The sequence below is a fragment of the Schistocerca serialis genome, chromosome 3 (assembly GCF_023864345.2).
Source record: "Schistocerca serialis cubense isolate TAMUIC-IGC-003099 chromosome 3, iqSchSeri2.2, whole genome shotgun sequence".
Classification (NCBI taxonomy): Eukaryota; Metazoa; Arthropoda; class Insecta; order Orthoptera; family Acrididae; genus Schistocerca; species Schistocerca serialis.
The window spans coordinates 701,291,005-701,363,093 of NC_064640.1; positions in this window are offsets into that span (position 1 = coordinate 701,291,005).

Consider the following 72,089-nt stretch of genomic DNA (forward strand, 5'->3'; position numbering starts at 1 on the left):
GGAAGTAACACTCTATGAATGTAGATGGCTAATTGACTGAAGGGTTATGGTGAAATCGTCTTGAATAATAAAAAGAGATGCCATTAGTTGTTTATTCGAGGCTGCTAACTGTGCTGTCCTCCTAAAGATAAAAACTTGTACGAGACTCTGATTACTTCGTGTACGTCAGCTACATGAGAAGTGTAGAAATGTCAAATTTTTATGTACCATTTTTTCACAAAACGAATTTTAAGCTCTGTTGTGTCAACATTAATATGTTGTGCGTCTCTAGACTTGTTCCAAATGCTAAATAACGGAGAAAATGTTTCCAGCATTCATTACTAAATGGTGCATGGTCTATGTGCGAAGCAGCGCTTCCCTCTGGAACTCAATGCTATGCATCAGAGACCTTGTTTGGCAAGATTTACACAATATTGTTGAATCTGTAACTGTAATCCCATTCCATGTTATTCCAGTGCATACAGCTGATTTTTTTTTGAAATGACAAGATTTCAGGGATTTTACTGGTCTCATACAGATATGATTTTATGTATACAGACTGAAGCGGCGAGTGGAAATTTGTACCAAGGCCGGGAACAGAACCGGGCTTTCTTGTTTACCAGGCAGATGCGCTAGCCACTAAGCTACCTTGCCACAGCGGTTCACAGAACTGCACAGATTACCCTGGTACGCCTCCCTCCTCGAACCAAATTCCTCCTTACACACGGATAGAACTGCCGAGACTCTCCATGTTCTGGAATAGCACCTCAGCATCTCACGTAAATGTGGGATCCAGCCTGAAACCCAGGTGCAGTTTCTTACATAAATAAAACGACACAATTTCAGAAAACGATATGGTTTTATGTATATAGACTGGAGTGGAGAGCGAAAATTTGCACCAATGCCGAGAATCGGACTCGTGTCAACGGCTTACAAGTCAGGTGCGTTACCCACTTTTTTGTCTCATCTTGTTAGTTATTGTTCGTTGCGTTTGTTCAGGGACGACGACCCATGTCACCCGTTCAGGTTCGTCGTTGATCCATTCACTCAGTTCTTTTTGTTACAGAAGGCAGCTAAACCTCTACACGAACTCACTGAGCTACCATGCCGGCTCCAATAAGCCACCTTGGCATATCAGTTAACACACCTGCACGGATTGTCCTGTTTCTGTGTAAGGGAGAATTTAAAGTAGACAGGGCGGCAGTGAGAATTTGGATCGAGGAGGGAGGCGTGCCAGAGTAAACCTTGAAGTTGTATAAGTACCTGCACCTGGGTTTCAGGATGGATCCTCCATTTACGTGAGATGCTATTCCAGAACATGGAGAGCCTCGGCAATTCTATTCCGGTGTAAGGGGGAATGTGGATCGAGGAGGGAGTCGTGCCAGGATAATCCGTGCAGTCGTGTGAACGGCACAGTATGATAAAAGTATATCATACCCATTCACCTCCCGTAACTAGTAAACAGAAGAATGGAAACATGGCAATGATATGTGGCACGCTGTACTTCACCTGAAAGACCAGCGGTGTTAGTTACGAATCAGTAAGACCTGATGACGATGTTGCTCTTTCATCATCAACAGTTGAGCTCCCAGTTGGTGCACATCGACAGCGCGGAAAGATACGTATATGGCTTCTTTTCTGTGTTTGCGTCGTAGATTCTTACTTAAATTGCTTGGGAGTTTCGTATAGGAGGTGTAATTTCGAGTTTTAGTTACTGTAATCGTAAATTCAGGCAGATTGTAGCGCAGTCGTTAGGCATTTGTACAGGTAAGTTCATACATTCTTCGCGCGTTTCCCTTACGTTATCTAGGAACGGACTCGTGTTTCAGTAATTGTTGTTCAACATCGATTAGAATGGACAGTGACTGTGATTGCTGTGTTCGGATGAGGGCTGAGTTGGCATCCCTTCGCTCACAGCTGACTTCGGTCGCGCAGCTTGAGGCTGTTGCCAATGGGCACCACTGTCGGGAGCCGGACTTGGGTATCACGGGGATGTCAACCTCGTCCCGTCTGTCCCCAGATCGGTCTGCCGCTGTGGTTGCCCCGGTTGCTGCCCGCAGTGGGGCTGAGCCCTCGCCTGTGGTTGATTGGGAGGTCGTTCCAAGGCGTGGCAGGCAGAGAAAGACGTCCCTGGAGGCTGATCAGAAAGCCTCCCCGGTGCGTCTGACAAACAGGTTTCAGTTACTGTCTCTGGCTGAGCCAGATGCAGCTGCCTGCCCTGTTTCAGAGAATGATTCTCAGCCTCCAAGGTCAGGGAAATCGCAGAGGGTAGGCTTATTGGTAGTTGGGAGCTCCAATGTTAGACGCGTAATGGGACCCCATAGGGATATGGCGGCTAAGGGGGGGGGGGGGATGAAATCCAGTGTGCACTCCGTGTTCATGTTCATTCCGGGAGGAGTCATTCCTGATGTGAAAGGGTCCTTCCGGATGCCATGAAGAGCACAGGGTGCAGCCAGCTGCAAGTGGTGGCACATGTCGGCACTAATGACGTGTGTCGCTTTGGATCTGAGGAAATTCTCTCTGGATTGCAGCGGCTATCTGATTTGGTGAAGGCTGCCGGTCTTGCTTACGAGATGAAGGCAGAGCTCACCATCTGCAGCATCGTTGACAGAACCGACTGCGGACCTTTGGTGCAGAGCCGGGTGGAGGGCCTGAATCAGAGGCTCAGACGGTTTTGCGACCGTATTGGCTGCAGATCCCTTGACTTGCGCCATAGGGTGGTGGGGTTTCGGGTTCCGCTGAATAGGGCAGGAGTTCACTACACTCAGCTGGCGGCTACACGGGTAGCGGAGGCTGTGTGGCGTGGACTGAGTGGTTTTTTAGGTTAGAAGGCCTCGGGAAAGCACGGGGTGGGCTGCAATCTCAAAGGGAGCATGGGAAATACAGGACGTGCTTGGATCAAGGAACAGTCGGAATTGTAGTTGTAAATTGTTGTAGTTGTGCTGGGAAAGTATCTGAGCTTCAAGCGCTAATAGAAAGCACAGAAGCTGAAATCGTTATAGGTACAGAAAGCTGGCTAAAGCCTGAAATAAGTTCTGAAGAAATTTTTACGAAGTCTCAGACGGTGTTCAGGATAGATAGATTAGGCAGAATTGGTGGTGGAGTGTTTGTGTCTGTCAGTAGTGGTTTATCTTGTAGTGAAATCGAAGTAGATACTCCGTGCGAATTGGTATGGGTGGGGGTTATACTTAACACCCGAACTAAGTTAATAATTGGCTCCTTCTACCGACCCCAGACTCCGATGATATAGTTGCTGAACAGTTCAGAGAAAATTTGAGTCTCGTAACAAATAAATACCCCACTCATACGGTTATAGTTGATGGGGACTTCAACCTTCCCTCGATATGTTGGCAAAAATACTTGTTCAAAACCGGTGGTAGGCAGAAAACATCTTCCGAGATTGTCCTAAATGCTTTCTCCGAAAATTATTTCGAGCAGTTAGTCCATGAACCCACGCGAATTGTAAATGGTTGCGAAAACACGCTTGACCTCTTAGCCACAAACAATCCAGAGCTAATGGAGAGCATCATGACTGATACAGGGATTAGTGATCACAAGGTCGTTGTAGGTAGGCTCAATACCGTTTCTTCCAAATCCACCAGAAACAAACGCAAAATACACTCCTGGAAATGGAAAAAAGAACACATTGACACCGGTGTGTCAGACCCACCATACTTGCTCCGGACACTGCGAGAGGGCTGTACAAGCAATGATCACACGCACGGCACAGCGGACACACCAGGAACCGCGGTGTTGGCCGTCGAAATGCGCTAGCTGCGCAGCATTTGTGCACCGCCGCCGTCAGTGTCAGCCAGTTTGCCGTGGCATACGGAGCTCCATCGCAGTCTTTAACACTGGTAGCATGCCGCGACAGCGTGGACGTGAACCGTATGTGCAGTTGATGGACTTTGAGCGAGGGAGTATAGTGGGCATGCGGGACGCCCGGTGGACGTACCGTCGAATTGCTCAACACGTGGGGCGTGAGGTCTCCACAGTACATCGATGTTGTCGCCAGTGGTCGGCGGAAGGTGCACGTGCCCGTCGACCTGGGACCGGACCGCAGCGACGCACAGATGCACGCCAAGACCGTAGAATCCTACGCAGTGCCGTAGGGGACCGCACCGCCACTTCCCAGCAAATTAGGGACACTGTTGCTCCTGGGGTATCGGAGAGGACCATTCGCAACCGTAGCCATGAAGCTGGGCTACGGTCCCGCACACCGTTAGGCCGTCTTCCGCTCACGCCCCAACATCGTGCAGCCCGCCTCCAGTGGTGTCGCGACAGGCGTGAATGAAGGGACGAATGGAGACGTGTCGTCTTCAGCGATGAGAGTCGCTTCTGCCTTGGTGCCAATGATGGTCGTATGCGTGTTTGGCGCCGTGCAGGTGAGCGCCACAATCAGGACTGCATACGACCGAGGCACACAGGGCCAACACCCGGCATCATGGTGTGGGGAGCGATCTCCTACACTGGCCGTACACCACTGGTGATCGTCGAGGGGACACTGAATAGTGCACGGTACATCCAAACCGTCATCGAACCCATCGTTCTACCATTCCTAGACCGGCAAGGGAACTTGCTGTTCCAACAGGACAATGCACGTCCGCATGTATCCCGTGCCACCCAACGTGCTCTAGAAGGTGTAAGTCAACTACCCTGGCCAGCAAGATCTCCGGATCTGTCCCCCATTGAGCATGTTTGGGACTGGATGAAGCGTCGTCTCACGCGGTCTGCACGTCCAGCACGAACGCTGGTCCAACTGAGGCGCCAGGTGCAAATGGCATGGCAAGCCGTTCCACAGGACTACATCCAGCATCTCTACGATCGTCTCCATGGGAGAATAGCAGCCTGCATTGCTGCGAAAGGTGGATATACACTGTACTAGTGCCGACATTGTGCATGCTCTGTTGCCTGTGTCTATGTGCCTGTGGTTCTGTCAGTGTGATCATGTGATGTATCTGACCCCAGGAATGTGTCAATAAAGTTTCCCCTTCCTGGGACAATGAATTCACGGTGTTCTTATTTCAATTTCCAGGAGTGTAATTTTATTTAAAAAAGCGGATAAAGTGTCAGTAGAAGCCTTCCTAAGAGAATCTCCATTCCTTCCGAACTGACTATGCAAATGTAGACGAGATGTGGCTCAAATTCAAAGACATAGTAGCAACAGCAATTGAGAGATTCATACCTCATAAATTTGTAAGAGATGGAACTGATGCCCAATGGTACACAAAACAGGTCCGAACGCTGTTGCAGAGGCAACGGAAAAAGCATGCGAAGTTCAGAAGAACGCGAAATCCCGAAGATTGGCTAAAATTTACAGACGCGCGAAATTTAGCACGGACTTCAATGCGAGATGCCTTTAATAGCTTCCACAACGAAACATTGTCTCGAAATTTGGTAGAAAATCCGAAGAAATTCTGGTCGTATGTAAAGTACACAAGCGGCAAGACGCAGTCAATACCTTCTGTGCGCAGTGCCGATGGTACTGTTACCGACGACTGGGCCGCTAAAGCGGAGTTATTGAACGCAGGTTTCCGAAATTCCTTCACCATGGAAGACGAATGGAATATTCCAGAATTTGAAACACGAACAGCTGCTATCATAAGTTTCTTAGAAGTAGATACATTAGGGGTTGCGAAGCAACTCAAATCGCTTGATACGGGCAAGTCTTCAGGTCCAGATTGTATACCGATTAGGTTCCTTTCAGATTACGCTGATACAATAGCTCCCTACTTAGCAATCATATACAATCGCTCGCTCACCGATAGATCTGTACCTACAGATTGGAAAATTGCACAGGTCGCACCAGTGTTTAACAAGGGTAGTAGGAGTAATCCATCGAACTACAGACGTATATCATTGACGTCGGTTTGCAGTAGGGTTTTGGAGCATATATTGTATTCAAACATTATGAATCATCTCGAAGGGAACGATCTATTGATACGTAATCAGCATGGTTTCAGAAAACATCGTTCTTGTACAACGCAGCTAGCTCTTTATTCGCACGAAGTAATGGCCGCTATCGACAGGAGATCTCAAGTTGATTCCGTATTTCTAGATTTCCGGAAAGCTTTTGACACCGTTCCTTACAAGCGACTTCTAATCAAGCTGCGGGCCTATGGGGTATCGTCTCAGTTGTGCGACTGGATTCGTGATTTCCTGTCAGGAAGGTCGCAGTTCGTAGTAATAGACGGCAAATCATCGAGTAAAACTGAAGTGATATCAGTTGTTCCCCAGGGAAGCGTCCAGGGACCTCTGCTGTTCCTGATCTATATAAATGACCTGGGTGACAATCTGCGCAGTTCTGTTGGGTTGTTCGCAGATGCTGCTGTAATTTACCGTCTAGTAAGGTCATCCGAAGACCAGTATCAGTTGCAAAGCGATGGTATGGCAGGTGGCAGTTGACGCTAAATAACGAAAAGTGTGAGGTGATCCACATGAGTTCCAAAAGAAATCCGTTGGAATTCGATTACTCGATAAATAGTACAATTCTCAAGGCTGTCAATTCAACTAAGTACCTGGGTGTTAAAATTACGAACAACTTCAGTTGGAAAGACCACATAGATAATATTGTGGGGAAGGCGAGCCAAAGGATGCGTTTCATTGGCAGGACACGTAGAAGATGCAAAAAGTCCACTAAAGAGACAGCTTACACTATACTCGTTCGTCCTCTGTTAGAATATTGCTGTGCTGTGTGGGATCCTTACCAGGTGGGATATCGAAAGGGTGCAAAAAAGGGCAGCTCGTTTTGTATTATCACGTAATAGGGGAGAGTGTGTGGAAGATATAATACGCGAGTTGGGATGGAAGTCATTAAAGCAAAGACATTTTCGTCGCGGCGAGATCTATTTACGAAATTTCGGTCACCAACTTTCTCTTCCGAATGCGAAAATATTTTTTGAGCCCAACCTACATAGGTAGGCATGATCATCAAAATAAAATAATGGAAATCAGAGCTCGAACAGAAAGGTTTAGGTGTTCGTTTTTCCCGCGCGCTGTTCGGGAGTGGCATGGTAGAGAGATAGTATGATTATGGTTCGATGAACCCTCTGCCAAGCACTTAAATGTGAATTGCAGAGTAATCATGTAGATGGCTCTGAGCACTATGGGACTTAACATCTTAGGTCATCAGTCCCCTAGAACTTAGAACTACTTAAACCTAACTAACCTAAGGACATCACATACATCCATGCCCGAGGCAGGATTCGAACCTGCGACCGTAGCAGTCGCGCGGTTCCGGACTGAGCACCTAGAACCGCGAGACCACCGCGGCCGGCATGTAGATGTAGATGTAGATGTAGACAAGATGTTCTACTGTAGACATCGCAACATCTGGTCACAAGAATGGGGCTATGTAAGAAACAGAAGTCAATACTAACAGATTTTTTCTTGAATTTATTTATTTTTTCTTCTAAAAAATTTAAAAGATACGACAAATGGTTTTTTAAATGTAGCTCTACTATTTGAAACATTACTGCTGTATTTCTGTACTTTTGTTATTACATGTAAAACCTAGCGCTTCAGTGTTAATGGCACTTGAAACAAAAGCTTTCTTATTGGTACTTAAAACCCGATAGTTCCCCGGTATGCTTATAGAACGTTTTTAATAAATAATTTACCTCCTGCTTTGTCTCATTACTTTTTACGGTGATGAGATTAGCAGCATAGATCTGTGGAAACAGGATACCCTTTACAAATTTTAGATAAAAATAAATTGTTTACAAAAAGAAAGCTATTGTTTTTTGATCCTCCTGACAAATGCGACACATGGCCCTTAAAAAATTTGACATTTCAACTCTTCATAAATTACGCGAAAATCACTCGTAATATGGCACAGTTCCATTGTTCTACTCTCTGTCTCAAGCACCGACTAACCTAGAGGCATATAACAACGAATTATAATCAAAAATACATCCAAACGTGAACCAGGACAGAGATTTCTTAGCGCACTATATTTCAGCATTCACTGTCGGCAAACTTCGAGCCATCTTCGGCTGTTTCCTGTTTGACAATACGCCAGCAGTTATTTTCATAAAATCTTTACTTTTAAGGTAATTAAGACAGAAGTAACAGAGAAAATTTTTAAGGAGATTTATCCATTAGTTCCACCATATCTATGGCCATCGCATATTCTGTTTAATATTTGTCGTCAAAATAATCCATTCTGACTCTCAAGCTGTCTCGTCATTAGTCACCACGACGATCAACACACTCTTCACTGTTTTGCCCCCCTGTACTGTCTGTTATCTGTGGGAACCGCTGCTTGGGGTCTGTTAACTGTAGACATGGTCTGTCCCATACTATTGAATAAGAGTTTGCAGGACACTGTCCACAACTCGTGCTGTTGTGCTTAGCGTCGCTGCTTCTAGGTCGCTGGGTCCCGGGCTCGATGCCCGGCCGTGTCGGAGATTTTCTTTGTTGGAGAACTGGATGTTTGTGCTGTCTTAATCTCTTCCCCTGAGCTTCATCCGCGCAAAAGTCGACGAAGTGGCGCCAAATACACTCCTGGAAATTGAAATAAGAACACCGTGAATTCATTGTCCCAGGAAGGGGAAACTTTATTGACACATTCCTGGGGTCAGATACATCACATGATCACACTGACAGAACCACAGGCACATAGACACAGGCAACAGAGCATGCACAATGTCGGCACTAGTACAGTGTATATCCACCTTTCGCAGCAATGCAGGCTGCTATTCTCCCATGGAGACGATCGTAGAGATGCTGGATGTAGTCCTGTGGAACGGCTTGCCATGCCATTTGCACCTGGCGCCTCAGTTGGACAAGCGTTCGTGCTGGACGTGCAGACCGCGTGAGACGACGCTTCATCCAGTCCCAAACACGCTCAATGGGGGACAGATCCAGAGATCTTGCTGGCCAGGTTAGTTGACTTACACCTTCTAGAGCACGTTGGGTGGCACGGGATACATGCGGACGTGCACTGTCCTGTTGGAACAGCAAGTTCCCTTGCCGGTCTAGGAATGGTAGAACGATGGGTTCGATGACGGTTTGGATGTACCGTGCACTATTCAGTGTCCCCTCGACGATCACCAGTGGTGTACGGCCAGTGTAGGAGATCGCTCCCCACACCATGATGCCGGGTGTTGGCCCTGTGTGCCTCGGTCGTATGCAGTCCTGATTGTGGCGCTCACCTGCACGGCGCCAAACACGCATACGACCATCATTGGCACCAAGGCAGAAGCGACTCTCATCGCTGAAGACGACACGTCTCCATTCGTCCCTCCATTCACGCCTGTCGCGACACCACTGGAGGCGGGCTGCACGATGTTGGGGCGTGAGCGGAAGACGGCCTAATGGTGTGCGGGACCGTAGCCCAGCTTCATGGAGACGGTTGCGAATGGTCCTCTCCGATACCCCAGGAGCAACAGTGTCCCTAATTTGCTGGGAAGTGGCGGTGCGGTCCCCTACGGCACTGCGTAGGATCCTACGGTCTAGGCGTGCATCCGTGCGTCGCTGCGGTCCGGTCCCAGGTCGACGGGCACGTGCACCTTCCGCCGACCACTGGCGACAACATCGATGTACTGTGGAGACCTCACGCCCCACGTGTTGAGCAATTCGGCGGTACGTCCACCCGGCCTCCCGCATGCCCACTATACGCCCTCGCTCAAAGTCCGTCAACTGCACATACGGTTCACGTCCACGCAGTCGCGGCATGCTACCAGTGTTAAAGACTGCGATGGAGCTCCGTATGCCACGGCAAACTGGCTGACACTGACGGCGGCGGTGCACAAATGCTGCGCAGCTAGCGCCATTCGACGGCCAACACCGCGGTTCCTGGTGTGTCCGCTGTGCCGTGCGTGTGATCATTGCTTGTACAGCCCTCTCGCAGTGTCCGGAGCAAGTATGGTGGGTCTGACACACCGGTGTCAATGTGTTCTTTTTTCCATTTCCAGGATTGTAGAAAGATCTGAAACAGGCGCCGAACACCCACAGACGGTTTCTCCCGATCAGTAACACCACACGATCTCTTTTTTGTGTAGTTCACTGCCAAATCTAGTATTTCTGGGGCTGAAATGACCCAAATGAAAAAAGCGGTACATTGTGAATGTAACAGTCACAACTTGACGTTTATGACCCCTCGTTATGAGGTGCGGAAGCCACCGAATCACACGTGTATCTCTGCTCACGGCACATCACAGGTAGCAGTGATTAGTATGGCTTCAAGAACAGTGCATTGGCACTCTTCAACCAAGAGAAAAAATGAGTGCACAGATGAATGTCGTAGCCGTTTGTGCACGCCGATGGCAGGGTACGTGTTCATGAAAAACCGCACTATGTGATGCATTCTATTTCCAGCAGGGCATCTTTCATGCACCCGTTATTGTTGGGGTGTGTACATGAAATGAAATGGAACCACATAAAACGTCATCCATGCTCTGTCACTAGTGAAACATAGAGGAATCTCTTATCTGAGTCCGCAGCTCGTGGTCGTGCGGTAGCGTTCTCGCTTCCCGCGCCCGGGTTCCCGGGTTCGATTCCCGGCGGGGTCAGGGATTTTCTCTGCCTCTTGATGACTGGGTGTTGTGTGATGTCCTTAGGTTAGTTAGGTTTAAGTAGTTCTAAGTTCTAGGGGACTGATGATCATAGCTGTTAAGTCCTATAGTGCTCAGAACCATTTGAACCATTTCTTATCTGATCATGTGCATCCGTTTGTTCGCCCACAACATCTCACAGGCTGTCCTCACTTTCACAAATATGATCTGCTAGTCTACAGCTCCTGATATAATATTAGAGTGGTTTGAGAAATATTAGGTTGCGTGTGGGAATTATCAAGATGTTGTTCGTACTGGCACGCCATAAGCGAAGTGTAGCCTCTTTGTTCTGGACTCTAAACAACTACCGCCAGCTGCGTACGATCATGGAAAAGGATGACTCTCCAACGCTATCGGCGCCTTGGGGAGTCCAGCCAGGACAAGTAGGTTGAAAGTAGGGATTTCATACGTCGCGGATTTTGGGGACAATCTGCGATTTAATGCTACAAGACGAATGTCCTGCATGAGGAGATAAAAGTCCGCGAAAGTAGTAAGCGTTTAAAACATTTTTTATTAACCTTAGTTTTACCGCCGTTCTATTATATCATCACTTCTTGCAAGAGACGTTTGCAGATGACGACACAGTGGCTGACGAAATACTTCATATTACTTAACTCTCTGATCAAGGGCATCGACATATCGCCGATCTCGCGCTAACATTGACACGGAAGCAATGCAATTCTCTGCGAATTTTTCAGTTTCCCGTTCTTATATTTCTGGTGCCTGCTTCGTGTTTGGATCTGTCGTTCTGTGGTTTGGTTAATATTCAGGTGCGTGCAGTGTATTTCTGAATCTGAACCCGATCAACAGTGACTGGTGACGTGGAATTTTAAAATCAAAGTGTTGTCGAAACGAAAAGTTCGCTTTCGAGAAGAATACATGGGTCAGATTCCAAGCATGAAACGTGGAATAAATGAAGATGAGACTTTTTGTAAAGTGCGTGGGTGAGTAAATACAATACTTACACTAAAAAGCACAGCTTATTTTCATATCCATCGAACTTAACAAGTAACATATGACTACGGGAATTTTCTATTATAATCAGTACAGAAACAATTTTATAATACTATAAATTCAACGTTGAGGCTAATCGCCAAGGTAAACTATTTTGGCCCTGTGCTGCTTGTACTTCGCTGTTCTTGTACGCTTTTACGATTCCTGTTTCGACTAGTATTCGAATTACTTTTAAGTAACTGAGAAAATTGTAATCGACCGAAGACTTACAGAAATACACTGTTGTATTGATAGTGTATCTGCCCCGTACATCTAACGTAGGTGCAGCCTAGTAAACTGATTCGATGTGGTGTAAAAATATTACCGAGCATGCTTGAAGTTAAATACCAATTAATCCTGAACAGTTTAGTTAGAGCTGTTAGATTTCAATCGCCAATGGAGGAAAACGAACTCTGAACGATCATTTCGCAAACAAGAAACACAAAAGCTAAGACTTCTGCTTCAGCTTCCAAACAGTTGACCAGGTTCTTTAGTGGTAAGCAAACATAATCGAGCGTAAGGTTGCTGCAGCAGAAGCCACATTTTTATTTCACGCTGTAAAACACGATCATTCCTACAATTCTTCCTCATGCACGTCAAACGTCACGTGTGAGATTTTTAGTGGTTCAAAGGTAGCTGTTCAGCTTTCAAGTGCAAAAACTAAAATCAAGCCAATTTTTAACAATGTTATGTCGCCTGTCATCAAAAGCGATGTAAGAAATATTTTATCAAAAATAAATTATGTTGGGATCAGTATAGATGCCAGTAACCACAACCATACAAAATTTTTCCTATTCTGGCCCAATAGTCTGATATCACAGAAGGTATTCAAAGTAATTTATTACATTCAAATGAGTGTGACAATGAAATCTCCTCTACAGCGCTGAGTGTATATATAAAGTAATTTCTGAATTCAGACTTAGTAACAAAGTTTGTGCTTTTGGTGGGGACAATACTAACACTAACTTTGGAGGTGTTAAAAAATAGGGGTAAAATGTACTCAGGAAATTTGAAAACAAACTTAAGAGGTCTACAGTAAGGACAGATTGCCCGGTTCATGTATTACACAATGCAATCCAAAGTGAAAGACATACTTTCACAAAATATTCAAAGTATAATTGTTAAAATGTATAAGCACTTTCCAATTTATACCGTTCGTGTAGCAGCACTGAAGGCTTTTTGTGATTTATTGCGTATGACACACAAAAATCTACTCAGAAATTTAAAAACTAGAAGGGTGAGCTTATTTCCTGCAATTCCGAGGTTCATATACAGGTTTCGGGCTCTTAAACCATTCTTACTATCTCTTCATAAGTGTCCAAGTCTTGTCAAGCCTTTTTTTCTGATTCTTGTGTGGACTATATAGACTTTCTGCATGAGCAGATGCGTCCATTTCAAAATGTAATTGCCAACATATATCTATAATTAAGCTTAGGTTGGAGCTTAAAAACTTTGTGAATGTTTTAATGAAAAGAAAAAAACTTAGCTTCATGACTTCTAAAGTTGAAGAATTAACATCAGTTCCGATACAGTATCAGCAGTCGAAATTTCAAGATAAAATCATGACATTTTATCTGACAGCTGTAGATTACCCCATAAAATGTAACTTGAGCAGTTAGGTTAGACACTGCTGAAGGCTGTACCCGGTTGGGAAAATGCAGAATCTTCATTGAAGTGGATGCAATAAAATATTGCAAAGTGGATGAGAGTTTGCTGATTCACTATGTAGTAAAATTGGGCAGTTATCTTGGAGAGGCACACAATCAGAATTTGGAGATTATGCCCCATAAAGAGTCCATTGCTGGGCATAATGCTAACATGGATAGAGAATGTTTCTAGTCATGCGCAGTGGACAGAATAGGCTGACGTTAACTTCTGTCATTGCAATGCTCCAGATTCAGTATAACACGAAAATATAAGTTGCATTGCTTTTTACAGATTCATTCAGAAGAAGATCAAATGCCTTTCTCCTCTTCTACGCTCAGAGAAATATGACTGGTATAAAGCTTGGTATAAAATACGCCCCAACTGTAGCAACATTATTTATGTACATTTTAGTAATTTGTGCTTAACGTTTTAATTAAAAAGTTAGATAGTGTGAACTAAAATTATTTGTCTTCATTAACGACAACCTCTTTGCCGACGGCGTTAATGCTTGTACTGCATCCTAGATTTTGGTTAATGGATTATGGAAACCCTATGTGAAATGGACAGCCACATATTATTACACAGATAAGCTCAGAGAATAAAATGCTTGTGACTCACTTAAAATAGCTCACTGGTCGCTTTTAAGCGCTGTAGATGGTGTAGAACTAGTATCAGGCGGTCTTGCGACCTTCCACCGCCGACGCAGGTTAAAGCATTGAAGTGGTGATTATGGGCCAGTCTGTTGCATGGAAGCAATGCAGTAAGGTGTGTCGATCTGAAGACGGGAAATGATTTCAGAAAGGAGCTGCCACGTTTGAACGTGTTCGTGCAACTGCGTAAATAAAGTTGCTCAGTATGTTGGCTTATGACCGCAGACAGTCCAGCATGGTTGCATGGAATGGTGAACTACTAGCGGGTATGTAACACGGCGTATGAGCAGTGATCGTAAGAAGATCCTAACTGGCAGTGACTGGAGACGGGTGTCACGCCTTTTGGTGCCAATCGGCTTCAATGTCAACATGTAATGGTGCTGTCTGTGAATTTATTATGTTTCACTGTTTAGAGGCACAAAACGCGTGGGTGTTTTCAGCTCGTTACTAAATCCAAATAAGTAGGAGGCCGTGTTGATAGGAGCTGAAGGAGTCCAGGTTGCAATCATATGCGGTACGGCACACTGTTAGAGAGAAGGATTATTATTCAAGAAGCACATAGTACAATGAAATTACTTATCTTCAGCTGTTTGTAGGACTGCAGCTGCGGCTATGAACTGACAATCTCGTAACATCGAATACCATGAACTAATACAACATATTCTCAGGGACTAAGCCTGATGGGCCCTCCTCAGAGAATTAATGCAAACATTACAGAACTGGCTGAGGGCCGATTTTGAAAGTGCGTCTGCCTAGGTTGAAATCTAGCTAAGAAGTGAACGAGGCACACTCCAGTTCCGTCGAGCTGCACAGCCCGCTAGAGAGCGCTGTGCTCGGCAGACGACGGGCTGCCGACCTCGTGTTGGCGCGGCGTTGTAGTAGTATCTGTGGCAATGATACTACAGAATTCATGTCCATCTCAAACAGTTTTGCAGAGTCATTTCGAAGGGAACTGTATGCAATGAACATTTAGAGTCGAGTTCCTTGGAAAGGCTATTTATGACAGGTGCACATAAAATTGCACGTCGAGAATGGGCCAAACAAAACAGAAACTGAGGAATAGCAGGGTGGGGAGCATGCGGTATGGTTCTAGGGCTGGGAAATTAGCCCCTTTTCAAATGATGCAAGCTTTCGAGTGCACTGACGACACTTAATCGTGCAGGTAGGTTAGAAAATTTAAAAAGGGAAATGGATGGGTTAAAGTTAAATATAGTGGGAATTAGTGAAGTTCGGGGGCAGGAGGAACAAGATTTCTAGTCAGGTGAATACAGTGTTATAAATACAAAATCAAATAGGGGTTATGCAGGAGTAGGTTTAATAATGAATAAAAAAATTAGGAGCGGAGATAAGCTACTACGAACAGCATAGTGAACGCATTATTGTAGCCAAGAAGCCCACGCCTACCACAGTAGTACAAGTTTATATGCCAGCTAGCTCTGCAGTTGATGAAGAGGTTCAAGAAATGTGTGATACGATAAAAGAAATTATTCAGATAGTTAAGGGAGACGAATATTTAATGGTCATGGGGGACTGGAATTCGATAGAAGGAAAAGGAAGAGCAGGATTAAGGAAAGGCAAACCTACATTTCTAGCAATTGCAGATTTGGAGAAAGCTTTTGACAATGCTGACTGGAATACTCTCTCTAAAATTCTGAAGGTGGCAGGGGTAAAGCACAGGGCGCGAAGGGCTGTTTACAGTTTGTATAGAAACCAGATGGCACTTAGAGAGTAGAGGGACATGAAAGGGAGGCAGTGGCTGAGAAGAGAGTGAGACAGGTTTGTAGTCTATCCCGATGCTATTCAATCTGTATATGGAGCTATCACTAAAGGAAACAAAAGAAAAATTTGGAGTAGGCATTAAAGTCCAGAGAGAAGAAATAAAAACTTTGAGGTCTGGTGATGGCATTGTAATTCTGTCAGAGACAGCAAAAGACCTGGAAGAGCAGTTGAACGAAACGGACAGCGTCTTCAAAAGAGGACATAAGACGAACATCAATAAAAGCAAAATGAGGATAATGGAATGTGGTCGAATGAAGTCAGGTGATGCTGAGGGAATTAGATTAGGAAATGAGACACTGAAAGTAGAAGATGAGTTTTGCTATTTGGGGAGCAAAATAACTGATGATGGTCGAAGTAGAGAGGATATAAAACGTAGACTGGCAATGGCAAGGAAAGCGTTTCTAAAGAAGAGAAATTTGTTAACATCGAGTATAGATTTAAGTATCAGAAAATCTTTTCTGAAAGTATTTGTATGGAATGTAGCCATGTATGGAAGTGAAACATGGACGGTAAATACACTCCTGGAAATTGAAATAAGAACACCGTGAATTCATTGTCCCAGGAAGGGGAAACTTTATTGACACATTCCTGGGGTCAGATACATCACATGATCACACTGACAGAACCACAGGCACATAGACACAGGCAACAGAGCATGCACAATGTCGGCACTAGTACAGTGTATATCCACCTTTCGCAGCAATGCAGGCTGCTATTCTCCCATGGAGACGATCGTAGAGATGCTGGATGTAGTCCTGTGGAACGGCTTGCCATGCCATTTGCACCTGGCGCCTCAGTTGGACCAGCGTTCGTGCTGGACGTGCAGACCGCGTGAGACGACGCTTCATCCAGTCCCAAACATGCTCAATGGGGGACAGATCCGGAGATCTTGCTGGCCAGGGTAGTTGACTTACACCTTCTAGAGCACGTTGGGTGGCACGGGATACATGCGGACGTGCATTGTCCTGTTGGAACAGCAAGTTCCCTTGCCGGTCTAGGAATGGTAGAACGATGGGTTCGATGACGGTTTGGATGTACCGTGCACTATTCAGTGTCCCCTCGACGATCACCAGTGGTGTACGGCCAGTGTAGGAGATCGCTCCCCACACCATGATGCCGGGTGTTGGCCCTGTGTGCCTCGGTCGTATGCAGTCCTGATTGTGGCGCTCACCTGCACGGCGCCAAACACGCATACGACCATCATTGGCACCAAGGCAGAAGCGACTCTCATCGCTGAAGACGACACGTCTCCATTCGTCCCTCCATTCAAGCCTGTCACGACACCACTGGAGGCGGGCTGCACGATGTTGGGGCGTGAGCGGAAGACGGCCTAACGGTGTGCGGGACCGTAGCCCAGCTTCATGGAGACGGTTGCGAATGGTCCTCGCCGATACCCCAGGAGCAACAGTGTCCCTAATTTGCTGGGAAGTGGCGGTGCGGTCCCCTACGGCACTGCGTAGGATCCTACAGTCTTGGCGTGCATCCGTGCGTCGCTGCGGTCCGGTCCCAGGTCGACGGGCACGTGCACCTTCCGCCGACCACTGGCGACAACATCGATGTACTGTGGAGACCTCACGCCCCACGTGTTGAGCAATTCGGCGGTACGTCCACCCGGCCTCCCGCATGCCCACTATACGCCCTCGCTCCAAGTTCGTCAACTGCACATACGGTTCACGTCCACGCTGTCGCGGCATGCTACCAGTGTTAAAGACTGCGATGGAGCTCCGTATGCCACGGCAAACTGGCTGACACTGACGGCGGCGGTGCACAAATGCTGCGCAGCTAGCGCCATTCGACGGCCAAGACCGCGGTTCCTGGTGTGTCCGCTGTGCCGTGCGTGTGATCATTGCTTGTACAGCCCTCTCGCAGTGTCCGGATCAAGTATGGTGGGTCTGACACACCGGTGTCAATGTATTCTTTTTTCCATTTCCAGGAGTGTAGTTTAGACAAGAAGAGAATAGAAGCTTACAAAATGTGATGCTACAGAAGAGTGCTGAAGATTAGATGGATAGATCACGTAGCTGATGAGGAGGTACTGAATAGAATTAGGGAGAAGAGAAGTTTGTGGCACAACCTTACTAAAAGAAGGGACAGGTTGTTAGGAAACGTTCTGAGGCACCAAGGGATCACCAATTTAGTATTGGAGGGAATCGTGGGTGGGTGGAAATCGAAGAAGGAGACCAGGAATGAATACACTAAGCACATTCAGAAGGATGTAGGTTGCAGTAGTTACCCGGAGATGAAGAAACTTGTACAGGATAGAGTAGCACGGGGAGCTGCATCAAACCAGTCTCTGGACTGAAGACCGCAACAACAACATGTGTTACTTGTGTTATCGGTTAAACTAGTCTTCGACGCAGGAGTGCATTCCATTCAGAAGCAGTTGAGGCACAGTAATATAGATGTAAGACAACAAGAAATATCATTGTTTAACGTTCTGTCGACGACGCGGTGGTTGGAGACGAAACACAAGCTCGGATTGGGTGTGATTGGGGTGGAAATTGGCTTGGCCCTTTTCTGCAGAACTATCCAGTCTTTCGTTTTAAGCGATTTTGGGAAACTGTGGAAAACCTTAATCTGAATGATCTGTTGTGGATTTGAACACTGGTGCTACAGAACGTGACTTCAGTATTTTAATCACTGGGTTACCGCGCTCGCTTAAAGCACTGAGCTCAAAGATAAATTTAGGACGTATATGGCAGACAGCGACTCCAGGCAGTCAAAGTACTCACAGCAGACGAAATTTCCGGTGTCCCAAGCCAAACATCAGAGCCGCCTCCAGGGCCTTTGCTTACGTATGTCGTCCAGAGTGAGTTTCATCACGAGAAACAGTGATATTAAATTGGTTTTGTACGCTGGGCGCATCTTTCGGCTTGGTGAAGCAGATAAGCCACGCTTGCAGCATCACACTGACATCTCGTTCTAATTTGTTCATTGGCTGTGCTTATATTAAAGCTTCCAGGAGCTGATTATCATATTGACTTTCGGTTTGTACGAGAGCCCGTTTTGGACTCCGCTTAGTTCCTAGAACTTATTATTACACCGAATTTCCGCTTCGGATCTCTGATTTACTTTGAAATCTGCCCAAGTTTCGGAAATGAGCTTACACCGACATGCAGCTGTGTTTGTGTAATTTCGCTGGACTCCACTGTACACTGCACCGACATTTGTCGAGTACCCAAACCGCCTCTCTGAGGTGACATTAATCCCGTGGTGTGCTGTGTCTACTACAACTGATAAATGGTCCTCAGAGGGAGACACGAAGAAACTCATTAACTAGTAAAAGCTCTGTGCCAGTAAAGTAACCGGTAGCAGAAGGTAAGGTGCATTGCACTGCTTCTGGTTAGTAGTGTTAGTAACCTTTGTCTACTGAAATGATGATGATGAGGTCCCATACTCCGAGGAGCGTGTGGGAGGATGTGGGAGACCCGCACCGCCGACTAGGCAAGGTCCTAGCGGAGGTGGTTTGCATTGCCTTCCTCCGACCGTAATGGGGATGAATAATGATGATGAAGACGACCCAACAACACCCAATCATCTCGATGCAGGGAAAATCCCTGACCTCGCCGGAAATCGAATCCGGGACCCAGGGAAGAGAGAACGCTACCGCAAGACCACAAGCTGCGGAATTTCTACTGAAAAGCTAATGCTATTTTCATCCCGAGTTGATGAGGAGATGTTTTACAGTACGATTAACTGTATAGGGATGTGAGGTATTTAAGAAAAGCTGGTAGCAATTTTGGAACCTCTATCGTTGTTCGTAAAAGACAAGAGAAGGGATACAACCAACTACACATAGTAGGTCAATCACACCATCTTCTACTGAACTGCTTTAAAACAGAAACAATGTCAAGAACATTGTAAGTATACCTACCCTTTCTCTTCAGCTTTCACAGTGTTTTCCTATCCGGCTGCCTACTGAAAATTTCAGTTTTAGCTCAATTTAGGACAACTTTATCAGAATTTATCTTAACATACATCTCTTTTGCACAATACCAGTGTGTAACAATTATTTTTGCTAGTATGTATTATACAACCAACATTTTATTAGTAAGTTTCTCAGCTAATGATACTGTCGGAAAAAAACCAACTAGGCTATTAACGAATTTAATATTCTCCAGAATCGCGATTGTAAATCCCCGTTCCGGTTTTACATTAGTGTTAGTTGTTGACTATTGGCTTCTAGAGTTTGCTCTCGCGTTGGTTTGGCATAGGACTATTAATCTTCAGAGCAGGGCGGATAGTTTTAGTTCCAAGGTACATGTGACACGGTAGTACAATTCCTAAACAGTTTTGTAGGTGACAGGTTCCCTGTCAAGCTCCTAGATACATTACTCCACTGAACCAAGTTATGAAACATAAATATGATGAGAAATATCTCTTGACATCAGAATTCTTGATACTACACACCGTGTTTTTTATATTTTAAGTTAAGAGAAAACGTCTCTACAGCGTCTAAAGTTCATTCACAGTGCATTAGCATTCACACGAGTCCACAATTCCACTCGAGTTAGCCATTAGAGATCAGAATTGAGCTCCGTCTACTCGCTTTAAACTCTCCAGCGGGTCCTATGGCGTCATCTCCGTGTACTCGGAAACTCGACTGGCGACTCTCTGCCGTTGCCTATTTAACTGAGAAATCGTCTCTTGAGTCTGTTGTCGGGTAGAAGTGGACAATGTCAGCGTAGAAAGAAGACCAACTTTATGGTTTCAGTAGTATAACCGAGGACAAACACAGTAGTTATCATGAGCCGGTTATGGCCTTGAAGGGACGCTTATCTCAAGGTCACTGATAAGGACTTCCGGTGTCAAGTTACACATTTGGTTATATTCAAGCCCCTAACCCCCTGCCCCCCACCATCTCCCCAGGGAATCACTAGCAATTGATCAAGTTCACCTCCAATCCGTCCCCTCTCCTTCTCACCCTCCCCTCCCATGTGGATCAATAGGAAGGCTGGGCCAAAAAGAATAAGTTCTCCTCTCCCCGCCCCCCCCTTTAATATATTATGCAGCCAGCTCCCCAAGCCTCCCCCACTCGAAATCTGATCTTCATAGTAAGAGGATGGCAACGGCCTTGCCGCAGTGGATACACCGGTTCCCGTGAGATCACCGAAGTTAAGCGCTGTCGGGCGTGGTCGGCTCTTGGATGGGTGACCATCCAGGCCGCCATGCGCTCTTGCCATTTTTCGGGGTGCTCTGAGTCTAGTGATGCCAATTGGGGAGCTACTCGACCGAATAGTAGCGGCTTCGGTCAAGAATACCATCATAACGACCGGGAGAGCGGTGTGCTGACCCCACGCCCCTCCTATCCGCATCCTCCACTGAGGATGATACGGCGGTCGGATGGTCCCGGTAGGCCACTCGTGGCCTGAAAACGGATTGCTTTTATAGTAAGAGGATGAAGTGGCAGCGCGGACCAGCCAGTGCTCCCAGGCATAAGAAGAATTACACTGTTAGATTTGAAAGTATGTATCTGTTAATAATACCATTATTAATATTGTTGTTTATAAGTACATAGTCGATCATATTTAAGGTTTTTTTTTCTAGCAATGCAGTGCACTCCTAATCCTATAGTAGCAGAACTACTGGATGAGGAACACTCATACTATTGGCAGCCGCAGCTGGTCTTTCTGATTTATCTGGCCTGGTGTCATTTGACTAGAGTATTCCTCTGCAGCAGCAGCAGCAGTCGTCATCGTTGGAACTACCACAGATCACAAAGCCGCAGGCAAGATACATGAGAGAGTTACTGTTCACCAGCACTTATAAAGTGACTTTGAGTGTATCTCAACGTATTAACGTAGGCCTGGCACCAGATGGTACTTCAGCGTCGTGACTGAAGTTGAAAACACGCAATGCATTGGTGTCAGAGTGCAGTAGTCTTGGTACAAGTGGAAATATTTGTGCAGTATGACGGAATATGTAGAGAGGAAGACGACAAATGAATATGATCCATCCTGTACTCCTACAGACGTTCACATGTATGGCCATAAATTCTCCATGTTTGATATGTATGGCGAGGCAATGCTAGAATGAACTTCATGGTAAATGAGCATATTTCATTGTACTAAAACTGAATGATCTCTATTGTGCATTACCATTCACTACAGCAGACTTCCCTGCTGGCGCCTGTTTGTAACAAGTGCATACTATGATTTGATTGACTGTTTGAGCATAAATGGAGTAACTAAGCACCAATTAGAACAGTGTGGCAATGCCTGTATTCCAACTGTACCAAAATGTAAATGTGAATGTAAATGTGGAACCAGTCAGGTATGTAGAGGTTGAGTTCACTGAAAGAATTCCGATAAATGTAATGCCACCTAATGGACTGAATGCAATTCAGGCTCACAGAAGACTATTTTTCAGAAATTTCTGTGCTGCCACCATGCAATGAAATTTGTGTTCATATTTATCAGTAAAATGTTATATATTTTTAAATTCTTGCTGCTGTTATTTCACACCTACATGTCCTATCCAGCTACCTATAAAAATTATATAGTTTCTTAGCGAGAGTCAGCACTCACTCGTCGCCACCGCTGCCACCACTGCCACTGCTACCACCTCCAACACCATCACCACCACCACCACCACTGCTGCCATCGTCTCCTTCACCACCACTGCTACCACCCCTGATGCCACTGACCCATCATCCCTGCTGTCAATGGTGCTGCCTCTGACGCTGCCACTGTGTCCAGACTCACAGAATATTTGTTGATGAGTGTCTGCTACGAGTGTACATCAAGAGAGAGAGAGAGAGAGAGAGAGAGAGATGTAGGCTCATAACTTATCTCTAGGAGAGGGGGGAGGGATACCCAGCCTCCACCCATGGGCACAGAGGTACGCATTGGATGGAGGGACCGATACAGTCACGTCCTCCTCATCCAAGTTTGAAATAAGAGTTCATGAAAAGACATAGAAGTCATGGCCTAGCAGGTAGCGTCTTTGATTCCTTAACATTACCACATACATGTTAAGCTGCCATGACTACACATATTATTTTAAAAAATAGTACAAAAATATTTATTTTCCTGTTTAGAACCAACACACAGAAGTTTAAAAGGAGGTGGTCTATCAATCCGGCACTGTGCATTTACATCATAATGTTTATAGCTGAGCCCATACACAGAAAGAAGAACATTATTTTTAAACACTGGAGGCAGCAAGTTAAATTTGTGTGAAATATCCCATAGCAAAGGTACAAACTGTGTAGGAAACGAATTATAGTCTACAGCATTCAAACTATGACGCCGTTCACTAAGTTTCCCATAAATATTCAAAATCACTTTACAAGTATTACTTGAGTTTAGCCACTCGAACGTGTAATACGTAGTGACATAATGGTCACTGTGTTGAAAACTTAGGTGCTCCAGCCGAGGTATCGTAACATATTTGGGACAATCCAGAACGTCTGAGTTGCGTCGATTTCTTGCATGCATCAAAGTTGTGCAGTCGCTGTTCTCCCTTAATAGCCAAGTAATGGCCGACGCATTGGTTGACATATCTTGCAGTATATACTGACTGCCCTCACACAAGTTAATGCTGAGCATCGTCACCCTGGAAAGAACCATAACCCTGTTCATTCTATTGATGACCTGGAAGAAGAGCCCAGCATATTCATCTTTTATAGTGTGACAATAATTTTTTTAATAATATGGATACATTGTGCAAATAATGTACATTAATATACACTATGTGATCAAAAGTATCCGGGCACCCCCAAAAACATACGTTTGTCATATTAGGTGCATTGTGCTGCCACTTACTGACAGGTACTCTATCTCAGCGACCCCAGTAGTCATTAGACATAGTGAGAAAGCAGAACGGGGCGCTCCGCGGAACATACGGACTTCGAACGTGGTAAGGTGATTGGGTGTCACTTAAGTCGTACGTCTGTCCGAGAGATTTCCACACCCCTAAACATCCCTAGGTCCACTGTTTCCAATGTGATAGTGAAATGGAAATGTGAAAGGACACGTACAGCACAAAAGCGTACCTCATCTGTTGGCTGTCAGAGACCGCCGACAGTTGAAGAGGGTCGTAATGTGTAATAGGCAGACATCTATCCAGACCATCACACTGGATTTCCGAACTGCATCAGGGTCCACTGCACGTACTAGGGCAGTTAGGCGGGAAGTGAAAAAACTTGGATTTCATGGTCGAGCGGCTACTCGTAAGCCACACATTACGCCGGTAAATGCCAAACGACGCGTCGCTTGGTGTAAGGAGCGTAAACATTGGACGACTGAACAGTGGAAAAAGTTGTGTGGAGTGACGAATCACAGTACACAATGTGTCGATCCGAAGGCAGGGTGTGGGTATGGCGAATGCCCAGTGAACATCATCTGCCAGCATGTGCAGTGCCAACAGTAAAATTCGGAGGCGGTGGTGTTATGGTGTGGTCTCGTTTTTCATGGAGGAGGCTTGCACCTCTTGTTGTTTTGCGTGGCACTATCACAGCACAGGCCTACATGGATGATTTAAGTACTGTTGAGTAGCAATTCGGGGATGCAACACGATCGAGCACCTGGTGATAATGCACGGCCTGTGGCGGAGTGGTTAGACGACAATAACATCCCTGTAAACGCCGACTTCGTGCCAGGACTCACCGACCGAAATCGATACCTCTCCTCAGTGCAGCACTCCATGAAGAATGGGCTGCCACTCCCCAAGAATCCTTCCACCACCTGACTGAACGTATGCCTGCGATAGTGGAAGCTGTCATCAAGACTAAGGGTAGGCCAACACCATACTGAATTCCAGCATTACCGATGGAGGGCGCCACGAACTTATGTCATTTTTAGGCACTTTCCGGTTACTCTTGAACACATAGTGTTAATAGCTTGTCCTGTCATGGATGACCGGCGTAGAGTGAAGATGTTGAGGTGTACAGTAGGCGAGGTGAAGTAGACACATGATGCAGTAATTACGTAGTTTATAGTTTACTATAGCTTGAACAACACTGGCTGTAAATGCGAATTACTATGATGTCGGACCAGGGTTTATAACAGGTAGTTGTATTTGAAAATCTAAGATTTAGTAATGCCAAAGTGATATTATCCACGGATTAATGGTTTTGGCTGTGTAATACAGCAATACAGAAGTCTGCATTTTTTCACTGGAACGTCCGTTCTCCATCAGTAATGCTGGGAGATCATACGATCACAGAAGGCGACTCCCCTGGACCAATTAAAATATTTAACACGAAAGAGTGCTCATATCTCTAGGGAGAGACCTTTAAGACTATAACGTACACAAGTTATGATACACAGTATGTTGTACAGTGTCAACTAAGGTGGCAGTCGTGTGTCCGCCATTTCTATGAGACATTGTGGAATAAACTGCCGGAGTCTGCTTGCCAAACTATGGGTCCATCCGAAGAAACCATCGCTCAGTCCTATGATTGATTTTGTACGGAAGAAAGAATATGTGAGCCCAGCGTGGCAGATACAGACACAGGACTGCAGTCTTATTTAAGTCTGTACATATACCCTGCAATATGTAATTGTTTACAAAGTTTAAGAGCTATTTGTGTGGATTCTCTATAAAATACAGTGTATGCCAATGTGAGAACATAGTTGTCATGATCGAGTGGATAAAACATACCCATCACAAGAGTCTTATAGTAACCAACTGGTCCTGCAGTGATGCTGGAAGGGTTCTGGGGCTGCAGTCTGGAACCGCGAGACCGCTACGGTCACAGGTTCGAATCCAGCCTCGGGCATGGCTGTGTGTGATGTCCTTAGGTTAGTTAGGTTTAACTAGTTCTAAGTTCTAGGGGACTAATGACCTCAGCAGTTGAGTCCCATAGTGCTCAGAGCCATTTTGATGCTGGAAGAAGAAAAAAAGAATGGATCATTACTTCCCAATAACATATGTGCTTGAATTGTTGGTTCTCAAATCGTGGGAAGAATAATGTTGTCCTGTCACTGACAACACAGACTGAGGGGATCCGCTTCGAGAGTCCCTATATGTTTTCAAAACCATGTTTCAGCTCAAATATCAACTATTGTAGGAGATTTTGCATGATATCAACTGAGTAATGTGCCGGACATTAAGCGAAAGCAGCACTATTCTACCACCTGAAAAAGCAAAGTCAAAGAGCATATTCTTATTGACGATGTCACAGTATAAAACAAGGATGCATCTGGAAATATTTCTGCTTTGGCCGTCATTAGAAAGTCGTTGTCTTGTATTCTAGCCAGACATACCCAACGATTTGAAAGCAGTTGGTCAGGGATAACGTGCGCCTTATTATTATTGCTTTCAAACAGGAGAATCTGAATTTGAAGCATATTTACAAGCGGATGTAGGAACTGACATATCATTCAATGAGTTTCTTACCATATGCAGGGTTTGCTGGAATAATTTGCAGTGAGGCTTTGTGTTTATTGATGAAACGAAGAAATTGAATGCTCTTTGATATGGACGAAAATTCAGTAGGCTGTAGATACATGTGCTTATATGCAATGTGCTCATTCTGATGAGATGAAGCACAAACCAAAGATACGTTTATACATCGACAGAAAAATCGAGACAGTCAACGCAAGATTAGCACAATTGTATAGTGGTGCCAAAGGAGCAGCTGCCAAAGGTGACTCCCTGCAGAATGACAGAATCCTGTGAAGTGAGCATGCAGTCGACACAAGGTTAACGGAGTTGGATAGCCATACCAAACAGCAGCTATGAAAGTTGAATCTCAGACGTGGCGGTTGAATGATGGAATACAGCCATGTATAGAGGTGACAAACACAGAGCTCAAGAAGGTCTTACGGTAAAAGTAAAGATCCAAAACAACATTAGAAGAGGTAAAAAAATTTCATCCTTTAAATATTGTTGATAGAAAAGCTCGAAAAGAAGGTGATAAGATTACTGACAGTAATTAATGGAAAGGTCGTCGAGATTGAGAAAATCGTGCATAAAATGATATGAGATATGTTCTGTCACGAAGAGTGATCAGCATCGAGATCTGTTATTGCAGACAGTCTCCCTTGATCAGACCACAATTTTTATTTTGTTTTCACCCCCCAGATATCTTTCGCTGAAGTTTCAGCATCATCAGTGGTTTTTTTACAATCTTCTTGTTACCAAAGGTGGATTTCCTGTATTTTATGTACGTGGTGACAAAAAGATAGTAAAGAACCCACGAGAATGCATGGTCGCAAGAAGCCTGGGCTCCAAACCGCCACATCTGACTACCAAGAGGGTAGACCATCATGTTCAGCGTATGATTCTGGCATACCATACTACATCTCAGCAGCAATTTGGCAGTTGGCACCACAGTAACACAATGAGCTTTTACAAATCGAGTACCTCAAGGACAGCTCCGAACCAGACACCCTGAAGCATGGATTACACTGCCTCGAAACTACCACCATTTGCGACTTCATTGTTGTCAAGTGAGAGCTCACTGGAAGGTTGGGTGGATGTCTGTTGTGTTTTCTGATGGAAACTGGTTCTGCCTCGGGCCAATGATGGGCATGTGTTGGCTAGAAGGAGGCCAATTGAGGACCTGCATACAACCTGTGCCGGCCGGAGTGGCCGAGCGGTTCTAGGCGCTACAGTCTGGAACCGCGCGACCACTTCGGTCGCAGGTTCGAATCCTGCCTCGGGCATGGATGTGTGTGACGTCCTTAGGTTAGTTAGGTTTAAGTAGTTCTAAGTTCTAGGGGACTGATGACCTTAGCAGTTAAGTCCCATAGTGCTCAGAGCCATTTGAACCATACAACCTGTGTATGTGCTAGATGCACAGGACCCACACCTGGAGTTACGGTCTAAGGTATGATTTCGTATGATAGCAGGAGTACTCTCGTGATTACTTCATTCACCCTGACTGCAAATTTGTACCTTAGTCTGGCGGTTAGATCTGTTGTGCTGCCATTCATAAACAGCATTCCAGGGTTGTTTTCCAACAGGATAACGCTAGCTCACATACCGCTGTTGTAACCCAGTATACTCGACAGAGTGTCGACATGTTGCCTAGGTCTGGTCGATGACTAGATCTCTCTCCAGTGAAGCCCATACGGGATATTACCGGATGACAACTCACAACCGGAATTAAGCATCCTTGTATTGATGGACCAAGTGCAACAGCCATGGAACTCCATCCCATAAATTGACACCTGGCACTTGTACAACACAAGTCATGCACATTTACATGCTTGCAGTCAACATTCTGTCGATTACACTAGTTATTGATGCACCAGCATTTCACATTATCAATAGCTTATCTCGCAGTTCCATTAAAATGTGATATTGCAATGTTAATCACTGAAATATGTTACCTAGACAAATGTACTCGTGAACTTTCATTAAACTAAACTAATTATTTTTTTATGTCGAAATTTTTTCCATCAGTGTATTTTAAACATCACGGATACACATTCCAAGTTCACTTGGACGCTTCCTATGAAAGCAAAGACTGATGTTCTAACAAGTGTTACAGACTGCAAACCTACCATGGAAATATTTCAAATAGGTTGGTTGGTTGGTTTGTTTGGGGGAAAAGACCAAACAGCGAGGTCATCGGTCTCATCGGATTAGGGAAGGACGGGAAGGAAGTCGGCCGCGCCCATTCAAAGGAACCATCCCGGCATTTGCCTGGAGCGATTTAGGGAAATCCCGGAAAACCTAAATCAGGATGGCCGGACGCGCGATTGAACCGTCGTCCTCCCGAATGCGAGTCCAGTGTGCTAACCACTGCGCCACCTCGCTCGGTTTCAAATCGGTAATAGATCAGTATGGAATACAGCACTTCTCAACCATCTCCCACATGAAAACGACTGTTGTGGAGTGTCTGAACAAAACTGTACGTGCATTCAGTTTAATTTGCGTGATTCATGCAAATGGCTACACAGTATCCCACAAATCATTGGGGAGTGTAATCAAGTTGAACATCGAATGATTAAAATGAAACCTACTGATGTACATGACAATGGGCTTCTAAATATAGCATACAGTTATATTCAGACGGGGGATCCAAATAAGCAGAAATGCAGTGTAGATGATTTGGTGCGTAATACAAAGTACGAAACAGCATTTGAGAAGTCTTACCTTCTGAACTGGTCAACGAAGGTATTTAGAGTGTTCTAAGTACAGAGGACAAATCCAAGAACTTACACCTTAAAGTTGATGAAAATGAAGGAAGTTTTTCACAGAGGAATTACATAAAAGTTCTGAACCAGATGCGTTCCTCATTGAGTGTATCATAAGATGTTGTGAGAACAAGACTTTAGTGAAATGGCTCAGCTTTCCACCATCACACAATAGTTGAGTGAAGGCTCGCAATTTGGTATGTAGCCGAGTCTACAAACCTCAGACAGTGCAGTAACACAACATGACTGGTAGGAAGCACATCAGAGGTGACAGTGGCATTCTCGATAAACTGCCAGTTGAATTGTATCTTCCTGTATTCAGCTTCTGTCTGTCTGTAACAAAACTAAAAATGAGTCTGAACTGTGGTGATGAGGGGATTAACCTACTTGACGAAGCCTACAAGGAGCATGATGTTGTGTATGCTAAAAATGAAGATTTGGTAGAAAGTGAAGCTAGAGACTGAATTTTAGCTGATAAAGCCAAGCAGATATGACAAAGAAGGGGTTATGCATTGGACAAAGTATTGCGTCATTCACAGTTAATAAAATGATGTGTATAAACTTAAACTGGACGCTGCAACGAATTTCGAATAAACTAAGAATGTACTTTGTTGTACACTAGAGAAGAAGTCTATATGGTGTTTAAAAATTGCATACAATCTGCCCTCGTAGCAGCAAAAAGTCTTGAAGAAGAAGACAAAGAAAAGAAGAAGAAGAAGAAGAAGAAGAAGAAGAAGAAAATGAGTAAGGAGAAGAAGATGCGTTAAAATTCTAACGCTTCTGTCAATACCTAAGACATCTGGTAGAATTATCCCATTTCTAATTCCAGCATTTGTGGGGATGTGAGCAATTGGGTTGTTAACAGAGGGAGCTGCTGCCATAGCCCAAGCAGGAAAGAACACACAAAACGCTCAGGAGCAACTACTAAAAGGCATAATAAGCTGTTAGAGGGCTTTGGTATCGATAAAGGACTATATTTAAATCCATACAAGAAAGGACTTGGACTCTTTATTTAAAAAAAAGTCTCTTAATTATACTAATGGACAGAGCGCTTACCAATACAGATCTGCTTAAATACTTTGCTGAAAACGATTTGGAAACTCAAGGACTGTGGGACCATTAATTTAGACTTTACAGGAGCCTCTGGAATTACTTCGTCAACAACTGTTTGTTCTACAAATTTCGATGCTACCAAGACTTGGATTCATACCTATGTGGTTATTTCTGCCAATGTTTTTTATGACGTATGAACAAAAACAAGCGGCATGCACATCATTACCGCGTAATTTCACATTTAGATGTGATATCTCACTTTGAAAGAATGCTCGTCTGTATTAGTTGCAAATTGCTAAATTGCTTTCCCTCAATACATCCAAGCAAGAGTGAATGAAGTACTGCATTGACTGATGTGGAAAATTACACTGTGTGATCGAAAGTATCCGGACACTTGGCTGAAAATGCCCTACAAGTTTGTGGCGTCCTTCATCGGTACTTCTGGAATTCAATATGATGTTGGCCCAACCTTAGTCTTGATGACAGCTTCCATTCTCTCGCAGGCATACGTTCAATCAGGCGCTGGTAGGTTTCTTGGGGAGTGGCAACCCATTCTTCATGAAGTGCTGCACTGAGGAGAGGTATCGATGTCCGTCGGTGAGGCCTGGCACGAAGACGGCGTTCCAAAACATCCCGAAGGTGTTCTGTAGGATTCAGGTCATAACCCTGTGCAGGCTAATCCATTATAGCGATGTTATTGTCTTTTAACCATTACGCCACAGGCCGTGCATTATGAACAGGAGCTCGATCATGTTGAAAGATGCAATCGCCATCCCCGTATTGCTCAACAGTGGGAAGCAAAAAGGTGCTTAAATCATCCGTGTTGGCCTGTGCTGTGATAGTGCCACTCAAAACAACAATGGGTGCAAGCCCCCTCCATGAAAAACACGACCACACCATAACACCACCGCCTCGAATTTTACTCTTGACACTACACACGCTGGCAGATGACGCTCACCGGGCATTCACCATACCCATACCCTGCCATCGGATCGCCATATTTTCTACGTTGATTCGTCACTCCACACAATGTTTTTCCACTGTGCAGTCGTCCAACGTTTATGCTCCTTACATCAAGCGAAGCGTCGTTTGTCATTTACCGGCGCGATGTGTGACTTATGAGGAGCCGCTCGACCATGAAATCCAAGTTTTCTCTCCTCCCGCCTAACTATCATAGTACTTGCAGTGGATCGTGATGCAGTTTGGAATTCCTGTGTGACGGTCGGGATAGATGTCTGCCTATTCTACATTACGTCCCTCTTCAACTATCAGCGGTCTCTGTCAGTCAACAGACGAGGTCGCACTGTACGCTTTTGTGCTGTACGTGTAGCTTCACGTTTCCACTTCACTATCACATCAGAAACAGTGGACCTATGTATGTTTAAGAGTGTGGAAATCTCCCGTGCAGACGCATGTCACAAGTGACACCCAGTCACCTGACCACGGTCGAAGTCTGCTCACTCACGATGTCTAAAGACTACTGTGGTCTCTGATATGGAGTACCTGGCAGCAGATGGCAGCACAATGCACCTAATATGAAAAACGTATGTTTTTGGGGGTCTCCGGATACTTTTGATCACATAGTGTATAACAGCATTCCGTATATCAAGAGACAAACAAAGACCTTCACATAGTTGGTGGCAAAGCTGTGACGATTCCTTTTGACTGACAATCTAAATGCAGGTATGAAAATGCTGTAACCGGATTTGTCTTATGTTCAAGCCTTAATACATTTAAAACAGAGATAAAAACGACAAAACAGACATAATTTTTTAGCCAGCAATGTTCAATAAGGTCAATACTTGGTTTCTCAACAAGTCAAGCATTGGTTAACAATACGAAGAAAATTTACGAGTTTGATCAACCAGTGAATATTCTGCTTGTTTGCACTATCTGTGTAGAGTGTAATATCCTAGAAAATTCATACCTCAGTGGGCGATTAACAGAAGAAATATCGTGGCTTACAGGTAAATTATTTGCGTTTGTATTTCAAGAAATACAGTACGAACGAAATGTGGTTGAAGTCGACTGCGCAAGAATTACTCAATGCTCAAAACTTAGGTATCCACATCAAATTCGGACCTGAATGTTCTATAAAATCCTAGATGGTTATTGATCAGTCGATAAGTAAACACTTCATCATGTGTATCTCAAAATGTTTATGGGGTTCTTTGAGTATAATGACAAACAAGAAATTATTCTTGTTCAAAATGCTACAGATATCAATGCATATATTCAAGAAGGAAAATCAGCAGAAAATAGAATTATTTTGCACAGTTTGGTATGGAAAGTATTACATATATCGATATCATGTGAAGACCATCTGAGACTTTTGTACTAACGTATGGAGTCCAACTGCAATTAAGTTATCATTAATGGGAACTCTATGAGTATCCAGTTCTACCAAAGACATTAAAGGACAGTGGTCAGTGAAGACATCTGTTCGTCTTGAAAGGCCACGATTTATTATACTGCCACTGTGGTCATAGAAGAGAGTAAATGTAAATGAGGACTGCAGTGTATTCAACAGCCATAACAGAACAAATGCAAAAATGTTCCTGATTCAGTATATTACCGATATCATAATCTCCAACTTGATTGGAAGAATGATAATATTGGTCTATTGTATAATATGTACTCGATAATTCGAATCTGTTACCTTGAGGGTGGTGAATTTGGTTGCATGCTCAGCCCACAGAGGTTTAAAAAATTACTGCCAGTTGTCTTGATAGATTACACAAAGCAAAATAAGGGTATTAACGCAGGCCCTATAGACATACACACTGAACTTGAATCATCAGACAGTTTGACTCCAAGCACTGTGATGTACACATTATTGTTGCATTATCGCGTTATTAATTACTCACCTCTCACAGGAATTGTACAGCGATTAGTATAAATGTGGCAGTGCTGCTTCACACCAGGGGCATTCCACGGTGGCACTCAAAAGTGCAAACATTGGCACGATTGTAACGACAACACATTTTATGTCAGAGGCCACGAAAGAATATTGTGGGTTCATGACATTTTCCAAAGTGCATCAATAAGGAAACCTGAAGTTGATAAGTGCCTAAGTATCTGGATACTCAGGAAAAATGAAGAAATGGTGCGCACGTGATTATTTGTGTGATTCAGAAAATATACAAATGATTTTAAGTTTAATTATCAGTAAATGGTACTTTCTTTTTTTAAACTGTGTATTTTTATTTATTACCACCCTTTTTTTATTATGTATTTATTATACATAGCCTGTGCAGTTGACTGAGTATAAGACTTATAATTCTAGAAGCCTCCTCAGTACTTTTCTGGAAGTACATGAAATTTATTCACAGTTGCGAATATGGACTACCATCAGGTGTACAATGGAATGATGACCGTGAAAATTTGTGTCAGACGGAGACTCAAACCCGATTTCCCGATCACCGCGAGCGGTCGGCTCACCATTTGGCTACCCGGGTTCGACTTCATGCCCAGACCCAAACTTCCGTATCTCGTCAACCATGTGTCTACAACCTGTACTCGTATATCCATTATGTATATTCACCTACGGGGGAGACATTTTACTTGAAAGTCGCTTGGCCAGTTTCGGCAGATAAATACGATATTGCAGTGCCTGTGTTATTCCGAATAACGATGCAATGTTCCTTCTTGCATCGTAATTCGTAATATCAAAGGCACTGCAATATCGTATTTTCAGAAACTGCCGTGTGTCCATAGCTGCCATCATCCAAGTATCCGTACAGGTCGCTCTGTCCTCGATAGGTTGCCAATCATTTAATACGCGAACTGAAGTGCACACCTCATCTTGAAAGTGGACTTTCTTCATCATCACTGCGACTATGTCACAATCGTTTCTTGTATACAGACGCATGTAACCACACTATAGCGCACTGCAGACCGTGGGCAGGTGGGCAGCAGTGAGCCGCCACAGTCAATTTGCAGTTCTGCACACACATTACACACGCAGGATCCAACCTATGTACATTGCGACAAGTGTCCTCGATTCCTGTTGGCTGAAATATGCAGTGGAATGCGCCTATCGCCTATAAAATAGGGCTGCTTCGGTGTGGAGGGTCATCCCAGACTCATCACTGAGAGTAATCACTTAGGTTCCTGGCTTCTGAGTAGACTTGCCATAGCCACTGTTTGGTACTTCTCATTACCTATCCCAGTATTCCCTTCCTTCCTACATTGAGTAAACCTGCTAGAGAAACTCTCTAGTGCTTCTTAATACCGACCATCCTAGCGTTCCTTCGTACCACCTAAATAGACTGGCTAGAGTATTCTCTAGAGCTTCTCAGCAGGAACCGATATTCCTCTGTTCTTTTTCTTCCCTTCCTTCCTAAATTTTGTCAGTGTTCTGTCAGCCATGGAGTAACTCATTGACAGTGATGATTACTGTCTATGTTGTTGTTCTTTTCCGTACATGCTTATTAGTTACAATCTGGTGACTAATTTCTTCTTCTTCTTCTGTTGCAGATGGAAGTATACAGTCACACTTGAAGAATGACAGTATGCTAGAGGATTTGATGAAACTCCCTTAGCGTTCCAAAGGGTGAAAGTCAAATATTGTGAATGTAAATATCTGTTTCTTCTCTCCCTATCCATGTGTATTTGAATAATGTAGTTATTTAATATAATGCATTTTTCTGTTTGTTGTAGAATTCTTCAACGAAATGGTAGCTATCAGCAAGGAAGAATTATCACCGAGTCCAATGACACTTAATTCACTATCACAGTTGGTTACAGCAATTCATTTGGAGAATAATGTTCACATAATAGAGACAGAGATCGATGTAATTGAGCCAATACTGTTATTCACCATGAGCTCATGGGCGATGAGTCCAGTAGCAGAGGAGCAAATACGTGAGTAGTTGTTCTCTCTAATCTTTTTCTACAGTAATATGCTCATTACTCATACAATTGAATACATTACTAGTGTGATGCGTTCTTTTGTTTTCTTCTAGATAGACTTGATGATGATGTTCGAGAGATCTAATTAACCCACTCAACGCTGTAGTGTATGATTGAGATCTTATGTCTATTCTATAACATTATCTCATGATGTATGACACCAGTCATCGATGAGAGAATATGTGAGTAGTTGTTCTTGTTATTCTTCTTCAATAATAATACATTTGTTAACCACACAACTGCGCGCATTACCGATGTAAGGTGTTCTTTCTTGTTGCTACGTGCACGCAGCGAAAACATTGCTGTAAGACAAGGGAATGTCGATCTGTAGGCAGATTTGGTTGGGATCTTACGAGAGATAGCGGCCAGTAATTGAGTGATGAGTGTCCCATGGACTGAACTGGACACTGCTAATTCTGGATGTAAGTAGAACAGCTATAGGCACCTGCATATATCTTTATTATTTTTTAATTATTCGTGATACTCAATATTTTTTCGCAGATGATATTGATGAGATATGCAGAAGTGGGCTTGTGCAACAACAGTTTACCCATCAATGATGGTACCAACAGCCTAACCAGAGAACGAAGATGATGTACCCATCGTCAGACATGTTTCATACCAGCCTGTGTACGATGACAGTGATGTTTACACTTTCTTTGGCAGCTGGTATTGATGACATCGTTCATGATCTGTCTGATACGATAATTCGTGATGTAGGCCTTGCCATTCCCCACTCTATGGGTCCTGTTTGCCATTGGCCTGTTCTGTGGTGTAGCATGGCCATTGCCACCACCAACTGTGATCTTTGTCACGCCTTCCAAAATCTTAAGCTGCACCCGTCCTCTGCCTTTAAACGTCTTCTCGCCAAAGCCCATTACTTAATAAAACAGAGCAAGTAGATGTGTTGGAATTACTTAGTCTCCTCCCTAGGTTCTTCTGTCACTTCGTCATGGGTGTGGGCTATACACTGCACCCTCCAACGCTGGCAACGGCAGACTTCTATTCTCGACCTTTCCATTCCAGGTAGTCTTTGTACAGATCCATCAGTTCTTGCGAAACACCTTGCGGCACATTTTGCTATGGCATCAGCGTTATCCTCGTATTCAGCTGCCTTCCTCATCCACAAACAGTGGGCTGAAGCTTCACACTTACGTTTTATCCCTTGTCAGACGAAATACTACAATGAACACTTTACTGAATGAAAACTACTCTTCTTCCCATGATTCAGCCACTGGCTCTGATTATATCCATGTACAATTGCTTCAACACCTGAATCCTCCACAATGACTATATCTCCTCCAGGTGTTAAACCATATTTGGCTTCTAGTTATTTCACCTCTCAATGGAGAGAAAGTATTGTGGTTTTTGTCCTCAAGCCCAGCAAGTATCCATCATCCTATGATAATTACTGGCCAATCAGTCTGACCAACGTCCCCTGCAAGTTGCTTGAAGGGATGGTGGTCAATCACCTCACCCGCGTCCTCGAATCTTGGGATCTTTTATCTCCTTACCAGTGCGGCTTTCAGGAGGGACAGTCTGTGATCGATCATGTGCTTCGATTGGAAACCGCAGCTCGGCAGGCCTTCTCTTAGCATCATCGTCTTGTTGCTTTTTTCTTTGATCCTTGTAGGGTCTACGACACGGAGTGGTGCCATCACGTCCTACTTATTCTTCATGAGTGTGATTTTTGGGGCCGCTCCCGACTTTTATTCGTCAGTTACTGTCCCACCGGTCGTTCAGAGTTTGTGTTGGCATTGTTCTCAGTTCTCAGCAGACCCAGGAGAATGGCGTTCCACAGGGCTCCATATTTATTATCCTGCTTTTTCTCGTCACTGTTAATGGACTTATGGCCTCTGCTCTGTATGTAAAGGATTTATGTCCTTGGGCTAGCTCCCACTGGGTGGCCTCTCTGGGACGACAGCTCCATGGTGCCATCTGATGCACTTCCACATGAATACTCTCACATGGATTTCAGTTTTGTCCCCTTAAGTCGAGGGTGATGGATTTCTGTCGCTGTGCTCTGGTCCATCCTGATCCTGAGCTGTACCTCGACGCCCAACAACAGACTGTGGTCCCACAGTACCATTTCTTGGATCTTCCTTTTGACAACAGCCTTAGTTGGTTGCCCCATATACACCTTCTGAAGGTTGGCAGTTTTTGTAAACTCAATGTTATTCGCTTTCTAGTTCACATCTCTTGGGGTGTGGATCGTTTGGGACTTCTCTGCTTTTATTGAGCATTAGTTCTGTCTTGTTTGGTCTATGGCTGTCAAGTTCATGGATAAGCTGCCCTTTCCACACTGCTCCACTTCAATCAGTTCACAATCGTGGTATCCATTTACCTACCAGTGTCTTTTGACTATCCCTGTCGATAGTCTTCCAATTGATGCTGGGATCGCTCCCCTCCTCCCCTTTTGGTTTAACGGTTGCAGCTCCTGGTTTCCTATGTCATCACTATCCGCTGTTCCTCTAGTCAACCCTCCTATTCTATTCTTTCGAATTTTTGGGCCATCATCCACTGCCTGCCCTCAGGTGCGTTTACCAGTTGGGCTCTGCCTCACTTCTCTCTGCCATGATTTCCACCTCCCCTCCTTGTCCTCTTCCCACGTTCTCTCCAGACAACCTGCCCTTGGTTGGCTCCAGGTTTAGATGGCTCTCTTCCAGGGTCCGAAAGCATCCATCGCGCCAATGGTGTTCCACTGTTTGTTCTGCCTACTCATACAGAAGTTTCAGGATGCCATTGTTTTTATACCAATGGTTCTAAATCCGCCAATAACGTGGAATATACATTCATCTCTTCTGTTGGCACAGATTACCATCTCTTGTCTGCTATGTGTGGGGTGTTTACTGTGGAATTGATGGCCCTCTACTTTATTAAGTGGTGATCTCTCACCTGAATTTTGTTCTATATCGGCTCTGTAAGTGGTTTTCAGGATATCTCTCGGTGTTTTTCCCTCCACCCCCTGGTCTGTGCCATCCACGACCTTCTGATCAATCTAGTCGATGCTGCTTGTTCAGTTGATTCCATTTGGATTCCCTGCCAAATGGGTATCCTGGTTAATGAACCTGCTGCTCGTCTGGCTGGTGGAGGGGGGTGGAAAGGACACCCACCCCTCATTGTCCACGACCCATCTGGAGTTGGATTTGTGGCTTTACATCAAATACCTTTTCGCTCAGCCAAGGGTTGACTCTTGGGGGTCACTCTCCTGTCTCATAAACTTCGTGCAACCAAGGAGACTCCCATCAAGTGACGTTCTTCCCTCTGTCTCTCCTGGTGGGAATCTGTCACCCTCTTCTGTCTTCATATCGGCCGGCTTGGTTGACTCATGGTGTTTTACTCTGCCATGAGCCGTCTCCCCCCTTCCCATTGTAGTAGTGGGCCATTCTTCACGGTGATTCATATTTTGCTGGACTGCCCCTACCTTCTGGCCCTTTGCACTTAATACACCCTCCCGCCGTCCTTGTTCCAGTGTTAGTGTATGATCCTCGCATATTTACCTCCATCCTTGCTTTTTTTCATGAAAGTGATTTGTACTCCAGGTTTAAAACCTTGAATTTCCCTCTGGTACTGGAGTTCCTCAATTAAGCGTTGGCGCTGGCGTTAGTTATGGCGGCTTTGACCTTGTCTCCACACGGCCATGTTGTCACCCCCCGCCACCCCCCCCTTTTTCCCTTCGTTTTGTCTGGTCTTCTGTAACATGTTGTTTTCCCTTTTCTTGTGTTTTCTTTTCCTGGTGTTGCCACAGGTGTCTCATGATCATGGTATGGTGTGAGGATCGGGAAGGGTCGGTGGCAGTGATGGTTTCTCAATGCGCTTAGCGCATCTGGGGCGCCCCTCCTCTTGTCGTCATCGTCCCCCCCCCCTTCCCCTTCCCTGCCCAACCTCTTCGTGCTGTCTCGACATTCCTTTTACCTCTTTCTTTGCCTGTTTTCTTTTCCCCTTAACTGGACTGTGCTGTTTGTGTTGTTCCTCCCTTGGTTTCTGCCATCTTAGATCATGAGACTGATGACCTTCCCTCCCACAGTTAATTAACCGACCAGAAATTTGGTAGGAAATGTCGTTGAAAAAATATCTCTATAGACAGATTATTGTTATGCCACATTTGTAACTCCACTGGGAGTTTCAGGAGAAATAACAAATATTTTAGGAGTTAGTAGCATAGACCATATATGAAAATTATTCATAGTTGTGAGTGTGAACAGCCGTAAGCTGTGTAATGGAATGACCACAATGAATATTTGTGCCACATCGGGACTCGAACTTGAATTTCCTGCTTATCCCGAGCAGTCACCTGAACACTTTTGTTATTCTTCTTCTTTTGTTCGTCATTGTTCTCGTCACTTGGACTGTTTGGCTTGGGCGGACGTCACAGGTCATCCCTTCAATTTTTTTTCTTTTTTGTTACTTAATGCATACAGCAGCCAGCCCTCTGACCGAACGCTCTGAGGTGTTATGCTCACGCCATTATGCTATCCGAACACGATTTACGCCCGACGCTGTGGCCGAGCGGTTCTAGGCGCTTCAGTCCGGAATCGCGCTGCTGCTACGGTCGCAGGTTCGAATCTTGCCTCGGGCATGGATGTGTGTGGTGTCCTTAGGTTAGTTAGGTACTTAAGCATAACTAAGTCTAGGGTACTGATGGCCTCAGATGTTAAGTCCCATAGTGCTTAGAGCCATTTGAACCATATTGAAGTACGATTTACGACCATACCGAACTTCCATGTCATCAACCATGTGTCTACCACCTGTACTCGTACATTCATTAAGTATATTCCTGTACAACGGAAACACTTTAATTGAAAATCTTATGCCCGGTGTCAGCTGATAAATGCGATACTGCCGCGACTATGTTGTTCCGAAGGACGATGCAATTTTCCTTCGAACAAGCATGTATGTCCGAAGGAACATTTCAAAGCACTTGGGAACGATGCCGGCACTGTAGTATACTATGACTGTTTCCTTTGAAATATGCCATACGACATGTGTCGTATTACTATTCGTTACAGACATACAGCTATTACAATGTAATCTAAACAAATGCTCACAAGAGGTATTAAAACAAAGGCGAATGATTAAGTTCAAAGTTTATTTTCATAAAACTACCGCCGACTTTACTGCACTGTTAAAATCTGTTAACACCACCTATAGGTCTTCTTAGGTTGTCTTGGCGTTGTTTCCTGAGCGTAGTACTATTCAATACCCGAACGATCGATTAGTCTCTTGTGTTTGCTTTTTCTTTGTAGACGAAGCCATTCGATCGTCCCCGCAGGCAAAAATCTAAAGGAGTCAGGTCCGGGGACCAAGGTAACCAAGAAACATGGCCGTTTCTGCCAATGCATGCTACGTGAAATGTTAGTTTCAGACTCCCAGGAAGAGCTGAAATGTCGTTATCGGACCAGTTTGCGAAATCGTTTCATTAATACCACTAGAAACATGCAATGGAATGCCACTAAAAAGCAAGCAGAGATGAAAAATGTTTGGAGTAAAGTTGAGAAAATTAATAACACGTTGGAAAGTAAATTATCACTCTGACTGGAACTTTGTTCGAAATACGGTAGCTAGACGTGATCTAGTTGACGATCTAATTGAAGATCAGCACAAAAGTGGATACACAAAGCCTACGGTCATGATATGTTGAGTAAACCTGACGAAGTCTTTATCTAGAACGAATAATTGGTGATGGCAGTAATAACGACTTACATATCCTGTACAATTATATAAAAACCGAATTATGATTAATTTCTGCATAATACAGCAACTATCGCTTACAGTTGTGGCGGACGATTTATTTCTGAAGGAAACTACACTACTGGCTATTAAAATTTCTACACCAAGAATAAATGCAGATGGTAAACGGGTATTCATTGGACAAACATATTATACTAGAACTGACATGTGATTACATTTTCACGCAATTTGTGTGCATAGATCCTGAGAAATCAGTACCCAGAACAACCACCTCTGGCCGTAATAACGCCCTTCATACGCCTCGGCGTGGAGTCAAACAGAGCTTGGATGGCGTGTACAGGTACAGCTGTCCATGCAGCTTCAACACGATACCACAGTTCATCAAGAGTAGTGACTGCCGTATTGTGACGAGCCAGTTGCTCGGCCACCACTGACCAGACTTATTCAATTGGTGAGAGATCTGGAGAATGTGCTGCCGGGACAGAAGTCGAACATTTTCTGGATCAAGAAAGGACCGTACAGAACCTGCAACGTGCGGTCGTGCATTATCCTGCTGAAATGTAGGGTTTCGGTCGTAACACATCTGAAATGTAACGTCCACTGTTCAAAGTGCCGTCAATGCGAACAAGAGGTGACCGAGACGTGTAACCAATGGCATCCCATACCATCACGCTGGATGCTACGCCAGTATGGCGATGACGAATACACGCTTCCAATGTGCGTTCACCGCGATGTCACCAAGCAAGGATGCGACCATCATGATGTTGTAAACGGAACCTGGATTCATCCGAAAAAATGACGTTTTGCGTTCGTTCTCCCCGGTTCGTCGTTGAGTACACTATCGCAGGCGCTCTTGTCTGTGATGCTGCGTCAAGGGTATCCGCAGCCATGGTCTCCGAGCTGATAGTCCATGCTGCTGCAAACGTCTTCGAACTGTTGGTGCAGACGGTTGTTGTCTTGCAAACGTCCCCATCTGTGGACTCAAGGATCGAGACGTGGCAGCACGATCCGTTACAGCCATGCGGATAAGATGACTGTCATCTCGACTGCTAGTGATACGAGGCCGTTGGGATCCAGCATGGTGTTCCGCATTACCAACCTGAACCCACCGATTCCATATTCTGGTAACAGTCAATAGATCTCGACCAACGCGAGCAATAATGTCGCGATACGATAACCCGCAATCGCGATAGGCTACAATCCGACATTTATCAAAGTCGGAAACGTGATGGTACGCATTTCTCCTCCTTTCACGAGGCGTCACAACAACGTTTCACCAGGCAACTGCGGTCAACTGCTGTTTGTGCATCAGAAATCGATTGGAAAATTTCCTCATGTCAGCACGTTGTAGGCGTCGCCACCGGCGCCAACCTTGTGTGAATGCTCTGAAAAGCTAATCATTTGCATATCACAGCATCTTCTTCCTGTCGGTTAAATTTCGCGTCTGTAGCACGTCACCTTCGTGGTGTAGCAATTTTAATTGCCAGTAGTGTAGTTGAACATTCATCAATTTTTCAGTTTACTGCGATACTCCTTTATTGTGATAATCTACCTGGAAAGAAGCACGAGTAACACAAATATGGTACCAAATACTCGAATAAAATACTCGTCTTTCCATTTCCTCTTCCTTTTATATCAAGCTGGTTCATGTCGAAAAAAATCGATTTTCGGCTTTCATCATATTTCGATAGATTAAGGTTTTATTTAAGCACTCTGAGAAGGATTTTGCTGAAAAAAATTTTTTTTCGAGCATTTAAACAGCATTTTCCTACCACGTGTGTTTATGTGCAACGCCCACTTTTCTGTCACCCACTGTCGATTCAAAGCCATATGGAGATGCCATTATTAGCAAAATAGAATGTGTAGGCCATGTTCAAAAATAGAATGTGTAGGCCATGTTCAAAAAAGTTTGGGAACAAGGCTGAAAAAACTAACTGTTGATATGGGAGGAAAAAAATTACAAGATGGAAAATTGTTGACGGGACAGGATCTGTTAAGTAAAACTGAAATAGAATACTTGTGGGTATACTATGGGCAGGCAATTAGGAGAAATAAAGAAAATCTGGAGGCAATGAAGAGATGTTTGGGCCATATTCTTCCATAAGTCCTCTACTGATGATAAGCCATGTCATGGATTGTGTCCATCAGGAGAAAATTCATGGTGGAAATACAATAGGGCTCAGGCAACTGGAGAATCTTATTCTCAGCAGCATTCTCTTTCTGCTCCTGTTATTACAGCAACTAAATCCATTTTCAGAGACTTGGCTCATCCTGACCTTCTAAGGAAATGTCTGCACGGGCAGACACAAAACCCAAATGAATGTTTCTACAGCATAATTTGGAACCGCCTTCCTAAAACTGTATTTGTAGGCATGCATACAATGAAACTAGGAGTTCATGATGCTGTTATTACATTCAATTGTGGTAATATTGTAAAGTGTTGGGTACTGAAAAAGCTGGGAATAAATCCTGGTAAAATTATGATCACTGGGCTGCAAGAATGCGATAAAATGAGGATAGCCGATGCATACAGGTCTGCATCTGATATGGCCAAGAAAGCATCCAGGAAGAGGAAAAAGAATCTGGAAAACCTGCTAGAGGCAAAAGAAGGGCCATCATATGCAGCAGGACAGTTTTAATTAACTGTAAGTAACAAATTTAAAAAGTTTTTTCTTTAAAGTCAGTTTCCCGCAAACTAAAATGTTCGGTACCTATGTCCCATTATATCAGAAACTATCATAGATAAATGAACGAAATTTTCGGAGACTCTGCATAACATAAAAAGCCATCTCTGGTACTACATTCATTAATATTTCCCCATTAGGAAGTTCGCAAAAAAAATGTTTTCTGCAGAAAAGTTTAATATTTTTTGTAAATAAATTTAAAAAGTATTTCTTAAAAACTATACAATGGATAAAGTAGATTTTAGTATAGTTGACTCTATTAGCATCATGTAACATACAGTAAAAATGTTAAGGTCCTGCATCAAATAGTTTTTTCATAATTGGGTCAAATACTTGCCTAAATTAACATGGGTTAGATAAGAAGGGTGTGGTCCCTTTAACTTCATTATTTTCTAAATAATAGAAGGTTCAATAAGAATGACGGATCGAGGTGACGCAGAGGTAGAGAGACTGCACTTGCATTCGAGAGGGCGCTGGTTGCATTCCCCATCCGAAAAATCGGGTTTGAATACCCCGTGGTTTTCTGAAACTGTTTAAGGGACTTGCAGAGATGGTTTCTTTTAACAGGACACGGCGACTTCCTTTATCATTCCGAGCTTGTGTTCTGTCCTTAATGACCTCGTCGTCGGCGGGACGTTGAACTCCAATCCTTCTTCCTTCCTTAATGAGAATGCTCTTACAAAATACCAGAGAAAACACGTCCAGTTCGGAACATATGCATTTGTCTGCAGTATGATTTTTCCCAAGAAACAAATCAGTATGTTTGTCTTTAATTTAAACTTTAATTTACGTTCTCCCCGTATGCGAGGTTTTGTTAACTCGTATCACGAAAAATGTATCTGCACAAAAATAGCCTGAATCTAGTAGCCGTACATGCGGTAACTACTTGCTTTCAAAACACACAGCGCACAAAGAAGTACTCGATAGATGTGAAAAACGTGAGCGCGCTGACAGAAAGCAATCCCACAAGTGGCTGCAGTGTTTAGAACGTATTGTGCAGTGCACAAATCGTAGATCAGAAAGAACTACGTGCGAAAAAACGCCAAATTTCGACTGACATCACTTTTTATAGGAGAAATTAATATCCTGCTAGACAGAGAAATTGAACTTCCTCTCTTTCGGTCCGTCTAGGGTTTATTTTACCCAACAGAACAATCTCGTCCAAGTTCTCTTCACCGAGACCACCGCCTGTGCTAAGGACAATCAACATTTCGGGACACTCAGGCAAGTGTTCGAAAATAAAACGAGTGATGAAGACCAAGAAATAAAGAAACAAGGAAGATTAAAGTTTAACGTCTCGTCGGCGACATAGTCACTAAAGACGGAAGATAAGCTCGGATTGAGGGAGAATGGGATAGAATATCGAATGCGCCATTTTGAGGAAACCATAGCAACATTCGTCTTAATCGAATTAAGGGATTCGTGGAAACCCTAAATCTTGCTTTCCGCACGAGGATTTGAACCGCCGTACACCAGAGTACGACCCTAGTGCATCAGCTCGAGTAGTGAGATGATGAGTTGTTTGCCTTGAAATTGACAGTAATTCGCTTAGCTACACTTTCGTCGTCCATTCCCATGATGCAGACTTTATCAGCCTCTCTCTCCTAGCGTTATTCCCGACGTACTGGGTCAGTTTTTTTTCATGATTTTTCACATTTACTTTATTTTGACTAGGCCAACATTTGCCAAAAAGAGCTTGGAAAACCCCTTAAAACATCACTCAAGAGGGCCATTGCACCAACCACGGTATTTAATCTGCACACTCGACACGGGTCTGGCCCACCAATCTGCGTCGCAAACTATAGGGTCATGACTAATCTATACTAGCAGCACACTACAAATTTCATCACTAAATAATAACATTTTGGAATTGCCCTAATAACATTTTGTTTATTTGGCTTTTTTGTGAAATGCAATTGCTTTCTGTTTTCGTCCATTAAGTTACAGCATTGTCAAAAATTTTTACTTTTTTCCCGAAATTAATTACTCTACCGGCGCACTATTAGAATTTCTGGAATGATACGAGAAAAAAACAATAATTTGTGAGGTTTCTTATCCTGTACATAAAAGTCAGAACGATGTCTACGAGCTATGGAAGAGGAACAAGTGGAATCCAAAGACCTAGCTATAGTGTGTTCAAATGGTTCAAATGGCTCTGAGCACTATGGGACTTAACATCTATGATCATCAGTCCCCTAGAACTTAGAACTACTTAAACCTAACTAATCTAAGGACAGTACACAACACCCAGTCATCACGAGGCAGAGAAAATCCCTGACCCCGCCGGGAATTATAGTGTGTCCAACCAAACAAATCACCAGCATGAGGAATAATGTTGTGAAAAACCCCTGTGCCAGACACTTGTAAAATATGGAGTATAGGGAATGTGAAATATCCATCATTCTGAAACAAGGCTTTCACATTCCTCTCCAGTTGTGGACTGGCATAGTTCTTCTGAAATACGTTATGTAAAGTCGTCTACATTAGGGACAGTAACTCTGCTTCTATAACCTCCTTGATGTAACACTTTCCGTGCAGATTTGCCATAACACATAAGAGGCCGTTTGTCGAGTTGTATCGAATGCCACCCCAAACCGCTGTTGTTAGTGTTTGCCTGCTACGATACCCAACAAATCTGAAGACCAGACTGTGATCACCACATTAGCGTCTGATAGTTGTTTGACCAGCACTGTTGGACTAGTCAAAACAAGACTGTTTCCTGATTAATACTGCTTATTATTTGACACGTCATGGCTTGGAAATGAGTTCCTCCTCTCGGAGCTCTCAACTTGACGCTCAGCTGTCCGCAGTTGCTATTGTCCCACAACCAAGTTGCAGTTGACTCACAGTGTCGGGTAGTGCTGTGTAAATGTAACACACACATGCTCCAGTAACGATGTCGTGTGTTGTAAACACTTGGATTATTTCTGTTGCTGTTTTGGCACGATTACAACGCCTGTTGGAATATGGAATTTAAGGGACAGATACTGAGTTCAAGATCCAAACATAACCATAAAGAAAACAGATCTAGGAATTGTGAAGGCTAGGAAACCAGAGGTTACCTTACGTTTCCGTCTGCAAAGCTGCCATGGTGAATAGCTCTGTAGTGGGTGACCCCAGTTGCTAACCACTCTTTCATTTTGCAGTGTAGTTATTAGATTAAAACCAAAAGGGTAAGCAGCGATGGGCATGGGAGAACACTGCGCCAGTAGTAGGACTACCTGTGTACTGTCTCACTTTGCATTGTTGCCAAAATTATTCAAGACGGCAGCGATGACGTCACACAAGTTGGCAGCATGTAGACTTGGCGGCAGCGCATGACTCATTCAAGATGGCGAATTTTGACGGGAAGTTTGAAATTTGGCAGGTTGATAGGTCAATTGGGCTACTTCCAGAAAAGAATTTGGGGGAAATTCAAATTCCAGCAGGACAATGTGTTACACCACGAAAATGGCGAGAAAATAGACCAACTGGGCTACATCCACTAACATAACCCCCCACCCCTAGAAAATGGTGGAAAGTTCAAATTCCAATAGGATAATGGACCACACCGCTCTTATCTCTACTAAGCAAAGAAAATGGCAAGAAAATAGCTCACTTGGCCTACCTCCACTAATCTAAGTCACCCGACCGCCACCTCTTCCTACGAACTGGCACCAGCTTTTAATTTTTGCAGTAAACAAAATTCAATTCCCAAATGTTTACTAAGATAACAAAAAAATGATGCAAAAGAAAAGACACTTTACTAACCTCAGTCACCAGACTGTCACTACCTCCTAAGGATTCGTGGGAAAAGGACTTGGACATAAGACTTTATTTAAACAAACGGCTCAGAGCACTATGGGACTTAACAACTGTTCCCCACAAAACCACGTGGTGGATCGCTAACTGGCCATTGTGACGTTGGGAGAAGATTCCACTCTCAGGCAAACAATTTTGGCGCGAAACGTGTGGGAGGGACGAATACATGTGGTGAATGGACAAACTACCATTGTGACGTCAGAATCAGCAGGTTCGAATCAGCAAAATATGTTTACGCCGCTGGACCTGCATGGTCTGAGCGGCTGCTGGACAAGTGGCGGGCTACTGCTTACCGGTGGCGCCAGGGGTCGCCTCCTCTGCTGGCGATGATTTGAACTAAGTCAGTTGGAGTCTGGACCTAGTGGCGAGCGCACTGGGTATCGTCATCTAGAAGGTGTGTACTATGTCTGTTGGAGACCAAGTGATGACTGTACTGCTTGAAATCAGTGCTGATGTGAATTACGTTAATACAAGTGCAATTTATTATTTGACGCGATTTTGATACGTTAGCAGTGAAAAAAAGCATAAGTGTGGGTCAAAATTCGTAGGATGTGGAGTATTTAGTACCTGTTATCGATTATGGTGTTGGAATTTGAACTTGTGACAGATTTTTGTTATGGATGTAACGCAAATGGCTTTCTCACCTCGAAAATCGGACATCTTGAATAAATAATAATAACTGATAAAAAATAATAAAATATAAGGACAGTTTTCGAGACATCATCGTGTTGGAATTTGAATTTGGCGCAATTTTCTAGTGAAGGTATGCCAAGTGTACAATCTTACACCACATGGTGAATACACTGGGTGGAGCCATCTTGATTGACGTCACAGTCGCCATCTTGGATGACGTCACACTGGCGCTCTCTGGTGGCGACGATATGTACTAAGTCAGTTGGAGTCCAGACCTCATGGTGAATAAACTGAGTGTCGCCATCTTGGATTATGTCACAGGTGAGAGCGCCCTCTGTGGCGATGTATACCAAGTCAGTTGGAGTCTTGACCTTGTGGTGAACACACCTGCATGGAATTGTTTAAATAAAATCTTATGTCCAAGTCTTTTTCCCACAAATCCTTAGGAGGTAGTGACAGTCTGGTGACTGAGGTTAGTAAAGTGTCTTTTCTTTCACGCCATTTTTTGTTAGCTTAGTAAAGATGTGGGAATTGAATTTTGTTTACTGCAAAAATTAAAAGTTGGTGCCAGTTCGTACGAAGAGGTGGCGGTCGGGTGACTTAGATTAGTGGATGTAGCCCAATTGGTCTACTTTCCCGCCATTTTCGTGGTGTGACACATTATCCTGCTGGAATTTGAATTTCCCGCCAATTTATTTCTGGAGGGTTAGGTTAGTGGAGGTAGCCCAATTGACCTATCTTCCCACCAAAATTCAAACTTCCCGCCAAAAATTCGCCATCTTGAATGACGTCATGCGCTGTTGCCAAGTCTACACGCTGCCAACTTGGATGCCGGCGTCTTGAATAAATTTTTCAACAATGCAGAGTGAGACAGTACACAGGTAGTCCTACTACTTGAGCTCTCACCCCCAAACAGAAAACTGATCTTGCATCCTGTGCTATCAAACAGAAAGGTGTATTAATTAAAAATTAGTTTGAAGAAAGCTAGAACATATAATGGATACTGGCTAGTAGCAAGCTATTTGTTGTTAAATCTCAAAACTATTTCGTGTCATACACCGTGAAAATGCTGAGTGTCTCCCCCCTCCACGTTTTGGGTTCGCTCTGGGTTAGGACCACAGTTTAGCTGTAAGTAATTCCTACAGAACGTGTCATCTACTTGCTGTTCTCTCACTGAACACTTAAAAACCGTTGCCGACACAGAGGCTTGCGTTCCCATCACACCTCACAGAATGCAAGGCCACTGAGAAAGCCGGCCGGTGTGGACGTGCCGTTCTAGGCGCTTCAGTCTGGAACCGCGTGACCGCTACGGTCGCAGGTTCGAATTCTGCCTCGGGCATGGATGTGTGTGATGCCCTTAGGTTAGTTTGGTTTAAGTAGTTCTAAGTTCTAGGGGACTGATGACCACAGATGTTAAGTCCCATAGTGCTCAGAGCCATTTGAACTATTTGCCACTGAGAAACACGTAAGTAGCAGTACTTCAAAAGTGACCTGTTACAACTGTGTCGCTCACTGCTGCCCAGCATATGGCAGTCAATGTGACAAGGCTATAATGCCATATGGCAAACAGGTAGCACTTTTAGAGTATAGTACGAAAATACTACATCTTGCTACTCAGCACTCCAGTGACAGTGTTGAAGTTCACGTTGCTGTCATTAGCGTTAGTGGTTTCTAGATAACGGCAGCTGTCCAGTCTGCAGTAGATGGGGCCGAACTGTCCAAAAGACAGGTCCAGATTACTTACTTCATACCGAGGCAGTGGTCGATATTTACGGTCGTTCTAAGGTCATGCGGATAAGACAGCGCTTATAGGGCGGAAACTCTAGGGTTCAACGTAGTGTCGACGGGGAAGTTAATAGAGACCAAACAGAGACTCGGATCTGGGACGAACAATGGCAACTCCGCGACCAGGCCCAGAGGATCACCCGATGTTGATTGGCCGTCATGTCAACATCTACCAGGTGGTATCAGTTGGATTCAGTATAGAAGGGCATAAAATCAACACATCACTCTTCCGGCTGTCGTCAGATTTCGAGATCTTGTAGTCGTAATTTATCATTCTTGCCTCTCCCCAATTTGATTCACTAGTTTTACTGCTCCTGCTGCAGTCCTCCTACTGCAACAACGGGAACTGAAGCTGGGTCAAACATCCTTCAAGTCAGTAACAAAGATGGACTTGTTTGTTAAAAACTCGATCAAAATAAACCATCGAAACAAATAGGAAGTCAGGAATAGTCAAGTCAGTAACAAAGATGGACTTGTTTGTTAAAAACTCGATCAAAATAAACCATCGAAACTAATAGGAAAGGTTGAGGAAGGAACTCGGCTTTGTCCTTCTCAAAGGAACCATACTGATAATTACTCTGGATAATAAGGTTGTCGCCCTCCGGAGACATGCGGCTAATGACGTATACACTACTTCTAGTTTTGATAATGGCCTCATTTCGGTGGGAAAGATACTCCACGACATTCACCATTCGTGTTGAGATGCTGCAGAGGTACGAAATAGCGGTGATTTCGATAGTTTCTCTTCATTTCTTGTTCCGAATAGTCTCAGACATTTTCTTTGGTGCTATGATCGGTTGATCTAGCGGGCCAGTCGATGTGGGATAGAGTGCCTGATCGTTAGACAAATCAGTAACATATGCGTGCACCTCTGTGACCATGTGTGTTGTCATCACGGAAGATAGGAGTGCCCACAGCATACTCATCACGAAGATGTAGACGAAAGCTGGCCGGAGTGGTCGAGCGGTTCTACGCGCTACAGTCTGGAACCGCGTGATCGCTACGGTCGCAGGTTCGAATCCTGCCTTCGGCTTGGATGTGTGTGATGTTAGTTAGGTTTAAGTAGTTCTAAGTTCTAGGGGACTGATGACCTTAACAGTTAAGTCCTATAGTGCTCAGAGCCATTTGAACAATTTTTTGTAGACGAAAGGGAACCACTGTCATGGGTTTAAAAAATTATTGAGTTGTAATGTCAGAAAGTGCACAAGTGTAATGTCGGGAGAGCTCACAGAAACGTGCTACTGGAGCTCCGTATGAGCTAATACCGGCGGGGCAAATAAAAGTGGCCCGGACGAGTGGATAAGACAGGACATCAATGTAAGCATGTAACCACACACCGTGACGCGTGCACCGCGTGTACGCTCGCCACGTGATCCATACTGGTTCACAGTGTAGTGCGGGCTGTGTCACTGTGGGTGGAGCAGTGCAAAGGGGACCATGGTACTCATAGTGGAACAGCAGGTATTCGATGTGGAAAGTTACGTGACAACGAAGTCATGGAAACGATGTGGTCAGTTGTTTGCTCAGAAGTTTAATGGTGTCAAAGTGCCATCAAAGAGTGCCATTCATCGCTTAGTCCGAAAATGGCATCAGACAGGATCTGTATTGAACAACTCAAGAAACATTGCGAATGTGCCCGCATACCGGAAAATATGGCTGCTGTTCACCAGAAAATGCTTCGCAGTCCTACCAAATCAACACGACGCTTGTCGCAAGAGACCGGCAATTCAAGACAATCATGTGGAAAAATACTCCACCTGGACCTTCACTTGCATCCCTACCGAGTGTCTGCTGTTCATGCATTGAAGTCAGCAGACGCTCCTCAGCGTCTCCAGTTTTGTGAGTAGCTGTTCACTGAGATCAATGGCTTGGACGTGGATCTGTTCATCATGTCTAACAAAACCTGGTTTCATCTGAGTGGTTATGTCAGCTCATAGAATCACAGGTTCTGGACAGCAGACAATCCGAATAACTTTCACGAAACACCATCGCATGATCAGAAAGTTGAGGTTTGATGTGCCATGTTTGCAGCAGCATTATTGGTCCTATCTTCTTTCATCAGACGCTGACTTAGGCTCGCTGCATTACCAACATTTTGAAATCTTTTGTGGCAGTATACGCGGAGGAGAAAAAGACCTACAGTTACTTCCAACAGGATGGAACAACTGCCCATACAGCTGGTCGAAGCTTGGAGCACATTTACACAACCCTCACGCCTGACAGAGTTATTAGCAGAGGTCAGCCTATTCGCGGCCCTAGCTGGCCATCCAGGTCACCTGATCTGTCAGTGTCAGAGTACTCTGCGTGGGGAGACCTCTAGTCTAAGGTGTATCGCTACAACCCTCATAGTCTTCAAGAACTGCAGCAGAGCTTCAATCTATCTTCAGCAACTTGCTGACTCGGGCCAAAAGTGCCAAGAGGTGAGCGGTGGTCACTTTCAAAATCTCCTATAGTCAAGTTAGTATTGTATTTCCGTTCCTCTGGTGTGGTTCTTTGTACCCTGGAAAACTATTCTCCGGGACGGGTCTGTAGACTCAGACGGCAGCTGAGAAAGGAGCCTTCACATAACTGTTGAGTAAAGTCGAATAACAACGTCCGCTTGCTGGTGGCTGCCAGTGACTATTAGCAGCAAATGTAAATAAATTCATAAACGAAATGTATTGGCTCTGAGCACTATGGGACTTAACATCTATGGTCATCAGTCCCCTAGAACTTAAAACTACTTAAACCTAACCAACCTAAGGACATCACACAACACCCAGCCATCACGAGGCAGAGAAAATCCCTGACCCCGCCGGGAATCGAACCCGGGAACCCGGGCGTGGGAAGCGAGAACGCTACCGCACGACCACGAGATGCGGGCAAACGAAATGTATTCGCAGCTGCGAATGTGAACCACCTTTGGGTGTATATTAGACTGGTGCCAATGAGAATTTGTGCCAGAAGGGGACTCGAACCCGGATTTCTCGAATGACGCGATTGGTTGCCTTAACCGCTTCGACTATTCCTGCACGAATCACGACCACACCCAAACTTCCGTAAGTCGCATTGCATGTATGTCCGAAGGAACATTGCATCGTACTTCTTAATAATAGAGGCACTGTGATTTCGTAAATACATACAAATCAGACAGAACGATTCTTGAAAATTTTCAGTCACAAGAAACCTTCAGAAGAGTCGGGGGAAAGTTACGTTATAGGAGAAATTCGCTAAAGAGCCTCAGAAAAATCAGCGTGTAAGCGGCTAGCACAGCGACTCGGGAGTCAGTCGCCGCATTACCAGTCAGTCACTGTAGTACCAGTCCAGTACGCAGCACTGGAGCAGTACCACAGCCGAGCCTCAAAGTCGCCATGGATTGACACGTTGACGGCGCTGCAGTACGACTTCCAGAAGTCTCTAAACAGTCGAAGAAGGGCCACTGAGTTTCTGATAAGTATCTCAGTAGCAGTTACTATCCTGTGTTCTCTGGCTCTTAGAGAAGGACAGCACTATAGTGTTTGTCTCCAGTCTCAATGGGTAATAGTTGATAATTTCTGTCTGTCAGAAAATAGGAAGGAACAAGTGCTGTCCTGCACTGATCTTCAGCTGTGGATGAATTATCTGACTGCGTATTGTAGGAACGAGTTGCAGCAGAGCACTCGTCTCTCATAGCGAAAGATACGATGCAAAAGTTGTTTGGAAGGTCTACAATAGAGATTGTCAAGGATATGCAGCCCCTGTAAGACACCTCTCCGAATAAGATTAAACTATTGAGATATGAGATATCCAGTGATCACAGGCCTTGCAGCCCACTCACTGGTTCCACAAACTGCCTCCATTTCTTTATTTTGTGTGCTCGATTTCTCCACGTGTCTTCAGTCCCCTAAGCTGCCACATCCTTCGCCATGTCGTCTATCTACCGCTGCCTTGGTCGTCCTATGGGGCATCTGGTGTTTGGTTTACCCTCAAGTGGCTTCTTTCTGCTACTGGGAACGTAAATTGAATCGAATCCTGCAGTGATTACATCCCTATTCACTCCCTACGAATCACGACCACTCCTCTCCTTTCTAGGATCACCTGCGCTAAGAACCCTGAGAGGCTCCCTCACTGCCTTAATGGCTACTTATTAGACCTTAAAATAACAACAATGTCATCAGCGTCCTGAGTGCGATACGCAAGCTACACGTTCACCCAATTTGGCGATAGGACCTGTGGCGACGCGGCACAACTTTGTCACCAATAATATTGAACTATAGAGAAAAATTCATGTTCACGGTAACCTGAATAAGTAGGTCCAAGTGGTGGTAAAAAAATACAGAATACGACAGAAGTACCACTGGGCTATACTACATCCACCACATACTGCTGGCTAAACGCCGCACTGGGTCGTCGTTGCGATCAGTGCCTATCATAAATTGAAAAGTGGGAACATTACGGCTCATTGGACCACACTACACGCCTCCACTCAGCTACTATCAGGTTTCTGTGTTTTTGGCCCATTGAAGGCGTGCAGCTTCATTTTACGGTGTGAAGAATTGGATTTCATCCCGTTGCCCTCTCAATTTTCACTCGGAAATCGACCGATGCATTCACACTCATTCAGCACCATGACTTCAAAGGTGAATGATAACACGACCGCTTGGTACCAGTACTACACCATCTACATCGCTACAAACCCGTCAGTGGCTTCCTTTGAACTGTGACTAATATTTTGTCGAATGAACATATTTGCCTTAAGGAGTTAGGGAACCATGCAAAACCTAGATCTGGATGACCAAATCGTGAACTGGACTCCGAATGTTAGTACAACATCACTTCATTCGGCTGTGCTGATTATCCCATTGAACAGTTACATTATGTTATTCCGTTTCCTCTCATTTGTATATACGATTCTGTTCTCTCCACAATTCGCAACCATGTATGCCTGTTACAGCAATGCGACCTATACGAGCCAAAATGTCGTAGAAATTTGCTGATAACGTATTTGATGGCTTTCATTTTGTGTTTCGAAATATCTGTCGCTATTTGTCACTTGTGATTATACGACATTCAGATATATATTTCATGTTTAATATCAAAGAGATATTGCGCTATTCAGAAAACACAGTCACACGGTCGAGAGCACTCTTCCGGTTGAACATTAGTCTGATTATCTAGACTAACGATTGTGAAAATTGTATCACAGAAAGGGTATATCAGAATGAAATGAACTTTGTATCACAAATTAGGTAAATGAAAAGCTGACCACTATCTTATAGAGGCAGTTTTATAAAGGAACGTATGATATTGTGTATAATTATGTGCTAACCATTGACGTTACATGAGAGATTACTAAACTTCGCCTACCATTAAGGGTGCCATGTGGCTGTGTTATGGAAATTGGGGATGGAATGTCGACCTTCATGTTTGTGCTTTGTTGCTTCGCGGAAATGTGGCCTGTATACTTCACTGTTGGTACTGCAGTGATGGATGTGTAGAAGAACCTAGGACGAAAAGAGCCACAACAGTTTTAAACATGTCACTGTGGGAGGAACTCCGTGCTTACTGCTTCAGTGAAGACTTTTTGTTACGATGAACTCTTTTTTTAGGTTCCATGGCATTTCAATGAAAAGAAAACTGTATATAGGGATGTACGTTTTCGTATTATTGATAAAAGAAATATTTCGAATCATACAGTCACAGTTTCGCAGAAGATGGAGCTACATACCTGATGCCACTTTCTAGCACTGCAGATTTGAGAATACCATAGAGCACTGTGCGCCTGTATCATAACATAATCTTCAGTGCGATAGTAAGTTTTGCAGTTAATGTATGGGTACATGGGTTGCGACTGAAAAGTAACTCTGACGTAAGGAAGTGTCGTCCCGACATTCACCGAGTTTTCACAATTGCATCAGCTGACGCCCTGTTAGTGATTGGTGGAGAGAGCCTGTTCTTTTTGTTTTCTTTATTGTTATTTAATAACCTCGTGCCAGACAGTCGAGGGTAGGCTGGAAGTGAACCAATACTTCACCCTTCAGCCGAAAGAGTTTAAAGTACACAAAGTACGAATGATTCTTTTAAGGATGAGCTATATACAGGTGTTTAAAAATACATAAAAGGTTGGTTTTCGTTGATGTTAACTAAAATGAGCAGAGGAAGATGTACGACATTTAAGAACAACGAGTTGCGATAGTGATAAAATAGGAACTGTACTGTAATACACTTCACTACCAGTTTGTAAGAGGGACCTTCATTGAGGTCGAGTAATGGGGAGAGGGAAGGTTAGATGGTCCTTTGGAGTAGTTAAAATGTTTGTTGGGCTGGTGGATTCAGGTAGTTGGGTTGTGCGGACAGGAAGAACGTGGAAGGTTGTTGGGTACAAAAACGTTGGATTTGTGATGTAGATAACTAAAATGGGGGCCAGGCTATGGTCAACAGAAGGAATGCAAAGGGAGAGATGGGGAAGGAGGGGAGCCCTGAAATCGGAAAGCATAGGGAGGGGCGACTTATTTCTAATCGGAGGGAAAGATGTCAAGGAGGTGTGACAGATGTATGGGGAGTGGCGTGGACTGGGATGGGTTAGACTGGAGTGCCAAGACGGCCAAAAAACACAGTGGACCTGCTTGAGTGCGTAAGTGGAATATGGAACGTGTTGCAAGAGAGATCTGGTGGTGGGTATATGGTCTTTGGAAGGGGTAAATATTTTGTAAAATGACAGTTACGAATCAGTCTTCAGGAGTTGGGGCTGCACGAAGAAAATTGTTAGGACGGATGTGGTCATAAATGGTATGAATGAATACTTAATTCTGGCTTTGGGGGTGGGAACCTTGGACGAATAGGGAGGACGATAAAGGTCCACGGTGTTGAAAATGGGAGGGGAGGCAATGGGGCAGGTGGGTTGGTTTTGGCAGCCAGAAGTGTGATGATCATTGTAGAATCAAGGTAGGATTCGGGTTGGGGTTAGGATTTTGAGGTTTCTACATTATGACGATCTTGGAGTTTCTACATTATGACAACGGCGGTAAAACGGGGCTCCCTCTTTAAACAGGCGGTCTCTCGTGCGGGCCACGGACATTGCAGACATAGAGAACTGTATGGATTCCGACGTCAAGATGGGAATTGAGTTCTCATTCCATCACCTCGTCTGTGACCTCATTGTCGACGTTTGTAATCACAACAGTGAGAAGAAATGGCTCTGAGCACTATGGGACTTAACAGCTATGGTCATCAGTCCCCTAGAACTTAGAACTACTTAAAACTAACTAACCTAAGGACATCACACAACACCCAGTCATCACGAGGCAGAGAAAATCCCTGACCCCGCCGGGAATCGAACCCGGGAACCCGGGCGTGGGAAGCGAGAACGCTACCGCACGACCACGAGCTGCGGGCAGTGAGAAGAAGGTTGAGAGGGATTGTGATTCCTTGGCCTGGGGAGTAGTGGTGGTGAGAGGAGCTAGGTGGGCATTGGGACCGAGGATAACGCGTAGGAGTTTTTGTAGGAGGTGTGTGTGGTAGTTATGATTGCAGGATTTGATCAAAACCGAATATTTCCTGGAGATGATTTGATGGATTGCTGAGTTGTGGATGTATTTTTTGTTTTAGAGGGTTAAGTGTATGGTACCAGACAAAGGTGTGTGGCTCAGGACACGGTAAAGGAGAGGTAGGCGTTGCATCTAGATATTCACTAGTATCTGGTTTTGTTTGGGCTGTTTTGGTGGGTGATGTCACGAGTGGCGTCTCTGTGTCACTTAAGTGGCCTTTCAGTTACAGTAGGATTGGGGAATGATGTGGCTGTGGGAAAGGAGGTGGCGGAATTTGTCGACGTTGGAGGTTACCTGAAGGTAGGTACCTCAGGAAGACTTTTTGTTGGAGTGGGATATGGTGCAGCTATAGTTGTTCTGGGTATTTACTCTTGCAGGATGGCTGTTAGCGGCCCTGAGAACATTGTTATAGAAGGAAATATTGGTAGGGTATGATTTACAGCGGTTATAGAAGGATTTGGAGAGGAGATCAGAAAAGGAGGTTGGAACATATAGGGTGGTAGGCGAAGGGAACTGTACCATGCTGGAACAGTGGGAGCAGAAGAAACGGCTATGTAGATAAAATTTGTAATAGGGAATGCCACTGCACAGTGAGAGATCTGTGGAGGTAAAAAAATGACCTAGCGGTTGGTGACAAGACACAAACGCGATGAGATGAAAAGGCTGGCAGTGAGAAGATGAGGAAGTCAAGACATAGACCAGCAGACGGCTACACACAGCTATGCCCAGTAACTGTATGTGTGAGGTTAATGGCTGCGTCATACTAGCTACAGCGAGAAGATATAAACATGTTTCCATGAAATAAGAGGTTCCACAATCCCTTGGAAAAAGGCAGCCTGAAAGTATTGAAGATAAATGAGAGACAAAGTCAGGGAGATGAACTTACAAAAAGTAGAAGAGTTAATGGTATAAATCAAATGCGATTTCGGCATTGTGCAGAGTATTGTTTCCGTACATACAGCATGTAGATGGCATAAGTGCCACCTACTTTGGTGAGGCGCGAAATGCTAATCATTTACGTATCCAAGTATCCCAATTTAACGTTTGTAGCATGCTGTCTCCACTGTGATGCAATTTAGTAGCCAACGATGGTAACAATCAAGTTAGATACAGTTTAGTCTCTTACGTATGTTTATGCTGTAGACTCACTACTGGCGCCTCACTGTTTGATGATGGCAGATCGTTGCTCGCCAGTAGTCTTTACCCTGCAGCTGTTCACATACTATCTGAGTGCATTACTTGCCCTGGTGTGAAGTGAAAACAGCGTTCTCTGCATGGTCTTATGACAATAATAGTGGTTCGTTTGCGCCATAAATGTGCTTGTTGGCAAGAACGGCGAAGTGTTATGGGTCATCCTTTGAATACACAATGTCCATACTGCGGATATTTCCATCAGTCCTAACAACAGCTCGAAAGTCATGCAGTACACTTTTTCAAGCAGTTGCGCGAGTCACTACCAATTTTCCAGGTCATTTAAAATATTATTGAACCACGGATAGATAAAAATATGAAGATTCCAAGGGTGAAATTAGAAGGCATCACTCATGAGCTCCAAAATGCCACCAACAGCCAAGCTAGCACAATGGTCACAATGAACATGCGTAGGGAGTTAAAAAGAATTGCATACAATGGTCGAACAGCTCTTCATAACCCACATATATCTGCAATCAATGCTAAATGAAGCTTGAGGTGGTGTAAAGAGTGACGACAGTGGACAGGGAATGACTGGGAACGAATTATTTGAAGTGATGAATCATGCTATAACCTGCGGAAATCTGATGAAAGTGTTTGGATTTGGCAAATGTGCGGAGAACATTACCTGTCATTATGTGTAGTTGTAACGCAGAAGTATAAAGAAAGAGGTGTTACTATAGGCGGGTGTTGTACCCTTGCTGAGCGTAGGAAAGCGCTAAATGCGGAAGGATATGAACACATTTTAAAGATTTGTGTACTGCTTACAGTAGAGAAACAATTCAGGGACGATGATTGTTTCTATAAGCATAACACTGCACCGTGTCAAAAGCAGCATTTGTCAAACAATAGCTTAAGTCTCACACTGAGCACAATGGAACACATTTGGGACGGGTTAGAACGTCGACTTCTCTCCAGACCTCAGCATCTCTACTTTCTGTGGTTTCGGCTTTTGAGGAGGATCGGCCTGCCATTCCCCCTGCAGGCATTCAGACATCACACTGAAAATGTCACTAGGAGACTTCAATCCTGCATACAGACGAAGGATGGACACATTCAATTTTAATCTCGACTAATAGCTGTCTAGACATTTTTGGTCAAGTAGTATACTATACCAATACCTTCAAAGTTCAGCAAGCCGAGGACTTCCAAGTACGTCTTTGGGCACTGATTGCTGAGCAGTGTTAACTGTCGTTGGCTAAAGGAGATTGAAGAGAAAGTCCTCACCGTCATAAAATATAGTGTGTAGGGTGCAGTTTTTAAACATGTGAACAGTGCAGTCAGATGAATTTATAATCTATGAAATTATCCTTCAAGTAGTCCTTAGGTATCGATCATCGTCGGATGTAATCTCTCCTCACTGTGTATGCCTTACGGATTACATCGAGCAATCAAGATGACAAACAGAAGTGACACACATTGTAAGTGACGTATTGCAAGTCCTACAGATACGTTTGGGGTCAGGTCATACAGCTTCAGATGGTTGGAAACGGTATCTATAGTCTGGGATAAAAATGGTAGCCAAACGTCTGCAGTGGCCATTGACAAAGACAGAAAATTTATCCAGTTGTAGCCAGTAGGAATGAAATGGGGTTTCTGGATAAAAATCGACCTCGAATGCAGTCATGGAGGTCATGCACATGACGTGACCACTCAGACGCCTCGTGGTGCCAAAGCCCTCTAAGACGTTTACTGATTGTATTTCTCATAATCACATACTAAATAATTACAATAATCTAGTCAACATATGTGATGTGAAACAGACAATATAGCTAAAAGACAAAAGAACTGGCCAAACACATTTTTGAATGAAAAAAATGAAGGAAGGCAGAAGGTATTTTGATGATGTTTTTACTGCAGTGTATCACTTAAACTTGCTTAGTCGATCAATGATTAGAGTTGCTGAAATCTGTACATGTGCACTGATGCAGTCTCCAAGCCAGCTGAGATAAATCCGCATGCGGAGTAATTCCAGTCACCGTGACAACTGATCACCAAAGCCCCACCCAACAGCATCTGCAGTTACACTGGAAAATGGGTACACTAGAGAAGGGTTACACTGTAATTCGGTTATGCTGGAAAACAGTAACACAGGAAAATGCAGTAGTTTGGGGACACATGTTATAATTTTGCTAGAACAATGGGGGGGGGGCAGCTTGTTACAGTTTTGCTGTGGTATAACTTGTTACAGTTTTGCTGTAACTTGTAAGGCAACCAGAGTAGCTAACAAGTCCAGTAGCTGACACTCACTGAGCATACACACTTTCAGCTGCTGGCTTTTTGAGATTCAGTAACCGACACACACTGTTATATTTTGGCACACTATCAAGTTATGGCAAATACACTGTCAGCTTCTTCTTTTAGAATACTACAGGGTGTCCATAAAGTCCATTTACAACTTCAAAGTCTTATTAGAACGGCAATTTTTGAAATATTTTAACAACATTTCTTTTATTGTAATCAGTGATTATAAAAGTTTTTTGAGTGTTTAATAGACCTCTTTATGGGCGTCTTTAATTGCATGAAGCAAATCAAGACGGTACTCGATTTCTTGCCATGTTCGCTTTAGCATAGCGTCATCAATGGTGGCAATGGCATTACGAATCCTTTTCTTCAGGTCAGCAATGTCCCCTATCTGTGTTTGATACACGTTGTCTTTCACACCCCCCCCCCCCCCCCCCCAATAAAAAAAAAAAGTCCAAGGGTCCAAGGGTCCGCAGCTCGTGGTCGTGCGGTAGCGTTCCCGCTTCCCGCGCCCGGGTTCCCGGGTTCGATTCCCGGCGGGGTCAGGGATTTTCTCTGCCTCGTGATGACTAGGTGTTGTGTGATGTCCTTAGGTTAGTTAGGTTTAAGTAGTTCTAAGTTCTAGGGGACTGATGACCATAGATGTTAAGTCCCATAGGGCTCAAAGCCATTAGCCCAGTGATATCTGGCGAACGCGGTGGCCAAGGAATTGGTCCATCCCTCCCAATCCATTTGCCTGTAAATGTTTCATTGAGGAACCGACGGACATGCAGTCCCCAATGTGTTTTGCACCATCTTACTGGAAAATGATAGTTGGTTGTAAGTCAATCAGTTGTGGTGCTACATATTCGGTCAGAAGGTCGAGGTAAACATCTGCAGTAATTGTTTACTCGTAAAAAAAAATGGACTATTTATTTCGTTGTACATGATGCCACACCACACATTCACTTTAGAACTATCTCGGTGAAGCTCCCTAGTCACATGGGAGTGTTCAAGTCCCCAGATTCTCACATTGTGTCTGTTTAATGTCCCAGAAACATGAAAAGTTGTCTCGTCACCGAAACAAACTCGCTTGAGGAATACTTCATCCTCCAAAAGGCGTTCCAGCATGTTGAGTGCAAAATCTGTCCGTTTTGGCTTGTCATTTGGCTCAAGTGTCTGTAACAGTTGTACTTTGTAAGCGTATAACCGTAAGTTCTTGTGGAGGACGTTGTGCACAGCTGAACGTGGTAGTTGTAACTGTCTGGCAGGAGTGCGGATGGACTTCGTAGGTGAACGAATGAAGATGTTTAAAACGCTTTCGATGTTTTCCTCGGATGTTCTTGGTCGCCCGCTCCTCCCTTTATCCAACACTGTCCCTGTCTCCATAAATTTTTTGTGCCATGCACGGATTGAATGGCGCAATTGTGGATCTCTTCCATACTTCGTTCTGTAGTTTCGTTTAGTCTGAACATCCGATTTTGTCTTAATAAACCAGGACACACATTGTGCCTTCTCTTGAGGAGTTGCCATTTTATAGAGGTTCAGTTCCTTCCATCAACAGAGTATCTGCAAAACAGAATTTTAGTATATATAAAAACGTTAGTAAACACTGATTACAATAAAAGACATTTTGTTAAAATATTTCAAAAACTGCCGTTGTAATAAAATTTTGAAGTTGTAAAGGGACTTCATGGACACCCTGTATTTCAGTTCTGAACGCCTATTTGTTTGTGGCAACTATCGCTGCTTTCACTGCACAGCACTACAATTTCCACTGTGCAACAACATAAGTTTGCGTTATTAGTAGAAGATCAGAAACTTTTCATAGAACAAGACAGAATTAATACCCTAGCACGGAGTTTATACACTGAAGAGCGAAAGAAACTGGTACACCTGCCTAATGTCGTGTAGAGCCCACGTGAGTATGCAGAAGCGCCACAACACGACATGGCATGCACTCGAATAATGTCTGAAGTGGCGCTGGAGGAAATCGACACCGTAAGTACTGCAGGGCTGTCCATAAATCCGTAAGACTACGAGGGGGTGGAGATCTCTTCTGAACAGCACGTTGCAAGACATCCCAGATATGCTTAATAGTGTTGACGTCTAAGTTGTTGCGTGGCCAGCGGAAGTGTTTAAGCTGTAGCGATTATGGACGCATGGGTGTCGCATTGTCATGCTGGAATTGTCCGAACCTCGGAATACACAATGGACATGAATGGATGAGGTGATCAGACAGGGCGCTTAAGTACGTGTCACGTATCAGAGACGTATCTAGACGTATCAGGGGTTCCATGTCACTCCAACTGCACACGCCCCACACTATTACAAAGCCTCCACCAGTGTGAACTGCTGACATGCAGGGTCCATGTTCTCATAACTATGCACGTCCATCCACTCGATACAATTTGAAACGAGACTCGTTCGACCAGGCAGCATGTTTCCAGCCATCAACAGTCCAATTTCGGTGTCGACGGGCCCAGGCGAGGCGTGAAACTTTGTGTCGTGCAGTCATCATGAGTACACGACTGGGCCTTCGGTAACGAAAGCCCATATCGACAATGTTTCGTTGAATGACTCGCACGCTGATACTTGTTGATGTCCCAGCACTGAAATCTGCAGCAATTTGCGGAAGTGTTGCACGGTTGAACAATTCTCTTCATTCGTCGTTGGTCCCGTTCATGCAGGATCTTTTTCCGGCCGCAGCGATGTCGGAGATTTGATGTTTTACCAGAGTCCTGATATTCACGGTACACTCGTGAAATGGTCGCACGGGAAAATCCCCACTTCATCGCTACCTCGGAGATGATGTGTCCTGTCCCTCGTGCGCCGAATATAACACCATGTCCAACCTCAATTAAATCTCGATAACCTGCCATTGTACGAGCAGTGACGGACCTGACAACTGCGTCAGACACTTGTTGTCTTACATAGGCGTTGCTAAGGAATTGGGGTGACCTTGAAAGCAAGGCAAGCGTCGTTTCTCACATATGTATATTGTGTATTACTACTGTTCAGAACGCTATTTCATCATAGTGGCATATAATTTCACTGTTAAACAGCAGCAAATGACAACGTTTTGAGCCAGAAGATGGAGTTAACACTAATATGGGGCCACTATTATGTCTGATTAACCCTGAAACCTGGTAGATGAAAGCATGAGAACCCTCGTTTCTTACCTAAGCGAATGTGTATTAATACTGCTCACCACGGTATTTTGCTGAAATCTTACTTAGGGAAATGAAGTGCTTGGGTAGAAAATGATGAATTTATTCCGCTGAGCCATATCTTTGTGAAGCTGCCAGTTGAACAAAGACTGGGAAGGATGATGACGCTGAGTACAATGATGATACTGGGGAAACATGTTTCAACTGCTCCGTCCTCCCAGAAGTTTTATTGATAGGACAATATCTATTTATATATCAACAAAAAGCGGTTCATGACGGCAATGATTCTGATCATCTTGCTATGCTAAATGCATTCCAAGCATGGAAAAATGTATGGATGAACGGTGAACAACCTGAAACTGCTTATTGTGAGCATAAGATATCGCCAGTGCCAACACCATGGGAATAATATGGTTTGCTTTGGTAATTCTCATAGACAAGTGTACTTTAAGGTTAAGTCAGATCAGAGGAAGTACCCATGTGTGTTTTCCAATGTTATGGAGCCAATTTTTTAAGTATTTAATGCATGGTATGATGACCGAACGATAGCAACGGTAGTCGTCAACTAATCTACAATTTGTTTCAGTAGAGTCAGTAAATATCATTTATTTTAATAAGTAATACAGACAATTTCATGTAGAAATATTTAATTTTAAGTTCCATTGTGCTGGGAATGTGTCATACGAAGACTGAACTGTAATCGTCGAAAAGTGTTCCTTAAACTCCACGTTTTAACACTAGCGCTAGTATGCAAGGCATGGGTACTTTTTTTAGTTTATAGAACAATTAAGTTATGACAGTAGTGTTATGTATGTTTCGAAATATTATATAATATTATTTTGGCACCAAAACCGAATTTTCGTCTGCAATCATATCTGCAATTATACTTGAGTATTACAATAAGCAGTTTACATGTGTTTTGTACTTGTAATTGCTGCATAATATGAGAAGTAAGTTTATTTCTCTGACAAAGATTGTATTTTCGAGGTATTGACTTTGCATCTGTGGTTTTCACCAACATTCAAAATGGCTCAGATGGCTCTTAGCACTATGGGACTTAACATCTGAGGACATCAGTCCCCTAAAACTTAGAACTACTTAAACCTAACTAACCTAAGGACATCACACACATCCATGCCCGAACCTGCGACCTTAACAGTCGCGTGGTTCCGGACTGAAGCGCCTAGAAACGCTTGGCCACCGCGGCTGGCTATTTCACCAACATTATCTTTAGCTATGTTAATACATTTTGTATTCGGAAGTTCTCCTTGCATACTGCAACAACGTGCAGTTTAAGTGATACATTGCGATAAAGATATCATCAAAATACCTTCTTCCTACCATCCTAAAATGGTGTGTGGTAAGTCCATTTGTCTTTTGGCAATGTTTTTTGGTAGTTTATTTTTGTTACATTTCTCGTATTATTTAGTGGTTGATTATGGCAAATACTCCGTAAACGTTTTACAGAACCTTGTCACCATAGTTACGGATGGTAAACATTGCAGCCTACCTCAAAAGCTCGTTTTGTACAGAACCTTTAGTAGGTCTAGTTTAAATCCAAATAAAAGGCAATATTAGCCTGTTAATAACATCAGTTACATTTTTCTTAGGTAGAACATTGTTCGTTATCTTCTTACCCCCCCCCCCCCCAATAAATTGGTAAATTGGTGAAATTGGTGCTTGCGAAGATGCAATATTACTAAGAACTTGTAAAAACATCACGTAATGACCACTCATTCTATGAACTACTAATAAAATAGCCTCAGAGTGAAATGTCCACCCCTTCTCGTATTTTAGACGTGAACATACCATTGTAACCTTGGAAAGCATCAGAAACAATTTAGACGAGGAATTATTTAATTTCATAGTCCTTTGTGCCTTACACTAAGAATAGACATAAAAAATGGAATTAATTACATTCTTCCAGTTTATGGCAGTAATACAGACCGGCTATGTGTTTCTACGCTTATCTTCTTAGCACAGTATTTTAGCCAACATGTGTCTCCTGCAGTTATAAGCTTCGTCATGTTAGTTTTGCTAAAATGCTTCATTTACACCTAATGACGAAATGTCACTTGTCTGCTTAACACATTATTATTACTCGCATTTGTTTTGTGACAATTGAAACAATTCAAACACGGAAATAGTATCGAGGTACTTACTATGAGACACCACAACGATTTTTGAACATAATTTTCATAGTGATTACTATATACTTTCCAATCAAATTAAAAAATACCAGGTGAAAGGTCCTGACAAAATAGACAAAATAGTGCAGTACTTGACAAAATACCTTTGTTTAGTTAAGTATAAAAACAGAGTTGGCAGTACTCAGTTTTTGGATCATGGCCCCATGTTATGCAATTCTCAGTAAGTTTGCATACTTTTTAAGATCTGCGTGTGTGTGGGGGGTGGGGTGGGGGGGGGGGGGCTGACATATTTTAGATGTGGTAATACTACAAGTTATAGCTTTTATGTAATGTTTTGGATAAACGCTCTTGAACATGGTGCAAAGAAGTCAGATCATTCGGATACTTTTTGAGGATTGGCAAGGTGGTTGCTCTGGGTTTACATTGCGATTGGCTGTTTTATTTTAACTCCCACTAAAAAACTACGCCAAGATTGACTGTTTTGTTTTGATACTATGTTGTTATTGGTTGGACAGGTGAGGGTAATGGGGAAAGGGGAAGTGATGGGGAAGGGGAATGGGTGAGGTGATGACGACGTTATGGCCGTTCAGGTGATGACTTACAAGGCCGCATTCAAGGTCGAATTGTATCCAGAAATTCCACTGCCTTTTTACGTAGTTATTTTTCCGTTTGTAGGCTAGTCGTAAACAGTCTGAATAGCTTGTAAGTGTGCTGCAGAGTAGGATGTAGTGAGAAATGATTGTTAAGAAAAATCTGATACGTTGCAACGTTTCCGTGTTAATTAGCACTGAAGTTAGTCAATAAGGCCGCTGCTCTCACAAATTCAAATGGCCCGCCAAATACAATTATTATCACCTATTCTCATAGCGTAGATAATAGCGCACGAGACTCCTTACTGCCGTCCCATGTCCAAGTTTTGCATCGCTGACTTTTTCGGTTCTAGGAAACCGAACGAAGAACACGTTTAGCGACAACGTCTCTGGCGGATCACTTGAATTTGCGCGTACACGGCCTGATTGGCCAACTTCAATACTAATTAACTTGTATATGGCGCAACATATTCAATATTTTTTTACAATTATTTCTCAGCACAATGGCGGCCTCTGTGGCCGAGCGGTTCTCGGCGCTTCAGTTCGGAACCGCGCGACCGCTACGATCGCAGGTTCGAATCCTGCCTCGGGCATGGATGTGTGTGATGTCCTTAGGTTAGTTAGGTTTAAGCACGCTACTGGCCATTAAAATTGCTACACCAAGAGGAAATGCAGATGATAAACGGGTATTCATTGGACAAATATATTATACTAGAACTGACATGTGATTACATTTTCACGCAATTTGGGTGCACAGATCCTGAGTAATCAGTACCCAGAACAACCACCTCTGGCAGTAATAACGGTCTTGATACGGCTGGGCATTGAGTCAAACAGAGCTAGGATGGCGTGTACAGATACGGCTGCCCATGCAGCTTCAACACGATACCACAGTTCATCAAGAGTAGTGACTGGCGTATTATGACGAGCCAGTTGCTCGGCCACCATTGACAAGACGTTTTCAATTGGTGAGAGATCTGGAGAATGTGCTGGCCAGGGCAGCAGTCGAACATTTTATGTATCCAGAAAGGCCCGTACAGAACCTGCAACATATGGTCGTGCATTATCCTGCTGAAATGTAGGGTTTCGCAGGGATCGAATGAAGGGTAGAGCCAAGGGTCGTAACACATCTGAAATGTAACGTCCACTGTTCAAAGTGTCGTCAATGCGAACAAGAGGTGACCGAGACGTGTAACCAGTGGCACCCCATACCATCACGCCGTGTGAAACGCCAGTATGGCGATGACAAATACACGTTTCCAATGTGCGTTCACCACGATGTCACCAAACACGGATGCGACCATCATGATGCTGTAAACAGAACCTGGATTAATACGAAAAAAAGACGTTTTCCCATTCATGCACCCAGGTTCATCGTTGAGTACACAATCGCAGGCGTTCTTGTCTGTGATGCAGCGTCAAGGGTAACCGCAGCCGTCATCTCCGAGCTGATAGCCCATGCTGCTGCAAACGTCGTGGAACTGTGCGTGCGGATGGTTGTTGTCTTGCAAATGTTCCCATCTGTCGACTCAGGGATCGACACGTGATTCCACGATCCGTTACAGCCATGCGGATAAGACGCCTGTCATCTCCACTGCTAGTGATACGTGGCCGTTGGGATCCAGCACGGCGTTCCGTATTTCCCTCCTGAACCCACCAATTCTATATTCTGCTAACAGTCATTGGATCTCGACCAACGCGAGCAGCAATGTCTCGATACGATAAACCACAATTGCGATAGGCTACAATCCGACCTTTATCAAAGTCGGAAACGTGATGGTACGCATTTCTCCTCTTTACACGAGGCATCACAACAACGTTTCACCAGGCATCGCCGGTCAACTGCTGGTTGTTAATGAGAAATCGGTAGGAAACTTTCCTCATGTCAGCACGTTGTAGGTGTTGTCACCGGCACCAACCTTGTGTGAATGCTCTGAAAAGCTAATCATTTGCATATCACAATATCTTCTTCCTGTCGGTTAAATTTCGCGTCTGTAGCACGTCGTTTTCGTAGTGTAGTAATTTTAGTGGCCAGTAGAGTAGTTCTAAGCTCTAGGTGACTGATGACCTCAGTCCCATAGCGCTCAGAGTCATATGAACCATTTTTCTCAGCACAGCCTTCCCTGCAATACCCTTACAAGCTTTTCAGACCGTTCCTGACCACCCTGTAGGTAAAGTAAAGCAGCGGATTTCTCCGATTCACAATTTACATGAGAACCAGTGTGAATCCTGCAGGAAATTGATCATTTGTCGAATTGCGCCAAAAAGCAGCTTATTATATGTGCGCTGTGCAGCCGGCCGAGGTGGCCGAGCGGTTCTAGGCGCTACAGTCTGGAACCGCGCGACCGCTACGCTCGTAGGTTCGAATCCTGTCTCGGGCATGGATGTATGTGATGTCCTTAGGTTAGTTAGGTTTAAGTAGTTCTAAGTTCTAGAGGACTGATGACCTCAGAAATTAAGTCCCATAGTACTCACAGCCATTTGAACCATTTTGCGCTGTGTATCAACGTTTTTAAATAGGTTAAATCATTACTGTTGTTTTTACATAAGCAACTATTTTCCTTAAACACTTTATGCTGCAATAATAGTGTCAGCATTAGATAACTCATTTAATTTTCTGGACATTTATAACTTAGTGCAAATGTTCACATCTTGTCATGCCTTTTATGCTTTTAATCCTTAAGGTATGAGCATAATTTCACTTTTATAGCTTTTTGTTTCCTGTACTTTCAGTATTATGAGAAGTCTTGGAAAACAAATGCTCGACTGCCTTGAAACCTTGTACATCTAAAGCTGTATTTCGCAAGCCATCATACAGCGTGGAGCGGAGAGTGTCTCTGATACGACCATCATTCCCCCCTTCCCTGTTCCATTCACGAATGGTGCGTGGAAAGATCGACTGTAGTTAAGCCACAATATGACTCTAATTTCTCTAATAGTGACCGTTTTGCACGACGTATGTTGGAAGACGTAATAGGTTGTTTAAGTCTTATTGGAACGTGCCATCTCGGAATTTTGACAGTACGTCTATCTCCTATGTACAACACCCCTCTTGTAGCGTATGTTATTGGTGTTCGATGAGCATTTGTCATTCTTACTAAACGAAACGAGACAAATCTATGTTAGATCTGCTCAGCCCCTATTAATCGTACCTAAAAAGGGGTGCGTACTAATGTCAACGCTCTAGGGTCGATCGGATGAATACTTTGTTAAGTCCCATCATTTTGAATTAATTACATTTCCTTAGGATTCTGCTAATGAATCTGAGAGTGGTCTCCGCTTTTCCTACAAGTATGTGGTCAGAGGTATCTCCGAAGGTTACTTCTAGCTATTTTACAGATGTTTCCATATGTTTATCGCCAATAGCGTGTGAAACAGAAATCCGTCTTTTCGCCCTACGTATGCGAAATATATTACGTTTATCATACTACCACTAAACATCGGTCCTCGCATGTCTTCTTACAATTCTTACAATACGGCCTTCTGGTTTGTTAACCTTCCTATACAGAACAATATCGTCCGCGAACGACATCATGGGATTTCCAATTTTTCATGTCGTGTTGTGTGTTACTGCTGTTCCAACGGTTTTTGAATTTTCACTTTACTGATGATTTAGGTTAGGCTTTTATTTTTTTCTTTATTAAACATTAACTCGAGGAGGGAAAGTCGATATCTCTCCAAGGATCCCTGTCTAATGTCGTCTGGGTTCTTGGTATATATTGTTCATTATTCAGATCTACCAAATTGGCTTACTAACGTTGCTGGGACTCTAAAACGCTAGTGTGATTGCTGTGCTAGGCGGTAAAAGTGTAGCAACACTGGTGTTATAGCCCATAAAAGTCTAAAGCAGTTGCGAAGGTTTGTGGCCATGGTTCTAATTTGTGTTTCTAGTGTCCCAATAACCAGAGCTCGAAGTATTTCGGCTGTAGATTCAAAGGAGGTCCTCGAATAATCCATCGAAGTGCCATGTTTTTGGTCCCGGTGGACGTTAGAGTCCTCCCTCGGGCATGGGTGTGTGTGTTTGTCCTTAGGATACTTTAGGTTAAGTAGTGTGTAAGCTTCGGGACTGATGACCTTAGCAGTTAAGTCCCATAAGATTTCACACACATTTGAACATTTTTTTGCCATGTTTTGGTCCAGTTATAAATGGTTCGGCTGGGTTTTCTGTGGAGCTTCCGTCGCTACCCGTTACAATTTATATGCATTGTATACATCAATCGTCCCGGAACAAACCCTTGGACTACTCCCAAAGTTATCTTTACAACCATCGATTTTGTCACGTTAAGAACGATGTATTGTGTAGCATATCCTAGAAAATCCTGGATCCAGCCGCATAGCTGGCTCGATGTTCAAGTACCTAACTTGATATACAGGGTAAGAAAAATTAAACTGACTGACAAAATATTTAAAAGACTGACGCGGAAATGAACCTTGTTAACGATCAGGAGAGCAACCTATCATGGAAAATGCTTCAAACCATGATGTCGATGCACCAATCGATTGCTGTCACATGTCTGCACATGTACATTTCCTGCATGCTCTGTGCCGAATACTTCGCAGTATCATGAAAGGAAGAGACGTGTTTAGTGAAAACTGACTGCAACACAAAGGACTGCTCACGCTAAAAGTGCTCGTGTTCATTGTCGAGTGTTATGCGAAGTACGATTCGTGGAAAACCTCTGTGAAAATATTTTCGCGCCGGCATCTGTGACCGAGCGGTTATAGGCGCTTCAGTCCGGAACCGAGCTGCTGCTACGGTCGCAGGTTCGAATCCTGCCTCGGGCATGGATGTGTGTGGTGTCCTTAGTTAGGTTTAAGTAGTTCTAATTACAGGGGACTGATGCCCACAGAAGTTAAGTCCCGTAGTGCTCAGAGCCATTTGAACCATTTGAATATTTTCGCTGGACTTTAAGACTGAAAGTGATTTGACAAAACCTAACGTAAAGACTGCTATGCAAAACTTAGTGGCAAAATGCTCCTAATCGGACTCTACAGCAAAGGAAAATATTAACTATCCGAAAAGGGTTCGAACAGTAGCAAAAATTGCTCGATTGAAGGAAAACCTGGAACAAAGTCTGCCGATACCTCAATGCCTTTTATCTGTGCAAGTCGAAATTAAGAGATCGTCGTGTCGAAACAGTGTAAGAAAGTACCTGCATCTACACCGTTACAAATTTACTGTTGTGCATGAGCTAGAGTGTCCAGACGCTCTCACACGTGTTGAGAGCAGCCGGTGGTTTCTGAGTGAAGTGGTATCAGGGCTTTCGCATCCCCAGTTTTGCATTTCTTTAGATGTAACGTGGTTCAGCACAACAGAACATGTGTCAATGTACATCAGAAAAATCCCCATAAGTACCCTTGAGAGCTGTAGCATAATCTCTAGACTGATGGTTGTTGTGCAATGTTTGGTGTCATCACCGTAGCATCATTTTTCATCAAATTGTTACTGCGAACCGGTATGTCGAGAAACTGTTTAATCCATATATGGATCAGCTCACTGATGATGAACTACTGTATGGATATTTTCAGCTAGACGGTGCAACAGCGCACACTACCTTGTCATGAGTGCCTGCATGTGTAGTTCGGAGCACAAAAAAGAGGCAGTGCAACCCTCTGGCCACCTCGATCGCCTTATCTCACTCCCTGTAATTTTTACCTGTAGGTTAAATTGAATGGTCAGGAGTACTTAAATAATCTACACCCCTAGAAAAGTCGCAGCAGAAAAATGGAAACACTTTTGCTACTATCTCTCGGACAGAGCTGCTACGTGTGTCTCACAGTTTGATACATCGAGCACAGCGCTGCTTCGAAGTCAACGGTAGCCATTTCCTACCTCTTATGTGATGTTCATTAACAAGGTCACGTCCATGTCAGTCTTACTGTAAATATTTCCGGGCCAGTTTTAGTTTTCTCACCATGTAGCTGCGATTCCTCTGTTGAGATATACTGTATAAATAGATTTTCTATTCCATGATTACTTCCCTCAACAACAGCCTCTTCA